The sequence below is a fragment of the Hakea prostrata genome, chromosome 7 (assembly GCF_041222555.1).
Source record: "Hakea prostrata isolate BN-2017 chromosome 7, UWA_Hpros_2, whole genome shotgun sequence".
NCBI lineage: Eukaryota > Viridiplantae > Streptophyta > Magnoliopsida > Proteales > Proteaceae > Hakea > Hakea prostrata.
In genome coordinates, this window is record NC_142606.1 from 72,211,609 (window position 1) to 72,283,325 (window position 71,717).

Here is a 71,717-nt window from a genome sequence, read left to right on the forward strand (position 1 = left end):
TGAAAACACACTTCTCAAAAATGGACGGTCGATCTCGACCGTTGCTGCATGTGCTGCACATTAATTGCACAACACCCAAGCAATTTCAAATTCGGATTTTGCGCATTTAGTTGCCATTGGTGAGGATCACTTTTTTCAATCTCAAACACATGTTTTGCTTTTCTTTTTCTTTTTTAACTTTTTGAACTACACCACTAAACCCCCCATCCAGTGGCGGAACCATGTTGGGACCGGAGGGGCATGCCCCTCCGGATTTTTTGAAATTGTAAATATCCTTGTTTTTTTCCTTATTTCTCTATCTTTAATTGTGAAATACCACTATTTGGCCCTCTCCAAAAATTAATTAAGATAAGGATGATGGGTACAAATGTCATTTATAATCTTTATCTAATGATTATCATTAAATCCCTAGTTTTAAGGAATAAAAGGTTAAATTATAATTAAAAACTAACTCACGATCCATGAATTTCTCCTTATATATTCTCTCATATTTTAATTTCTATTTATTCTCTCATTAATCTCCTATTTTATTCCTATTTTTTTCTCTTTTTTTTTCTCTTTTTTTTTTCTCACACGTCTCACCAAATATTGAAGTAGTTAGCAAACTTTGGAATTTTCCTAAATCTTCTCCACATCAGGTATTCACTCTCTCTTTCTCAAATTATTCCTTTATCTCTCTCACACTCACGAATTTTCTATTAATTTACCTAATTTTTAATGTAGACTCCACATTAAAATATAATAATATATTCTGAGATGGGACCTACAGCGGGTCCCACATTGACCCACATACATTCGCTCCCCCCAATGTTTAATCCTCGCTCCGCCCCCTGCCCCCCATCAAAAAATAAAAACTGGAATCTCGACCACCACTTTAGATCTGGACTGTAGACAGGTGGTGTAACTCCACAAAACCATTAAAATCTCAAGTTTGTACAATGGACTGTGACGGTCTTGGTGATGATCGGTGAAGTAAGACAAAACAGAGGAATTTAATCTTTCGAGTCTGTTTGAAGAACAACAAAAATAGAAGATGTCACAAAATTAAAAGGGAAAGTTGTGATCTCTAACGTAGAAATTGACCCAATCCTAGTATTAAACCCATTCTTTAAACAGAATGCTGTAATACTCTGTCTGCTGTTCGTCTATTCGATTTGTTTGTTTACTCAGGTGTAACCTACCACCCTCCATGCATATCTAAGCTTTTACTAACCTCCTGCCTATATTCTCTACTTGTTGGTGCTTTTTGTTATCTTCTCTATGGCTTCGAAAGCTTTTTATGTTACGATCCCTGCTAGTTGGTTATGCTGGTGGGTGCATCAAGTAGCCATGACTTTGATCAATTGGAATGCGCGAGGGATTCATGGGAAGTTTACTATTAAAAGGTTGGAAAAGCTATGTAAAAAACACCAACCGGATCTTTTGTATTTATGTGAACCTCGTTGTGATTAGTTTTAGTGGAACCTCACTCAACTTCATGACTCTGTTTGAATTCCTCAGCTCTGGTCTTAAAGGGTTTGAGGGGGGGTTTTGGGTTCTCTCTTGTAATGCTCAAGACCCCCAAATCCTCTTCTTTTCTAAACACTATGTGGCTATCAAATGGTATGGACAAGGGTTGTTTTTTGTGATTGTGTGTGTTTATGCCCCACCTATGTATACTGACAACAAATTATGCTGGAAGTCCCTCCCTTCACCAAGATATCTCTCTAGTTTAACAGATCCTTTTTTATTCTTAGGGGCCGGATTTCAATGAAGTGATGTCAGATGAGGATAAACTGGGGGGGCCATTTCATACCCCTCTCCTACCCTTGCTGATCTCCAACATCTCATTTCTTTTTTAGTCTGTTAGCTATTCATGGCTATGGTTCACAATTCACCTAGTTTAACCAGAAAAAACAATCGAATCTAACCTTAATCAGATTCACAAGTGATAAACCCTTTGTTTTCCCTCTCTCAATGGCTTTCCTTTCTGAATCCAACCATCTTACCTCAATTGTTTCTGACCACAACCGGCCCTCTTCTTGTTAATACTAACACGTCTGTCATGATAGGAAGAAAACTCTTTCATTATCAATCTGCATGGCAATGTCATCCAGAAATCTTCGCTGATGTAGGTTTGTTTTGAAAGTCTTTGGGAGGTGATTCTATTTCCTCTTGGCTCTATAACCTGTCTTGTTTCCTGAGGATTTGGAATGTTAAAAAATTTGGTAATATCCATTCCTTAATGCAACAAGCTTGAAGTGGAGTTGAATGAAATTCAATGTCACATAATCCTGATTGGTTGGCCTATAATGAAAAAATTGATTGTTTGCAATGATTGTATAACGATCAAGAGATGTTTTGGTTTCAAAAATCTCGTTTGCAATATATCACTAATGGTGATAGAAACACTAGGTTCTATATTTGGCATAAAAAATCCATATGAAAGAAAGGAAAATTTACTTTATTATGTCTCACAATGAGGATGTCATTGAACCTGGAAAAATTCCTAATTGCTTTGCTCAGTTTATCAGTAATTTGTATACATCCTCAAACCCTGTCATTCCCTCGTTCGTTGATGATTTATTCCCTATTGTTGATTTCTATTTGCAATAATTCCCTTCTCTCTTCTGTTCCTAATGAGATTGAAGTTAAGAATGCAGTTTTTGCTCTTGGTGCTTTCAAAGCAACTGGGTTTAATGGGTTCTATGCTTGCTTCTTTCACAAATGTTGGGGCATGCTTTTGTTTGATATAGTCACTTTGTGCATAACTTTTTAACTCTACCTCTCTACCCTTTGGGGTTAACCATACTCTTTTGTGTTTTATCCCAAAGAAGGATATTGCCTTGGAGGTTACTTATTTTACATATATATAGAAGTGACACTTGCCTCCTTCAACCATGGCATGGCTACTATAAGCAAGTCAATTGAAGCGTTTAGGCCTATTAGTTTGTATGATGTTACTGACACAATTTTGGCCAAAATCTTTACTACAAGACTTAAACATCTTCAGCAGTGATTTCCCCTTTTCAAGGGCTTCTTGAGCCTAAAAGACAAATAATAGATAACATTCTCATTGCCTAGGAAATTTTCCATTTTATGTCCGACACTCGAGCCAAGAAGCGATATATTGCCAAAAATTAGATATGGCCAAGGCTTATGATAGAGTGGAATGGGGGGTTATTAATTAAACTTTTTGATTGATTAGGTTTTGATGCTAAGTGGTGTAGTCTTATTAAGGTCCTAGTCTCCACAATTTCCTTCTTGGTCAAACTTAATGGAGCACCTTATTCCTGGTTTATGGATTTTTGAGGACTTAGATAGGGTTGCCTTTTGAGCCCTTACCTCTTCTTGTTGGTTATGGAAATTTTGTCCTGTCTACTTGCAATGTTTTGAAATGTTAATGCTTTTATAGGGGTTAAAATTGTTAGATGTCCCCGGAGATTTCCCATCTCTTCATTTGCTGATGATACTTTTTTGTTTTGTCGGGCTGATGTGAACGATGTTTATGTGATCAACTTGATTTTAGATTTATTTGTTAAAATTACTAGACATGTGATTAACTTGGAGAAAAGTGAGGCATTCTTTAGTAGGAATGTCAAGGTTGATGACCGTGCCAAACTTTTGGGTATCCTGGGCATCAAGGAAATGAAATCTAATGATGTGTACCTAGAAGCCCAATTGGCTACCTCTCGTGCTGAACAAAATGTTTGGAACCGGTTTTAAACAAATCCATCTCTAAACTGGCAAGTTGGAAAGCCAAATCTTTGTCCTTTGTGGGTGGATTGTGCTGTTATAGTCTATACTTCAATCCCTCCCAATCTGCCAAATGTAGCTCACAATGTTTTCTAAACCCTTTGCAGGAAACATGGACTCTCATTGCCAAAAATTTTGGTTGGGTAACTATAAAGAAAGTAAGCATTTAATGTTAATTGCTTGGGATAAATGTTATCAACCAAAAACTCTTGGCGGCCTCAGGTTCAAAAAGATGGAACATATGATCACTGCCCTCTTGCTTATGCAGGGGTGGAGACTTCTCACTGAACTTGATTCCATCTGGGCACAATGTTTAAAAGCAAAATACTTCCCCAACATCTCAATTTTGTTATCCTTAAGTAGCTCGGAAATGTGGTTCTAATTCTTGGAACAGCTTAAAACAAATTCTCCCTCATCTTGCAAGTACGGTTTTCAGGAAAGTGGAAAATGGACGTGACACCTCTTTCTGGTTTGAACCCTGGATTCATGCTACTGTGGATCATCGGATTGGGGAGGTCCAACCCATGTTTCAACCAAGGAACTCAAAGCTGGCTGAAGTTGTTGAAAATAGATCTCTATTGAATATAGAGATCAATCAAACCTTCAACCCACTTTGACACGATTAATAAATAATGTGTCACTCTCTAAAGACAATGATGCTTGGTCCTCTTTGATCTCTCAGAATGGAGCTTTCACCACTAAACTAGCTTATAATGCCTTGATTCGCTCTAGTTTTGGGATCTCCTTGATTCATATGTCTGTTTGGTGGAAATTCTTGTGGAAAATCCCAATACATCCAAATTTTAAAATGTCTTTTGGTGTTTGTTAAATGCAGGTCTACCGGTCAAGAAGACTCTTTCAAAGTGGACAGCAATTCAAAACAATTGCATACAATGCGGTGGTGGATATGTTGAATCAGCTTGGCATCTTTTTATGCATTGCAATGGGGCTAAACGTATTTGAGCAGCAGGGCCCTTAGGACTCCATACTGAAGTTTTCAATCAAAATAATTTGCTCCAACTATGCTTATATCTTTTTTCCAACTCAAACCTTGGAAAATCTTATCTTAATTTGTTGGATGTTTTTCAGTAATGATGATTATATGCTATACAATTTGGACCCTATTTAATGAAGTGATTTTTGGTAAAGTAGATCCCGATCCTAGTAGAGTTATGGATTTTGTCGACAAATGAGTTACAGATTTGGAAACCTTCCCTAAGCCAACTACAGAGCCTTGTCAACACTGTATCTGTAGAGATTTAGGGAATATAGACTTTCAGAATAATATAATCTGAATGTGTGCAGGGTTCCTCCATGAAAGTAACAATTGGGCAGCATATTGTTGGGGTATGGTACAAGCACATCACAAATGGAGCAGCAAAATTAGCATCATCCATACGGCTTCAAAACATGGTGATCTTGAAAGGGATCATAGAAGGACTTAGGCAAGCAGCCCATAAAAACACCAAAATAACATCAATATGGTGCAACTGTTTAGATTTTAAAGACTATGTTCCTAAACCAAAGAAAGTGTGGCCCCAAGACATTACAGAGGACCTCCTCTTACTGAAGCAACAGTTCAAGGGAGCTTCCATACCTTTCAAGCAACATCAGTGATTGGGAGGGGTATCACTCCAGCTAATTTTTGTACCTGTTATATGATTTAGTCTTGGCTTGGCCTTGCCTCATGTTGAGCCAAAAGAGTTGATCTCTTTTTTTCTTTTTCAAGGTAAAAGATCAGTTGTGTATATTAAAAGACTTAGGGCCTAACTACCTATTAACAAGGAGAACTGTGTTTGGAACTAGTTATTCTTTGAAGTCAAAAAACCTTTGGTTTCTATTCAGAAGACCGCTTGCCCTAGCCTTCTCTTCTTTCTGTTCTGTTGTTGGTTGTGCATCTTCAACGGTTCAACTTCAGCGTTATGCATTCAAAGTTCAGAATTACCCCGGCGCAGGGCCCAAACATCAGCCCACCCCACAACCCAACCCAAAAGACACAAGCATTCCATGTCAACCGCGACGGGCCGAATTCCGGGGGCCCTAATGGGAAGAGAGGAATGGGACAACAATAAAAGGACAGCCAGACGTGGAGGAAGGAAGGATATGATCAAATTATTTGTTCTCGTCTTCCAACAACTAAACAAATTTTGTGATTTAAGACCTCTGTCAATTTCTGTAGAACGCGGTCCAATTTCTTCATGACTCTCAATTTATTTTTCTTTCGTGCCATTTCTTCTTTCTATCAAAAATAAATAAATAAATAATAACCCACTTCTATTTTTTATTTTTTTGTGATTGCTATGTTCAGACTACTCCTAGATTGTTCGTACGGATATGATCAGTTCCAACTCTTCAGAGTCTTTTGAATGCATGGTTCTGGAATTGAAGAATCATCAGAATTCCAACTCTGAATTATGGGTCAATTTTGGACTTAGACTAAAACCAACCCCATCATACATATGGTATAAAATAAAACAGCAAAAATATGAAAGAAATTATACATAGACCGATTGGTCTCAGAAACTCTCGAGGAAAAATGCAGGTTTTCCATTTCTGCCATTATTCTTATCTCCTCTTCCGCCTGTGGTTTTCACACTTCATCAAGCTTTTATTATCAGAGAAAATTGGACCCAAATAGAAGAAAGAAGAAGAATCCAAGAAAACCAAGACTTGATAATTCTCCATTGCACTTTAGTCTAACCACTCGGCATCCATTCCATCAATTTCTCCAATTTCCATGCTGCATCCACAAACCATTTTCATGGAAAGATAAATCAAATTAAAGGAATCAACTAAATGAAAGAAACATAGAGATATGGAAATCAACTCTACATGCTCAATTCAGAGTAGATTTTGTCAAAGCACCAGCAGACCCATGGGCCAATTAAGTAGTACTTAAATAAGCCAATTTAACTGCTTTTAAATCCATACCAGGGCAAGGCAGGATCTTGTAAATACTCCAAATTCTGTGGCAAGAAGCAGCTCTCGTTTGCGTTTGCATTCAACCAAGATGGAAACTCCATGATTTCATCGAAGGGGTTGCGAAACCCATCGTCTTGTTTGCTCTCTTGGTCTGGGCTAATCTCCATGGTCTTGAGGAACCTAAACCACCAGGCTGATGTCATCAAATTCATAGTATCATTCCATTCTATCTGATGCTTCTCTCCAATGGATCTAATCTCTGCCATTTCCTCATCGTCCATGGCCGGATGCAGGTCTCCTGTCCTCGCACCAGAGTCACTCCCATCATCCATCATTGGAGGTTCTTCGGTTGATGATATGGTGGATGATGGTGGGACTTCCTCCATGGCAGTAGTAGGAGAGTAAGATGATGATGACGAAGGAGAAGAATATGAGTAAATTGATGGGCTGTTTCTGTTGTTGTAGTTAAAATCATGGAGGTTGAGATTCAAGCCTAGGGGTTGATTGGGTAGGGAAAAATTGTAGTTCTCTGCAGTACCGATTGGTGAGGTTGCATTAATAGGGGAAGAGGAAGCCCATGAGAAATGACTCTGAGGGGGGAAAGGAAGGGATGATGATGGGTAGGATATAAAATTAGAGTGGTTGGTGTTTTCTAATTGATAGACTCTAGGGTTTCTTCTGGTTTTCATCTTCTCTGCATGTTCCAACGAAGAGGGTTGAGAAACTTGAATTTGGGGTGGAGATTCCAATGTTTGGAATGGCTGCTGGTGTTGTTCATTGGCTTGTTTCATGGCAGCTCTATGGAACTTGAGTGCAGTGACAATCTCTCTCCTTGCCTCAGCCATATTTAGAAGCCTTTCTTGGTAAGGCCTACTAGTGTGGAGCCTTCTCCTCACCTGTTTCTTGGGTTGTTGAGGTGGTGGTTGTTCTTGTTGGGGTTGATTTGGTTGTTGGGTCTCACTCAAACCCTCGCTGCTGAGTTTAGGGAAGCTTTGAGAGAACCCCTCATCACCATCTCCGGCAACGGTGGCTTTACGGTTGGTTGGGTCCTTGATTCTGGAGGAGCTTAGTTGTTTGACAAGGCTACGGATGTAAGCACCAGAGAGATGAGGTCCTTCTTTCGTCTCCATCTCCATTTCTGGTCCTCCTTTGATCCCCTGCTTTGAGGAACGATTCCTCATCTCCTGTTTCTCTGCTGCTCTCTCTGATTCCCTCGCTCTAAAACCTCAGAAAGTCTCTAATATGAAAGGAAAGATGGAATTGGAATGTGGGGGAGAAAGAAACATTGGTTTCTTTTCTTGGAAGATTACAACTAACTCTGAACTGAGCAGAGCTGGTCGAGGAGGTGGTGATCTCATGGTCATGGGTGCTATAAATAGTGCAAGACAATTTGACATTCTAGACTTGACCCACCTCCTTTTTCCCTTTTTCTGAATAGAAAATAACAAAGATAAGAACGATATGATTCTCTCACACCTTTTTTTCCGTTTTTGGAAAATCTCAGGTTGTTAGGGTTTTATTACAGCACTTAAATGACATGTACCTTCCCTTCAGTAAAAGTACAATAGGTGACTTCTTTCGGTCATTTTCTATTTCTTTGACTTACTGATTTCAGGGCTTCTGCGAGGTATATATAAAAAAAAAAAACTGTGAGATGCCGCTGATGGGTACTTCAGCAATGAAATATTCAGGTAGGGGCGAGGTCTGTAACAGGGGACCAGAAAATGCTCCAGAGCAAGAATTGGAAGCAGAAAGTTCTCCATTACTGTTACTTTATTTTTCTTCTTAAAATACTCTTTCTTCCCGTAGAAAATGAACTCAATTATCTTTTGCTAGAGAGGGAGAGAGAAAGTGAGGCTTAGGGCTTATAAAACAATGAACTTGGACCTTTTGTAAACTCGTTCCACGAAGAGTAAAAGACAGAAGGGCTCCATAACTTTCTCTCTCTTCTTTGTAACTTGAGAAACTCCTGGTTTACCATTTTCCGCTTTCTCACTCTAATTGGAGGTGGCAGAGGGGTGGTGTACTGGTGTGCCTGTTTCATCAGTTTTCAGGGAAGAGCCACAGTGATTAAAGTCTTCTGATAAAGAAAAGTTCAGAGATGGAATCTATTACTGCAGTAAACGTAGAGAAAGTGGCTTTATCTACCTGTATAGAAGATGATACTGTTGGAAAAGCACTTCAAAAGTATACATGCAAGATAAAATTTATGTGGCTCACTTGATAACTATATCCACAGCCGAGCAGAGATGGTATTTTACTGATAGGAAGAAAAATACCAGAGTGTAAATATAAGAACTGCTGAAAACCTTACTTGAAAGAAAAAGACCAAAATATCCTTATACTTAAATATACTCAAAAAACAAGACAAGACCTCAAAGCAGTTTGGAATCCACAACCAGTCATTTTGTAAAACTCAAAAGTCTGAACAAGACCCATATCATCCTCGCAAGGGCTGTGAAGCGCTTTTCGTTTTCAGCTTTAGTGTTTTCTCTAGTCTCTACTGTTCTCTTCCCCTGGAGTTCTCTTCTCCGGATCCATGCCTCGTTTTTGCTTTTCAAACTTTCTTCTGCTTTGGCTTGGAGGAGGGCGATCATTCATTTAAGAACATCCAAATCTGCAACCTAGGGTATGGGAATGAGGTTCTGAGTCAGCTAAGCCGGGGAGTACAGCCTTTTAACCACAAATTATGTGAAGCCCACAAGTAAAAAATAAAATAAAAAATTAATCCTACGGAGCCCCTCTAATTCATGGTCAACAACGGTCGGGGGAGATGATCCGGACTCTGCCATCACACCCTTGTGTCTTTGATTTCAGCCATTGGATGCAAGTCCGTACACGAAGTGTAATTACAATGAGCCTCTGCAGCAAATAAAAATCCTGGAAAAAAAAAAAAAGTTTTTGCATTATCTTGGCCTAAGGTTCAAGAATCTTGTTTCATAAATTTAGCGAGGGCAAGAAATCATTGCATATCCATGTATGTATAATCCCTATATTAATTGGTGGCTACATGATAATACAAATCCCATGATTTTTTTTATTTTTCCCCTCTAATTTATAACCAATAAGGGAATAGACACAAACATCAAGGGGACGGGTGCCCCCATCTTGGAGGGCACAAAGGAACACTGCTAGACCTAGACAACATTTTTTTCCTCAAAATAACAATCTTTTGTAGATGGGTATGCTTTTGTTGTAGCTTATGATCAACAAGAGTCTTAGCATTATGATATAAAACCATTCATATATATTTATTATATCCAAAATATTTATGTTTTTTTTCATAATTTTTTACACCACGAATGTCTAGGGCTTTGACCTGACTACTCCTGCAAATTCCACTATCTATATATAACAAACTAGTGATCAATGACACGAATGAAAGCTAAGGATAAGATTAGAGGAAAGAGAGATATACATGGGAAGCTTTACCCAACTTTTTAACTCCCAGTATTTCAATCTACAACTAAAATACAAAATCGCAGCATGGATTGGATTAAGAAGGAAATAAGTATGAATACAAGATGTATACAATTCGATCATGAGGTCAAACGGTTTTGTATATGAGGACAGAAGTGAGGACGTCAGTGACAAAGAGTGGTTCACATGCAAACGTTTTCATGTCTTTCTCTCTCTCTCGATGTCTTAATAGATAATCAGAGAACTACTTCAATATCTTCATAGCTAGCAAATAACATAAGGACACAGAGAAGCCTATCATCAACTCCAATAATTCTTTTTGTGATTTTCTACCGGCCAAATTACTATGTGGCCGCCATTCCAACCAATGTTATGGCTGTTTTATTTACAATACATGCTTGTCTTCAAGCCGAAGTAACCCTAAGTAAAGGTTGGTTTCTCACTTATTCAGTTCCGAGACAACTATCCCTGTGCAGTTTAAATTGGTTTGATTGACATGGCACACATGTAACATAGAACAGAAGAAAGTAGCTACTGTGAATTATTGAGCATAAAATCAAAGCCAGTACTGGATTGAGTGATCTATGGTGAAATAACTTGGTCGGCCGACCAACAAGTTTTATTCATGATCTATGACCCAAAAAAGCATCAATTCTAGTAGATTGTTTTGAAATTGGGAGATAGAAATATATATAGCTACAAAACTAGAGAAGAACCAGGAGTAGGGTAGTGAGATTTTGTCCTACAATTTATGAGAATAGAGGCCAATACATCAATCAATTATGGGAGTAAGTTTAGAACCCGTTTGATAATCCACCAAATGTTTCTACTTTGAAAAACACCAAAAACAGTTTTAGGTGTCTCTGGAAGTATAAACACTTTTACAGGCATTTGATGATACTTGCTGAGATGAAGCAAATAAAGAAAGAGATTAAGGTAGCAAGAAACTAATTTTGATGGACTGGGTCAATAGAGATAGAGAATTAACATAACTTGAAGGATTCATTTGCAAGAACAATGGCTAAGGTTTCAAATGGAGATAAAGAAGATGAGAAATGGACAATGCTTAGCTGTTAAGGTTGAAGCAGCAACAAAAATATAGTAGTGTGATAGTTTTTTAGTAAGGTTCTCATGTTTAGAATGCCAAAATTTCATAATTCTCTCTCTCTCTAAAACTGTTTCACTTAAAGTCAATCCACGTCCAGCTTGTAAAAAGTTTAATATGAGAGAGTTTTAACAAGGTTCTCAGGTTTTGGGGAGATAAGAGTTTTAAAATGTTTCATGATGCAAGAAGCAACTATTTGTATTGAAGCTAACTCATGGAGAGATAGGACATTCGCAATTATCAAGATTATTATAGGCTTGAATATTGCGAATAACAGAGTGAGAAGTAGTAGGGAAAAGGTGCAGTGTAAATTTTCAAAACTTCTTGAATAAAACAAACTACATATACAAATAAATCTATGTGTTGTTTCTGATGCATCACTAGGGGGATGTAAGTTACAAATTTTGTCTTAACCAAATTCAAATCCCAATAGGTTCATTAAAAAGCCAATGGAGCAGGGATTGAAGAGTAAACATCGATTGGTTAAGGGTAATCAATTTCTGACTCTAACACCACCTCTTCCTCCAAAAAAACATCTAAGAGTACCATCACAGGGTTGCTCTCTTGGTAAGACCAACTCTTCTCAGTGAAGAGGTCGTGAGTTCGATTTTACATAATGGTGTATATAATATCTCCTTCCCCTATACATAAAAAGCAACCTTGTACCCAAAAGAAAATATCAAAGAGTAATTTTTCCTTAACAACTATTGTCCCTTTAATTGTGGTTTCCTTCTTTTTTCTTTTCTCTTTTCTTTTCTTTTCTTTTCTTTTTTTCTTTTCTCTTTCTTTGTTTCTTTTTTTTTTTTTTTTTTTTTTTTTTTTTTTTTGGGAGGGGGTGGGTGGGGAGGAAAATAATTCCTTAGTAGTTGAAAGTACATATCTGATCCTCATTAATGCTAATTCCACTTCTACTAAGGAAAGCTTAGGATTCTTTTGATAATTTAATGAAAAACAAATTTTGATGTTTCTTGCTTTGAGAAACAAACAAATTAGTCAAAAATCATTTGACAAAAATGTTTTATTTTAGTAACTTTTGCTATATAAATTGAAATTTATGAAAATTTCTGCTGCAAGGAACTATTATTGTGCATGTTTTAAAGCAAAACTTAGGCATGGGCTGGATAAGTGAAACTATATTAGAGAGGCGTGTTCATCTAATTTAGCATCTTAAAGACAAGAACCCTCCTAAAACCAAATTATATTGCACTAGAACTCTTCCATTCATTGGTTCTTCGACCCCAATGATAAAGACTGTTCAGTTCTTCATTGGTTATCATAATCTTACAAAAAGAGGAAAAACCCTAATAATAGGTATTGTTTAGTTCTTCATTTTCTGTATTTCTAGTGACCCAAGTTCCTCTTCATCTTCTCTGTTTCCCATGAAATTTTAATTCCTATATTTGCAAAAGGGGTCACTGTTCTTTATCTTCTTATCTCTAATGACTACAATAAAATGCCTGCCTATATTTATTCTGCTTCCAGTTTTATCAAACACCAACAAAAGTGTCTCTGCTTCTGATAACACTCAAAATGGCCTCCGGTTTTAATTGTAGCAGAAACGCTTGATGGAAATTCCTAAATTCTTGTTTTCAAATAAGGTTTCCAAACCATGTAAGGTTTTCTCCCCTTATAATATTTATTTAATTCTCATTGAATAATAATTGCATTCAAATTATAAGATAATTAGCATAAAATTGTAAAAAAAATGACAGTATGCAAGGCGTCACAGAATTTGTATTTAAAAGAGACTGTGTACCCAGATTTGTTCTGGCTTTGACAGAAATGGTATCTCGAAACATGAATATGTGAATGGTTTTGAGGATGCTATAGTCAGCAGGGCTTTACCAAGGACTAATTGGCCTAGTGACCTCTCCCTAAATGCAAGAATATTGTAATTCTCTAGTTGGGTTTTGTTCTCTTGCTGCTGAAAGGATTACCAATTACCAAAAAAAAAAAAAAAAAAAGAATATGTGACTACTTGATCACAATAGTTGTCACAACATGGCAACCTTAAACGGCATGTTGAGAAGAAAAAAACCTTATATCTCAAGACCAAACCTTCAGACATCTTTGGAAGAGAAAGTTTAAGATTCAAAAATAAATAAAAGAGTAGATAAGCATATAGAGTAAAAATTGCTTTACATGAACATAATGCAAAAAGTTATACACACGAAATCACATTTGAATATTTCTGGCATACAGCCAACATACTCAGAAAGTTCTTCAACATTTTTATAAGGAATTTACTCAAGAAAATAAGAACCTCAAATTTGACCAGGGAACTGGAGATATATATATACACTTAGTTACCTAAACTACAAAATGATAGCAGCGTCACAGGTGAAAGAATTAGCAGATATCCTTTCTGATGACGAAGAATTATATCTATACTGCTTTTTCCATTGGTTGGTTTTCTTGTTTTGGTTTTTTCCTCCACTAGATAGATACATGCATAGGGGGAGAGAGAAACCTGAGGGTGCGCGCGGATAATATCAAAAGATGATGATGGCTTGTTTCTGAGACAAATCTGGTTTCCACCAATGACTTCACGAGCAGAAAGTCGATCCAAGATGAAGAAACATGACGTCCATGCACGGTGTTCCAGCAATTGAATTTGCCCACGATGAAACCCATTACAGTTTACAGATACAAAACCTCTCTTTATTCTGTGATTCCATTCACACTCTTCACCATCTCTTTTTCTTTGAAAAGAAAAGAAAAAAAAATCCTTATTCACAGATAAGAATGCAGAAATGAGCCAGGAAGAATGGCATTTTATTGATTCATTCTACTGTTTCTGTTCCACGTTGCAGATTGCACAAGGCTTTGCAGTTGCAGGCGTCAGCTGGCCGTTTCTGCACAGAAAGCGTCGGGTTCAGAGCATTCTTTTACTTTCTTTGCTTTCTCTTTCTCTTAGCAGTAAAGGAAGGCAGGCATGCAGGAAGTGGAGCCGTGGAGGTGGTGACTGCTCATAAATAGGATTAGTTCCGTTTCCATTTAAATCTCGGTTCCTGTAATAAGTTGATAATAAGTGTCCCAGATTATCAGCCCTAAATTTCTTGGTCGTTTTCATCTGAGTTCATGTAAATCTTTGGCGTAATGCCATTTTTGATGGCAAATGTTAAGGGCATGTTTGGTTATCTAAATCTAGAGATTTCAAATACCTGAGTCATGAATCAAAAATTTATGCCTGTTTGGTCATACAACACCCCTAATTCATGAAACCCAGAAATTTTACTTTTTTTTCTAAAAAATGTGAATTAAGTCATTTTTTTGTATTTGGTGAAATCTATGGATTCCCCTATAAGTATAAAATTGATGAAATTTACGGATTCATGCAGAGTAATCCAACAAAACTCTATGAATTTCGATAGATTTGAGACTAACCAAAGAGTTAATTTTTTGAACTATAAATTCGTAGATTCATTTCAAATCTCTAGATTCATGCATGTAATCAAACAAACCTAAAACTTGATTGGTGTGTCAAAGACTGATGTTAGAAACTACAAAGAAACAAGACCAAATAGAAGAATGGATTGAAAAATGGAAAACTCCGTCTTTCAAAAGTTTCTTCAAAAATAATAATATTCAGCTACTCTTCAAAAATGCATAAAACATGATTTTATAGTCCCAAGAAACCTGTAAAACTAAAAAACACAAAATTACAAAAAAATACTACTGAAAAAAGTGAAATACCCTAAGCGATATTACTACAACATAGTGAGTCTGTTCTCACGAGTTTGCGTTGATGAATTTCAGCTCATTCTGAGTCCAGGACCCTAAGATATCCCATGTACCACCCCATTTGCATAAAAAACTCTAAAAGTAAAATTAGTCAAACCCTTTAATCATATCACTAGACTGGTCAATTTACCAAATTTGATCCCGTACGTTAAGCACTGGAAAATGTATTTGATGTGATTTAGTTTGGGTTCAAAGCATGGGGGTTTGAAAAGGAATATCATATGGACGTCATCGGCACGTTGTTGTCTATTATACATAATATAGAAGTTGCGTCAGGTGCACGCTCTGTGTCTGTGTGTCCCCCTCAGTCCTCAGAGGTGGGGATAGAGTTGGCCCCACCACCGCAAGAAGAAAAAGTAGCAGCAGGTAGAGCATGGCCGTTGATATATATATATATATATATATATACCATTCAACAAGTGGTGGTGATGCATGGGACCAGTAGTGGCTCTGTCAAAATCTGACGGAGACGATGTGACTTCTCCTTCTTCTTCTTCTTCTTATGGGAATTGAAGTTGAAAGGCAAGGTTGATGCTCTAAAGGGTCTGTATCAACTGTGGAAATTTACATGAGCCACGTTACCTAGTCGCCTGATTATCCAATCAGAAAGAGGTTGCCACGTGGGAGGAAAGAAGTGGGGACAGGGAGAGCTGGAGAAACGGCAGCGCCACCACGTCTCTAATCCTGGAAAATGCCAATACACGCAATTAAAATGGGTTTCAACTTTCAACTCTCAATCAATATGTATCCGATTCCTTCCCCTCCAGGTCCAGACACCAGGGTGGGCCATATCAAATCCTATACCTGCGTAGCTTCTACTCCAAACTCCGAACCATAAATGCTATATATACAAAATCCGCATTGATGCCTATGGTTAGTATGACACTGGTTCGGTTGAATCGATTTGATTTACCCTTTGGTTCATTGTGTTTGGTTCCATGAACAAGGATCTGGTTCGATTTAGGTGGTCAACCCATTGGGTCTCAAGTTTACCATCTTCTGAATATTTTCTAAGACCAAAAAAAATGATCCAAAAGTGGAAGACTTGGGTGGTGGAGGTAGTGAATTTATGGGGTTTAGGGTAGAAGCCGTGAGGGGTAACAGATGGTGCAGAGGTGGGGGGAGCAGTGTCACAACTCACAACTGTGTGACACCATTTCTCGTCTTCTTTTTAAGTGGGTAACCCTTCCGAAATGTATGGTCACTTTCCGCCATAACTGGGGGCGGTTATGGCGGTGGACCCCATCCTTTTCCTTTTCTTTTTTCCTTTTCTTCCCCTTCCCCACTCTGAAGCTAAGAGGTCCCCCCTCTCCTTCCTTCTGCACATCACACAGAGACACAGAAGGAGAGAGAGTGTCTGTATGAAGCGAAAGGAACATTCATGTTCTTCGAATAGAAGAGAACATCAAAACTGGGAAAGTTAAAATTCTCTGAACAACATGAAAGCAAGTAATTAAAGAGATTTTCATCTGTGAACAATTTCATATGCTATAGACAACCTTCTAAGCTATTTATGGCATTAATCAGCCTTCTAAGCTACTTAATGAGTTTTTATCTATAAGAAACAACATGGACTACTTGCTACGCATGTTAAACAAAGATCTCCCGGGCGGGTTGCCCCGAGGGTGGTGTGCGGGGTTTGTGGGGATCCACGGGCGACCCCCCCGGCCCCCGCTGCGTCCGACGTGGCATTTACCGCCCTGGTTCGCTTTGAACCTTGTGTACTCAAGTGTGTTTGTACTTTTTTTAATTATCTAAATGAAGTGCTATTTACCCCAAAAAAAAAACAAAAAAAACAAAGATTCTCCATTTGTAGAAGTTTTGTCATCTTTCTTTGAGTTTAATGACTAACTCAGCCATCATCACGTCGAAAGGTATGATGCTTCATGATTTGCTGTGTTTTATTTTCTTAGTTTCTTGAACCAAACTAGTAAAATACTCTCTGCTGGAGACTTGGGAGTCCGGGAATTGAAGAAGACAAGAACCAGAATTGCTATTGTAGTGTTATTTAGTCAAGGAAATGTTATCAGCATTCAGCCTACGATCCTTGAACCGGAGGATTGGCTTCCGAACCAGCCCTTGCGGATTACATCTGGATCAGGGACATTCGACGGGCACTTCTCGGCTCAAACACTCAGCAAAGATCCATTTCTTGAGAAGCTACATGAAGAATGATACGAACTTGGCTCCCTCTTGATCACATGGGACTTTTCTGAGAGAAGGATGAAGGAAAGGCTTCCCACGTAATTGGCCACATTAAATGCTCCAAAGATCTCCATTATCCCCCTGCGGATGGCGAAGCTTCTAATGCACTCAAAACCTCTCTCGAGCCCAGAGCTAGCAGCTCAATTGACCCATTCTTTATGAGTTTCGGTCACGTCAGAGGATAACACAGACCTACCACTCGTTGACGAGACATTCTGATGGCAAAACCTTCTGACGACCTAGCTAGCCACCTCATGAAGCCATATCAACCACTTGCAAAAATCATCTCAATCAAAGGGTCGAAACGGATCTCAGGACCTCCGAAGGTAAGAGTTCGTTGTATAAATGGCGGGTGACTATGCAAATAAAGGGAGGACTTCAAGCCATTTACTCTCCTTCATTAATTGATGAAGAACATTCTCTTCTTGATTCTCTTGAACCCTCATTGAGCATTTACTTCTGAAGGGGAAACCCTCAGCTCTTTCCTACGAGGACTAACTTAATCATTGGAGGTGGCTTCCCGTCCTGAGAAGCGATCCACTCTCACCTCTATTTTGGTTTCAAGAGAACCAGAACCAAACCAGATCGGAAGTGAACCGAATCAGCAAGGAGAATCATCTTTACCTCGACAAGAAACATGATAACATCTCTGTTATTCCGATCCCCGACGTTTACAGGCTACAAGCTGAACCTCACTCGTAGTCTAAGAGCTCGTCCATCCTAATCAATCATGTAGTCATCCATCCTAGTTGGAGTTTTGATCATTATTTTTCTTTTCTTTTTTCTCATCCACAAAATTAGCCTCTCTTGGGAAATGAATGTTGTCCAGGACAAGGTGCAAGTCAAAATAATCATGCTGCAACACTGTGACATCTTCCCATGAGGTTACTTCTGATTTTGCTTGGGAGAAGTTTCCACCAGCGGCCCAAATGCATTTTGGGGTCCAGATCAAATATGGACGGTTGAACGAAGTTACTTCTGGAGCCAAGTCATATCCCATTGTGCTAGTAGTTGGGTGACTGGAATACCCTTTTTGTTGAACAATCCTTGTGTCCGAAATAGTCAAAGAGGCTTTTGTTACATTGAATACCAAGAAATTACGATTGAAATATTGGTACAAAACAAAAAGAATATAAAGATTTAATTTAATTCATAGACCAATGCAATATACTACATCCACAGGCGAAGAAAAAGAATTTTCTAACATGTAGAAGAAAAAAAAGAATAGAGATCTCTTAGCAAGTCCCCAAAATGCATTACAAGAACTCTTGCCCAAAACTCTAAGGCAAAAATCCAAATCTCACCAGTGACCTCATTGGTGAACATACAATATATACTTATAAATTTTAATCGGGCAAATGTGCGTTGATCCATCGGTTGAGCCCTAGCCCTCTACTTCCATGATAGATTTTCCAAATCAAGTCATTCAGATCTCCCAACAAAATATACCGACGAGGGTCCATCTTTAAGGTTAGGTACAAGAATTCAAGTAATAATATAACACTTTTTTTTTTTTTTTTTTTGCCTACCCCAGTTTCCAAAGCTTTGCCCTGACTAATCCGGTATTTGACCCAGATCGCACACCTGGCTATGGTGGGTGAGTCTCCCAGCGAGGACTTTTTGCATTCATAAAGTTTCAATACCAAAACATTGCTTAAGCGGACCAAACTACTTACCACTTGAACCAACCCCCATTGGTTAACAATATAACATTTTTATAATAGGCTGATTGCCAATCAAATCAGGGGGTAAGGGTACCTGCGACACACTAGGATCCCCTTGGAAAGGCTTTAACTAGAACAGATGAAAATCAGATTGAATCTTGAAATACTCATCTAATTAAAGCTGATAAGCAGCCCCCTAAGCTTGTCAATCAAGAAACTCGATAGTATCACTCTTAGCAATGTTCTGCTTCAATATTGCAACCAACTGTGGATTAAGAGGCCCCTTATGGTAATCAAAAATAAAAAAGGTTGCTTATGTGGTACCCAATCTGAAGCAAGCCACCCACCAAAAAATCATAGTAAATCTCTTGTACCCAAAGAGAATTGGACCAACTAGAGACAAACACTGCACACCAAGGACTATATCAGCACCTTTTATTGAGAGAACAAACAGATCCACATCTAGATTATACCCCTTGAATTGAGTCCCATCCATAAGACTGTTGCCTACAATGCATTGTTGACCTAGGCTTCATATAAAACAGAATAAGATCAAGATCTCTACTTCTTGAAGTGGTACATCCCATGCTCATGAGATCCATCTCAAAGAATATGACAATCCCTGATATTCGAATTAATGAGTATGTATATGCTCAAGGCCAAAATCAATACTAAACATGCACCCACAAATTAATATAACAAGTATATATACCCTCAAGGCCGAATCAGTCACGATCAGATCGGTTTTCTAGAGCTGATGTTGCTGTTTCCACATGAGCAAGTAAACATGTGTAGATCTTCTGCTTCAACCTATCAACAGTCCCAACCACGTTTTCTTCTGGGGCTGCCTTACTTCGTAGTGTATCCAACCAGTCATTTGCTTGCTTAAGCTGAGATAGTGATGTCGCAATCTGATCTTCTGATGCTCTCTTCTGATTTCTCAGATTGTCCTTTCCTTTCTTCTCATGGCTACCCACTTGAAACCCAGCACTCAGAGCATCATCCAAGAATGCTAAAAACCAAGACTCTAATTCCTTGATGAGAATCTCCCTCACTTGTTGAATCTCTTTAGTATTATTCCCTTTTGCCCATTCTAATCTTTCAGATTCTACCAATGGTTTTGTACAATTAACTGCATTTACATTCCGAGTTAGAAGAGTCTTCCTACCACAGATACCTGTGTCTGTTGTAGATATGTTATTGCAGACATGAAGTGGGCTATCTTTTGATACAACTGCAACAGTCAGTTCATCTGTTAGCTGGTGATGAAGAGTGAAAAACCAAGCAAATGCGAGATGGGGATTGACTGGAGAGGCTGACACACAAAGGTCTGCAAACATACTGGACAACAAAGAACCAAGACGTTAAAAGATCTCAAAAGAATCTCAATACATTTTCTTGAGATATTGCAAGTTACAGAGTTATAATCCTACACTGGTTATCTCGGACATTGCCATTTTTGTTTAGTAGGTATGCTGACGGTATACGGTATGGTAACACCTGTATCAATCTCTCTCTTTCCCCTTAAAACTCCCTTACCCGCTCCAATGGAGGAAGAGGGAGACACACACGGGTGCTAGTAGGCCAAATGCTATTGGGCATCTCTACTATACAATTTAAGCTTCTGGGTTAAACCCCCCAAGTGTTATCTTGTTGGTCATCACACTTTATTCAGTAGATCTTGTATTCACATCTTAAATGTATAGACAGCATATGCATCGTTAGAATGATGAGGTCTCAAGGTGCTGGTACAGGATCTAAGGATTGTGAAATGAGCTTACCTCAGGCACTTGACCAGAGATGCAGCTGTAGATGCTTCCTTCTGAGCTTGTATTGCTACCAAAGAAGCTAAATTTCTTCGCCTAAGAACATCCTTGTGAAATAATAAACAGAGATGTTAGAAAGTAAAAATGCATCAAAGGTTGTTTGTCAACCAGAAGAAATTCTATGGAATGCAACCCAGAGAATAGAAGAAACATAGATCATGCCTAGAAAGGGTGCATCACAGTATTATAGAATATTGCAATGTAGATATGAGTCTGAATGCAATGAAAGGAGGGTCCATGAAAACTTGCTTTTGAAATGCGGAGGTAAAATAAAAGAGGGAAAAAGAAATCGGGGTGACAAGAAATCTACCTCCCCATGCTTGGCAAGGTTGGCAGGAAGGGACTCCCAGGAGATGTTATCATGCACTTGACGTTTAACTTTGTTGTTCAATGGGGAACTACTTAAGGTGGTTCTGTCCTGTTTAGATGTAGTAGTTTGCTTAGTAGTTGAGCTCTTTGCTGGTACTAAAGCCTCTTTGGCATTGCCACCATTGGTCTCTACCACCTTAATTTTAGGAGCATCAGCACGATTGTGCGAAGGAGTCCATGGGCTTGTCTGTGATGCTAGAACCAATTACAATCACTAAATCATGTTTACAATTAGTAAAAGTAAATGAAGAAACTGTAGATATGTATAAGCTTGCATCCTAAATTAAGTCTTCTATTTCCAATTCCCTTAATAAATAAGGTTGAATTTTTCTCTATTTTCCAGTAAGAAAGTTTCAATTTTGATAGAGACATGCTGAACTCCTGGCTGGAATAAGCACCATAAACCAGGGATTGGACAATGGCCATACTGTCACACGTTAAAAACAGACCCCGCTTACCAGCGAGTTAGCTAAAGTTCATCTCCCTTGGAATATATCTAAAGTAGTGTCAAAAGAAGAGGACAAATGTGAAACACCTTCCAAAATACAAGCGATCTCCAAACAGACGTGGTAGTTAGCTAATTGATTTTCTTTTTCTTGGTAGTAATTTAGCTAATTGATAGCCAGTGATAAAAGGTTGATGTCCCCAATTCATCACCAATGAATCTCCAAACAGACGTGGAATCGCTTTATTAATAGCCTAATAATATTGTTTAAAAAAATTTGTTGTAGGTAGGAGGTGAAATCAAACATTTAATCTTCAAATGACAATTTTTGTATCTGGGTGTAAACATACCTGACTTTTTGAGTTCTTGTTTGGGTTTGGAGAAAGAAACCTTCTTACTTGCACCATTCTCATTACTGCTGGATTCATTTTCAGCTCCTCTTGGAATTGAACTCGACACCCCCTGCAAGTACCTGGATGCAACCACCACCTTTTCCTCCTTGATAACAATTCTCTGCCGTGGACTCTCCTGCATTCCATCGGTTGGTTCGCTGGACTTTGAAGTAGTTGGTGGTCCTTCTTGATCAATTGATAATGAACCCTCTGGAGGAACTAACATTTGCATAAGATCCTTGGGATTACCCACGCAGGGATTCCGACCAGGGATAGGTCGGACTCCAACAATGGTTGGGACTGGAGTTCCAGCCTCCATCCTCTCCACATAAATGAATTGACCAAGTTGCAATTTATTCGTTAGAATGAGCTCATTATCTTCCTCTGATAGACTGACATATGTTGAATGTGATGAATCAGAAACCTTAACGAAGAAGCCATGGTTTGGCCACAACTCAGGGCCAGTAATGGCCGGCACAATACTTATCACTTGTAGAAGAACAGACCGATACTCCCCGCGTACCTTCACATCAGAGTCGATACTCTGGAGAAGCTTCACTAGAACTCCAGGAATAAGAGATGCCATTCCTTTTTCTCTAACCAACTTCTATCTGATGGGTTCCCTATTATGGCTCTCCAAAATTCAAATTTGATACCAATACCTAATCAGTATCGGAAGAGTCGCCGTTAGTTCACAACCCATATAAGGACGCGGGTGCTAACAGATATCTGTATGGGTTTGTGGCTGTATCTTAGTTCCTGTGTGATCTGGAAGGGAGAAATTGCTGAAGGGCTCGACGCAAAATTAACAATCCCGCTTTGGAGGTGAATTCCCTGCTATGAAGATCGAATTAAGAAACTTGGCCGGCCTCCCATCAATGGGTAGCTCTAAGAGTGAGATAGAAGTGCTTATGCAGCTCTTCTTAATGATTTCCGGACAATCATGAGGGAAGTTGAGTGTATTATCTATTGTAGAAAATAATATACAAACACAGTGCTTGCATTAGGTATCAAGATTCACCATAGCTTACCTTAGAACATACCTAATGTTTTTTTTTTCTTTTTCCCAAAATTCATTTGTGAAGAAAATTGTAATCGAAAAAAAACCTTAATTAGCTTCGAAGAAGAAGAAGAAGAAGAACAGGTAAAACAAGAATGAGAAATGTGAGAGTGAAAATTTTTACCTGACTGTCGAGAGATGATATCCAAGCATCAAGACGAGCAGCGAGAGGAAGAGTTGGAGACGGGAGAGAATGAGAGATGAAGAGAGTAGTATTATGTGCCCATAGAGCAGCGATGACTGATGAGAACTCAACATCTTTCATCTTTTTTTGGCTGGTTTTCCGACCTAGAGTTCTAACAATCCCAGACACGAAACCGATGGCCATGACGTCTCACCCTACTTATTTACTTAGCTTTCCACACAACTCAGACTTGAATCCAAAAATCTCGTTTGTTAGCATGTTACCAACCCACCCATGCCCAGAGCTCGCTCGCTCTTCCTTGTCGTGCCTTGGAAGCCAAGTCATGTCGATCCATACAGTCTCCACTCGATCTGCTTCTTCTTTTTATATATATATAGATTGCTTCTTCTTCTTATGTTATATGGGTGGATAATCCAGATGCACCAACCCCCGAGACCCAATAAATGACAAATCGTTCGGTAGTAGCACTTCTATCTTGAATCCAGTCAAGTTGGGAGGGGAAGTATTTTTTTTGTCAAAAGTTCAAATATTTCATTCATAATGTATTTGGTTCTTTCAAGGAGAGAACAGTGTGGACAACCACTGTGTCTTTTATGCAAAGATAACGATAAATGTCTACCAAATATTTTGATTTTATTTATAATGGTTTAGAATGATATTTTTTGTTTTGGGTTAGAGTCTAGAAGGATTCTATTTAACAAGTATCAATGTATTTATGAGTGATAAAACTTTTTTATCACAAAAAAAAAAAAATGAGTGGTATAAATTATTACAGTCAAATGTATTTTCTATTGTCATCAACATGAATCAACTTTTTTCTATTGTCATAGTCAATTTGTCAAGCTAATAAAGAGATGTGCATGATTAACATAGCCCAAGTTCCTCTCCCACCTTCAGCCATGGAGGAAATTAATTTGCTTCAATCAAACTTTTAAAACTAACTTGGTTCACCCCAAAAAAAAAAAAAAAAAAAAAAAAAAAAAACAACTTTTAAAACGACATGTATAAAAACAATGGCATCAAAAATACCTTCTAATCTAAGATAAAATGATTTTGTAGAAAAATGGTTGCTCTTTATTAATCTTAAGAAAAATCAATCCATCCTCGTCTGTTTTAAATCTTGGTTAAAAAATTGCGATTATGATTAGTAAAGTAATAATGTCCATAACCACTTAAACTTAATCCTAATTATTGGAAAACATGAGTCTTACGTAGTGTTTCAAAAGTTTTTTTTTCCCTTATTGATTGACAGTAGCCGCACTAGGGCAAAGTTTCTCTTCACCTGCACAGTTTGGTTTTGGTATGTCCCCAGATGTAATGGATGACTACATTATATCGAGAAGCTTACGGTTAATGAATGACTAAATTCTATCAAAACTAGAAAGTTACATTAAATTTAAAATTAAAAAAAAAGAAAAGAAAAGAAAATATTTGGTTGCACAAGCACAGAAAACAAAGTAAACCATCTTTGGATGCCACTGAGCTGTGTAACCATGCAATCATTCCCCTTTGGTACTGTAGACATTCTGAATTCTTACAAAAAAAGAAGAAGAAAAAAAAACTGATATACAAGAATATAGTATGACCACTGATACGGTTGGCCACATTAAACCGGATGAACCCCCACCGACCAGGTTCAATGTGGCTCAGCCAAGGAGTGGTCGAACCATGCACTAACCAATCCGTATATCTTGCACATTAACGTATATTGGAGGAGTTGAGCTAACCTACCCTTTGATTACAGATAAGACTCCTTGATCGAACTCGACTCAAAACACTATCGTTATCATATCAGGGATGACCTGAATTTGACTATAGATCTACAAACCTTTTAATCCAACGACCAAGGTATGACCCGACCTTCTATTTAAACTTAGCACTCCACCATAACCAGGTTGTGTGCATTCACTAACTTACTCATCGGAGGCATAACTTGACCAACCCGGTCGAGCACATTTTCTGTAGGTCTTGCAGATACCAAACAGGTTTTTGAACCAAGAACCACAATAATAGGGGAAATAAAAATAAATGAGTTGGAGTCACAAAAATATTAAGGATAATTTTACGCCAATTGGCAACTTTTCACTTGAGACCAACATTACAAATTTCAATACTAAAAGGGGAGGGGGAGACTAGATAAAATCACAATAAACAACAGAGAACGGAAGAGAAGAATAAATAGTGGCATATATAACCCTCTTAAAAGCATGGGTTTTGTTTGAAATCTACCTGTATTTCAACATAAACTGCCAGCTATATATATATATATATCCAACCAATTCAGTTCTTGGCTGTCACCTGGTCTTTGACTCAGCCCCCTTGCTCCGGAATGTAGAAAGTGAGAAGAATGATCGCGGTGCTGTAAATTTCAGACAAGAAACACATCAACCCATCAGAATCCTGATCATTATTTGTTTATGGCCTTTCTCTATCTGCACCCAACAACATAGAGATGACTTTGAAATAAAAACAAGAAGATTGGACTTCCAATGCATGACATTTGTAACGTCTCATTCATCCTTCCTATCTAATAGTCAGAGATAGTTCGAATCTGGACGCTTGACATAAGAACCATCAAATCTGTTCGGATGGAGATAATTCAGCAGATTGCATCCCTGACTGAAGATCTTTTAGGAGACTTGTTTTCTAAAGTTTGGGTGGGCCCCATGGCCAATACAGCTTTATTAGTCGTAGAGTAAATGGAGCTTCTAAGCTATTGCATGAAGGGCTTGTTGAGATAGATATCTGTTTCACAATTTAAGTCAAATCAGCTATTTGATGTAATTAAATAGTTAGACAAAGTTCATGAATTAGTTTCCAATTAACTTTTTGTGATAATATAAATAAGAGGAAAACCTGAAACAAGTCAAGTAGCAACCTAATGTAATCTGGGTCTAGGTTAGGGGTAATTAGGTAATTTTCCTATACTTAGAGTTAGCCCAGGAACTTCCAGCAAAATAGGAAAGGCTGAAACAGAAGATTTTGGGGTTGTTCCAAGGCTCAAACGATTGCTAAACTTGGGGATTCCAGTCTGAAATTGATCAGTTAAGGTTTTATAAAATTCTGCAGAAAATCTCAATGAAGAAGATGAGTTGGCAGAATTTTCCAGATCGGTATAACTAGGGCCGATTGGGAAAATACTTGTAGGAATAGGTTCTATGGCTTAGGGCGATCCCAGGGAAGGTTGAAAGGGGTCTAAAGGGCAGGGAGTCAAGGTGGAACAGGGGGAGGGGGTGTGTTGTAATGCAGGGAAGAAGAAGAGAAAGGGGAGGGCTACGGTGGTCAGAGAGGGGGTAGGGTTTGGGCTGCAACTGGAGGGGAAGGGGCAGGGGGTGTTTGCAATGGCTTAGGGAGGTGGGAAGGGGTAGGGAACTTCTGTACTTGTAAACTCACAAAGCTTGCTGGAACTGTAGTTGAATGCTTAAAGTAGAAGATTAAGAACTAGAATTGAGGAATCAATAACACAAACCCAGCAGCAGGTCACCCCTAGGGATCCTATGACTCTCACAGTCAATTTCTTCAATCAAATTTTATTCATCAAAATCAAGCCAACTGTTTACATTGACTCTAGGCTATTTATAGCCTTCAAAATCCAAACTGACTCAAGTTGGGATTCCTTAAAGATAGGGATCCAACTTAGACTCTAAGCAAACAAAATACTTGTTAAATAAGGACTCAAATAACTAAATCCCAAATAGGAAACGACTCTAAAAGATAAGATCCCTTTGGATAAAGAACCCTATCACTAACAAACCTAATAACCAACCAACTAACACTCAACTGAAACTCTCAAACAACTCAAAATTGACTAATCAAAATAAAAATATAAAATCAGATCCCTGAAACTGGGATCAAGGGTAGTAAAACTAGACCCATATTCAGCCCTAAAAGGGCAAGGGAAAATGACCAAAATATCTCTGCGTGGAAGTCTGTTGATGATCTGTATATTATTTTAAGGAATTAAATCTTCTGCTGAGCAAGGAGACCAACCTCCTATTTAATCCAGCAATTGAATATGAACCCTTGAGGATTGATTCTACACCATAGGAACAATACTCAGTTGAAAGAGTTGAGTCATCAGAGCACCTTACAGCCTGTTCTAGATTTCTAAGATTTTATTCTCTTTTCTGCCATATCAGGAAATGCTATGATCAGCTGTGGTGATTTGTTACTCGTATCTGAGATTTGTTGATTGTGCCCATGGTCCTGCCCGGGATGGACGAAGGGCTAGGTAGAATAAGATGAATTAGAAAGAACCAGGTTTGTGGGGGAAGTTTTCTCCCAAAAAAAACAAGGGGTTTGTAGGGGAAGACAGAAGACGGGAGACACATGTGCAATCACTCTCTTGAACAAACTATCAATTTCAATATTTAATTTTCTCCTCTTCTATGGTAACACATCAACCTAAAAGAGCAGTAGTTTTCCATCCAAGAGTGTGGCTGATGTAGGAGAAACCCTAGAAACTAGGGGACCTACAAAGTGGGCTACTAGACTCTTAGAATTAAACACCTATTCTTGATAGATAGTAAAGAAAGGAATTTGCAGCACTTGAAATCTGATTAATCATGCATGTAAGACAGTGAAAGTAGAGAAATAAACACAATAAGTCTTACTGGTAAACACAACTAAACAAGAATCAATAGGGAAACAAGGGGATGGGGATCTTGGCACCATAACACTAAATTGAATGCAAGGGTATTAAGAAACTTAAAGAAAATAGAGCTATCCTAATCAATATCAGACTTCTAACAAGGAATTCAACAATTAACAATGTAAAGGGAGTCTTGGGAAGTTTTTGTTTTAAACAAAACTACTACCAAAGACTAAATGAAAAATATTTAGGGAGAGATAATGTTACCTGCTGATTCTGGCTGCAAAACAGGGGTTAGAAATCATTTAAGAACAGAAATACGAGAAAGAAAAAATATTTTGAAGTAGTGGTGAATCCTAGGAAAGGAGAAAAGTATATTTTGAAATAATGGTGTATATGAGGAAAGAGAGTAGGTGATAGGAGAGAGGGAGAGAAAGAAAAGAAACAAAGAGAAGGGAAGGGAGACTAACAACAGAAAACTAGACTGCCGTAGAAGGGAAAGAGGGAAAAAAAAAAAAGGAAAAAAAAAACAAAGATTTTTTTCTGCAAGAAAATTAGAACAACCGTGGGGTTTGGGGAAGAAGAAGAAGATTTCCAGGAAAGAAACTAGGTCTTTTTTTAGGGAAAAAAAAAAGAGTAGATCTTTGTAGAGGAGAGCAAGGAGAATTTTTCTAGTGGGAAATAAGGGTGGAAGGAGGAGAGGGAGCTTACCTGGAGAGAGGGGGAAGAACTAGTACAGCCAGGAGAGAGAGAGAGAGAGAGAGAGAGAGAGAGAGCAACGTGAGCTTCTTTTTTAATTCTTTTTTTCATTTATTGATTGCCAAAAACGAATTCCATACAAGGTTTAAATAAAAAAGTTGATCCCTCACAATCCTACATGTTTAATTCCCAAAATAACCCCAACTTAAGTTGTATATATAACTCAAACTCAAAATAATTCAAAATTGGGCCAAAATAGACTCTAGGCCCAGCCAATAAAGACTCAAACATGAAATTAAAATATTTCAATAGTAAACTACTACCCAACCCACTAAGACTAAGGAAAATAACATGACAAACTCCTTATGAGCAGTGTTTCTCATTGAACCATCCGATACCCTCCGAACTCATCATCCATCCACATAGATGCTGTCATGGGATGATCTCTAAGTCGGCGTCGGCGGTAAACTCGGAATTGCTCACTGATGTCCTCATCAACTCTCCTCGACTTTAAAGAATTCACCTCCGGTGAATAAAGGCTCTGGTAGTACTCTAGCATGTCTGCGTCAAGTCTTGTAGCTCCACCATCGTGATCCAAGTGCTGTTGATCTCAGGATGCCCCCGCCACTTAACTAGGAATTCTTTGTAACCTCCCTCTTTGTAGTTGTAACTCTCTCATCAAGGATCTCTTCAACTGTCTCAACTCTGTTGTGAAATTTAGGCATAGGTGGTACTGAAGTAGTAGGGAGTGAAGGGGTCTTACCAGCAGGGTCATCAAAAACGAAGGGAAGGGTGTCAAGGTCATTTGGATAGAAAGATGCAGTAGTAGGAGTGCCATGGAAAGGGACAAGGTCCTCCACATTGAAAATATTGTTGATCCCCATGTTAGTTGGCAGATTAAGAACATAGGCATTAGCTCCTATTTTCTTCAGAATCTCGAATGGTCCTGCACTACGAGCATGTAGCTTGCTCGCTTTACCTTTAGTGAAACGCTGCGGTCTGATCCTAACCATCACCATATCTCCTTCTTGAAACTCTTGCAGTCGTCGATGCACATCAGCTTTGGACTTATATTGATCATTACTAAGTGCTATTTGTTGTCTTATACTTGCATGTAAATCAAATATGTGCTACGCAAAAGACTCGGCTGATGGGGAAGTCCTAGAGCTAGACACAACTGGAATAAGGTCTATAGGAGCCTTGGGCTGGTATCCTAGACAAACCTCAAAAGGTGACAGACCAGTGGTTGGGTTCTTAGAGCTATTATAGGTAAACTCGGCTTGGGTAAGGACCCAGTCCCAACTGGTAAGGTACTCTCCTATAAGACAACGCACCAAGTTCCCTAGACTTCAATTAACAAATTTGTCTGATGTGTGATGTGTATCTGAATTACTTTGCGAGGCAACTAGAGCATAAACAACTCCCAACTCTTTACACTCAACTTCAAATTCTTGCTGATTTAGTATGCCAAGTGTTTTAGAGCAAGTTTGTTTGATGGTACTGCCTTTATGCTTCACAACCTTAAGCTCTTTTGGGGCAGTAGGCGTCAATCGGATCTTTTTCCCTTTATATTCAAAGATACAGATGTTAGATTTCTCATAGGCAGTGACATCCCTATCATATAACCATGGTCTCCTTAGAATGATGTGAGCAACATCCATCTCTAGGACATCACACCACACTCTATCCTCATAACCAGCAAAATGTAGGGGAACTAAACACCTAAGGGTTATAGGGATAGTAGACTGATCGACCCAAGCAACCTTGTATGGTTTGGGGTGAGCCTCTGGTTTGAGCCCCATTCTGGATACAGCACTTTGAGCAACTACATTCATGCAGCTTCCACTATCTATGGTGACTCGGCAGTTCTTACCTTGATGGCAAGTGTAGGTAATAAAAATATTAGTCCATGAGTCCATCACCAATCATCATTATCTTTAGGTTGTGATACCATACAACGCACAACTCCAAGCTTAGACCCATATACCATATCAAGATCCTCATCAGATATCTCCTCATCTGGTCTATGGTCATACTCAGGCTCCTTATCGACATCCTGATCTAAATCCACATGGTCTTGCCCTCCAACATAAAGGTTTATGTTGGGGCATTCCCTAGCAACATGTCCAAATCCTTGGCATTTGAAACACTGGAGCTGGCTAGCTTTCATGGGGGGAATTCCCAAAATGCCTTTACCCTTGTTATCAATTGGGTGTTGTGGATTAACAGGGGGTCTTTGGAAATTGTTAGTGTTAGGGGTAGACCTTTGGAAACTAGATTCTCCTGTCTGAAAGCTCTTCTTTTAAGAAAAAGTCTTCATGGACGTCTCAAGTTCTAGAGCAATCCTAAAGGCTTGATGGACATCTCGCACTAAGTTGGGTGCAAGTCGTGACCGGATATCGGAGTTAAGTCTACTAATAAATCTAGAAAGTGTCTGCTCAACATCCTCACGAGTACGGTTTCTAATCTTAAGTTCATTGAATTTGGCCATGTACTCAGTCACAGTTAATTTCCCTTGCTTTAGGGTGTTCATTTCATTCAACAAGTTCAGCCTATAGGTGATAGGTAAGAACTCCCTTTTAAGCCTTTCTTGCATCTCAACCCAAGTGGTCACTGGCTCAAGTCCTAGATTGTTCTCTTGGTACTCTAATTCTGTCCAAAAGTCTTGGGCAGCCTCGGTAAGCTTAATCTTAGCAAACCTAAAGCGAACCTCTTCCGACATATTATAAAAATCAAAGTACCTGTCCATTTGTCTAATCCAATCTAGTAAGACTTTCGCATCTATTTGGCCATCATAAGATGGGGCCTCTACCTTGACTATCCTCCTAATATCGAACCCTCTATCATGGGTGTCAAGAGCATTGTCATGCTCATAGGTTGCATGATGCATAGGACCAAGATGTCCACGTGCTCCACGACCTCTACCTCTACCTCTTCCATTACCTTAGAAATTATCCCCAGTTCTATCAAGATCCTTGAGGTGGTGGTCAAAGTTCTGGAGGTCCACTTGGTAGTTTTCATTCCTAGGTCCATTGGCTTGAGTATTATGTCCATGCTGCTCTTGCTGTCCCTCTATGGCTGTAAGTCATGTTGCAAGGGTCCAAACATTACATTTTATGGTCTGAATGGTGGTGGCTTGGGCTGCCTGTGCTGCCCTTTGGTTATTTAACTCCTCTTGAGTTGTTTGAATGGCCTTTAAGATCTCTCCATTTTGTTGGAGCAACTGAATCAATTGGTCAGGGGTCAATTGGGCACTTGATGAACCAGTCATATTGGAATATTCATTTCCACTTCGGGTCACTACCATACACAGTCTGACCTAAAGACACCTAAACTAAAACCAGCAATTCTAATAACTTGAAACCTAAAAGTCCAGCAGTACTGACACTCTAAACCATTCTCTGATACCAGAATTGATGTAGGAGAAACCCTAGAAACTAGGGGACCTACAAAGTGGGCTACTAGACTCTTAGAATTAAACACCTATTCTTGACAGATAGTAAAGAAAGGAATTTGCAGCACTTAAAATCTAATTAATCATGCATGTAAAACAGCGAAAGTAGAGAAATAAACACAATAAGTCTTACTGGTACATACAACTAAACAAGAATCAATAGGGAAACAAGGGGATGGGGATCTTGGCACCATAACACTAAATTGGATGCAAGGGTATTAAGAAACTTAAAGAAAATAGAGCTATCCTAATCAATATCAGATTGCTAACAATTCAACAATTTTAACAATGTAAAGGGAGTCTTGGAAAGTTTTTGTTTTAAACAAAACTACTACCAAAGACTAAACGAGAAATATTTAGGGAGAGATAATGTTACCTGCTGATTCTGGCTGCAAAACAGGGGTTCGATAGCATTTAGGAACAGAAAAAAAAGAGAAAGAAAAAATATTTTATAGTGGTGAATCCTAGGAAAGGAGAAAAAATATATTTTGAAATAATGGTGTATCTGAGGAAAGAGAGTAGGTGATAGGAGAGAGGGAGAGAAAGAAAAGAAACAAAGAGAAGGGAAGGGAGACTAACAACAGAAAACTAGACTGCCGTAGAAGGGAAAGAGGGAAGAAAAAAAACAAAGATTTTTTTCTACAAGAAAATTAGAACAACTGTGGGGTTTGGGGAAGAAGAAGATTTCCAAGAAAGAAACTAGGTCTTTTTTGAGGAAAAAAAATAGTAGATCTTTGTAGAGGAGAGCAAGGAGAATTTTTCTAGTGGGAAATACGAGTGAAAGGAGGAGAGAGAGCTTACCTGGAGAGAGGGGGAAGAACTAGTACCGCCAGGAGAGAGAGAGAGAGAGAGAGAGAGAGAGAGAGCAGCGTGAGCTTCTTTTTTAATTCTTTTTTTCATTCATTGATTGCTAAAAACGAATTCCATACAAAGTTTAAATAAAAAAGTTGATCCCTCACAACCCTACATGTTTAATTCCCAAAATAACCCCAACTTAAGTTGTATATATAACCCAAACTCAAATAATTCAAAATTGGGCCAAAACAGACTCTAGGCCCAACCCATAAAGACTCAAACATGAAATTAAAATATTTCAATAGTAAACTACTACCCAACCCACTAAGACTAAGGAAAATAACATGACAAACTCCTTATGAGCAATGTTTCTCATCGAACCATCTGATACCCTCCGAACTCATCATCCATCCACATAGATGTTGTCGTGGTATGATCTCTACGTTGGCGTCGCTGGTAAACTCGGAACTGCTCACAGATGTCCTCATCAGTGGCCTATGCCAGCACGTCTACATGTCTCTCTTTCTCCTCAAAACATTGGGTGGGTGAAGTGTCTATATACAACAGGAGCAGACAGAAACTCGGGGGAGTGCTGGCATAGGCCGAACCTCAACAAAGCTCTTTGTCCCTTGAAGAAACCCTTACATAGTAATAAAAACTAACCAACAAGGGAACTACCAAAATAACCCTACATAAACTAGACTACCCAACTAATCCCTCCATAACCTACCCATTCAAAATAGAATAGAAGATGCTACCAGCTCTTTCAAAACCAGAAAACTGGTACAGGACCAATCCTTGGTTTACACCTCCAAAGTGGTTGTCCAGCTGGGCCAAGGGAACTGCATCAAGGGTTAGGACATTTAGTGATCCAACTCTATATTAGGAAGGAATACTGCTTGCCCATGACATAAAGTAACACACAAAAATGTAACAGCGAGAACAGATCCTATGCAGTTCCAGTGAAAATCTGAAACCTTGCATTTGGACTGCAAAAAGTAGGCAACCACTGAAAGGATTGTTTAAGCAAGAAATAGCAGGCCCTATGACCCAAGACGAAAAACATACTAAATGTCTAAGGACAAAAATGATGCTTTAGATGCTAGCATGGCTGTCAAGGCATCGCCTGGGCATCCATGCAGCAGTAATCAGTGCCACTTTACTGATCATATTGGCCCTTATTTATGCCTAGTATCGTTTAAGAATTTATTCATCATAAACAAATGTTAAGTCAAATAGAAATAGTCAAAAAGCAAACTTCCACAAGGATAAAATGTCACCCCCCCCCTCCCCATAAGGTTCTAGAACAGCAACTGAATTTTTGGTGATAAGCAAAATTTTCAACCTTCTCATGCTGGGGTTTTTTCTCAACTCCAATGTACCATAAATCATAATATGATAAACATTCCTAATGACCCAAAAAAAAAAAAAAGAACAGTGTGATATGCATTGTTTTGAAATCTATATTTTCATTTGGAGAGATTTTGACAGTATTCATGCATACCAAATAAAGTGACTGGAACATAATTTCTCTAATATAGTTTTTAAGAAATTTTGGATTAGCTCAAAAGCTAGTTATGAGTCCACGTAATGCAAAATGTCTCATGTGAAAATAAAAGTATTTGACTAATTGAACTTCTTAGACAACAATGTTAGATTTGGTATATCAAGAACAATATAAATTGTCTTAATTGTTTCAAACTTCCAACACCTTGCTTGTTTAGCTTTGTTTTCTTCTGGTTCTATGTTATTTTTTTACGAGTTTATATGGCTTAACACTAATTTTTTATGACTTGATGTTGCTTAATGTTGATTTTTGATGACTAGATGTGGGCCATGTGGCTAAATATTGATTTTTGATGACTTGATGTGGCTAAATGCTGATTTTTTATGATACAAAATATATATTGACACATACTAAACAACGCCAGAAAATCAAAGAAATATAGAATAACACTTATCCGTTTATGTGAGCACCTAGGTCTCAACTGCCTGGATCTCCTTTGCCCTTGAAAAATATGGACACTAGATGATCAATCGTGTCAATATTTTTTTCTTTTTTTTTTTTGGGTTAGACAATTCCTACTTCAATTCAACTTCTCAACCATGCAAAGAGGTAGCTTCTTCCAATTCCTCATTCTGGACCAAGTGTTTGGGTTATTAGTTTCTTTGTTTTTTTATTCAGGAACACAGTAACATTGGATCGAAGCAGGTTAGGTAGTGAGCCTTTTTAGCAATGTTCCTGATATATGATCCTCCCTCAATTAGAAGTTTTATGGAGGTGCAGGCATAGTGCTACATAAGACTTGGACTGCAAGAACAAAAGATGTCATGTTACTAAAATGACAATCCAGATGCATGTATAAAATGTCTTTTAAGTATTACAGCCCATTCTTGAGTAGTGTGCAAAATTCTCCTAAGAGAGATATCATAGAAGTGTGTTAAGATGTCACATGCAGCGCAATAGCAGAAAATTAGAATGAGAAAAATAGCAATGATAACTGGATTACCTAGAGTCCAATCCTCGCAGCAGTAGCCTGCTACTAACAAACAACAACAGTTCTTCCTTGATGCTGACACAACCCCTTCCCTGCTCCCAAATTAGCCCCCTAGAATCCCATAACTGAATTGCATAACAGCCCCACTCTTTGCCCTCCATGTGTCCCATGATTACCTCTTATTCTTTTATTCCTCTTACTTATTCTCCTTTATTAAAATTACTTCAGCTGCAGGTCTTAACAACCAGCACCTTGCCTGGCCCCACGAGTGTATACTCAATTATTCATGCAACCACGGCCCATCAACATACTTTTCTTTCTTTTCTTTTCTTTTCTTTTTTTTTTTTTTTTTTTCTCTCTTTTTTATTGACTCCCAAGTATTTTTAGCTTGCTTTTACCTCTTCTAGGATCCATGTAGCTCAGTAGCTGAATCCATTAAATTGTGACAAGGCTATGATTGTTTTTGTTATTGTTACTGTTTGTATCTCACTAAATGAAATAAAAGTAAACAAATAAATAGAAATTAAAATATATATATATATATATATATATATATAAATAAATAAAACGAGAAGTAAGCATTACAGTGCCAATCAGAAAGACCCCAAAGAATCCACCTGGGTGCCTATGCTTATGAAAAATTTTAAAGAGTGCATGAAGGACCTCTACTATTGTTTTTATTGACTTAAAAAAAGCTTATGATAGAATCCTCAGTGACTTAATCCAGCAAGTACTAGAGAAGAGAAGCATTCCAAGTAAATCGTGGACATAATTGGATGTATTTATAATGGTTTGATTACAAATATAATAATATTGGGGAACCGAGGTTGAGAATTACCAAAAAACAATATGGTAACATCAAGGATCAGTTTCAAGCCCTTCTTTGTTTGCTATAACCATGAAGCTTTAACCACTGACACTCAAGGTATGATTACTTGGTGCAAACATTTCAATGACGATATTCTTTTGGTGGCTGAGATTTAAAAGGCTTTAAGATAAGTGGAACAAAGACAATATAAGGTTCTTAACTTTGGTTACAAAGTTACTATTTCAGGTGTCTTGGCTCAATTCTAAGTTCCTAACTAATCATAGATGACATATTTCACAACTAATGAAAATAGGATGGACAAAGTTGAGAGGTGTGTTTGGAGTGTTGTGTGACCAGCATATTCCTTTAAAACTTAAAGAAAATTTATAGGACAATACGACCAGATATATTCTAGCATGTGCAATTTGGGCAGTTAAGAGTCATATAGAGAAAATCAATGTAGAGGAAGATATTGAGATGGATGAAGGGCAAAAGTAGGAAGGATAAAGTAATGAATGACCCAGTTAAACCTGATTTTTTGGGATAGCTCCAATACATGATAAGCTACGGTAAAGCTGTTTAGGGCGGCATGGAAATATTCAATGGATGCCATTAAATGCTCAAGTATGGAGTGAGTATCCATGCAGCCACCCCTATTTAGTTGAGATAAGACTGAGGGTGTCGTCATTGTTGTTGACTTGTTGTTGCTAGGTGGATGTGCTAATTGGCTTTGTGGCCTGGTGATGTTTCAACCAGTTCATTCCCTTAGAAAAGTGTGTTTATGAAAACCTAATAAATGACTATATGGGAAAGATCAAAGATCCATTTCTCACAGAAATAATAAAAGAACAGTTCATCTCCGTCTCTTTCCACTTTTGGTCTCCACAAATAAAAGAACAACACATGTATTAAATTTGATATACTTCAGCGACATTTCAAGGCTGATAGCTGACTTTAAGAAGTCCAGTAAAAACAGTGCCCGAGTTGATGATTTATATACTATAGGAAAATGTAGCAGGAAATTACATACCTTATTCATCAAAAATTCTCCTTCATTAAAACCATCACAAGAGGGAGGACACTGCTAAACCCATTCTTTAAAATCTCAATTTCCTTCATTAAAGCCATCTTCAGTATCATCATCTCCTTCTGAAGTTGTTGCATATACCCAGTCTACAAGGCTCTCAGATCCACAACTTTTCCTCCCAAATTTCAGTAACCTCTAAAACCCTTTTGTCACATCCTTTCATGAAAGATTATGTGAGGTATTAGCTACAAGAAGAGCTGGCTTCTGACCACTGCCCCACTTCCTCCTCATGTGAGTTGCATCAGATTCCATCTGAGTGAGCGAGTTCAAGTTCCATGATGCAGGGCTTCCCAGTGGGGAATCCATACAGGCATCAATATTTGATGTCTCATTAAGAAAAGAAAATGGATGCTGCACCCGACAACTCCAAGAAGCAGGGCTTTCTCCTGGTGAGTCCTGGACATTTCCTGCAGAAGCATGGAATGTTACAGGGTCTGAAACAGCCATAACAACTACCAAGTTGTGGTCCACTTGAGAAAATGATCTTAGGGCATTGCTATTTTCTGACCTAGGATCAGTTGATTTTTCAAATTCCTGGCTCAATGGTGATTTCTCATTATCTGAATCAGCAAGAAGATCTGGAGCTTTAAAACCCTCTTCACCAATCACACTTCCAATCTCTTCCTCTTCCTCTTCTTCTGACTTGACCAGGTTTACTGAATATTCCGGATGATCAGCTTCTTCATCTGGCTCATCTCTGCTTCTTGGGTCCTCAGAAGACGTTAAAATTATCATACTAGCCAAACCAACACCAGCCCCAGAACCTATTCCATTACCTTTCCTGTATAAGGGCTTTTACTGAGCATTCTTGGGAGATTTGCCCCAGATGCCGTCATCAATTTGCCCATTACTATATCTTACTGATGCCAAAACAACACCATCAGACTTCTGAGGTGATGAAACCTTCAACTCACCAGGACTAGCAGAACTCTTTTTAATGTAGTGAGATCAGCATGGCTTAACCTCTTTAAAAAGTGGTAGCTCTTCAGTGATGGTCTAGCTGTGATTAAAATTTTGATGTTGTGAATGAGAAGCTGTCTTGCTGATTCCTGTTGAAGGTTTTGTATTTTCATTTCTTAAGTCAGAATATTTGGGAACAGACCGTGCAAGGGGATTTGCTGGTAGAGTCTGTTGCCTTCCAGATCTCAAAGTGGAACCTTTTGCCAATAATCTTGAAACTGGCAGTCCTATGGTTCGAGGTGTACACAAAGATGAACTTCTACCAGGCAAAAGCTTCTCAGATTGGGTACTTATGGAAGAGCCATCCACTGAAATTATCTCATTTAAGGTTACATCTTGTCCATACTGTCTCTCTCCAGGAAAATTAGATGGAATTTCATCATTTTCACTCAAGACTGACTCTATTGGCTGCTGCCAGAAAGAAAACTTTATACGCATCAGCAGCAGACAACCCCTCAAGAACCAAATTCTGAATACAGTTCCTAGTCTCTAATAAAATATCCATATTTATCATCCAATACCATATGTAGTTACACAAGCCCTAGAGAAATAAAGCTCAAAGCAAGAATACCTGCTCTCTGTTCTTACCAGCTAAATGAGTGTCTAAGTATCTGAGCTTCTCTGCACGTCGATTAACACAATGAGCTGAATCCAGCGGAATTGGAGTGCCTGAGAACCTGGCCTTCATTTCAGCTCTACTTCGTTCAAGACTATCTTGCATGGCTTTCATCCTAGCTTCCTTTTGAGCCCTTTTTGAACCCCACTCTTCCCTCAGTTTTTCCTCTCTTTTCTGCATGTACCTATCATAAAACTTTCCTCTAGAATCCTTGGACAACCCAAACTTGGAAATACTCTTTCTGAGAGTGCTACCATGGTCCTGATTATCTACCTTCTTTTTCAAAGAGATGAAATCATACTCCTTGTTGCTGGTAAAAGGTTCCCTCGTTGGAATTTTTTCATGTGATCGAGCAGGAGTAACTTCATCTGACATCCTGCAAATTGCACTAGCAACCTTTTCTACCTGTGCATCTGATCTTGTAGTTTTCTGAACACAAGAAGGCTGATAATCTCCAGTAACCCGATGCTTATGCACTGAAAAAAGCTTCTCAAGCTCATTAGCTTTCAGCTGCAACTTGTTATTAAGTTCCTGCTTCCCTTTTGACTGTCTTATCTTCTGAATTTGCTCAGCTGGGGTTATTGCGGCTGAACCAAACACCTCTGGACTCTCAATAATCATTCTTCGAGGAAAATGTGTTTCACTATTTCCATTAACAGGAGTGTTCTCGCCTATTCTACCTTGTGACTTCTTGCTTTGTCCAGATCCAAAACTCTGTCGCTGTGACTTTGTTCTGTGAAGATTGCTTTCCACTTTGGGGGGTAAATCTCCATAGTCCATCCCAAAAGATGCCAATTCTTTCCTCTCTACACCCTTCGTTTTCCCTCTGAAAGAACTCCACTGGGATGGGGGATCCAATTGATCCCCCTCGAAAACTCTGTACTGAACCTGGAAGGCTGCCTGGTCTTTCAATTCAGCACTTTCTTCCAACTTACCTAAGGAAGCTTTACTCTGAATAGGATAAACAGGTGATTGTCTTAAATTTGATCCTCTACCCACTGTTGCACTGGAAGAATCCTTGAATGAAGCCTGGTAGGCAGGACGATCTCTCAGTTCAACATTGCCCGTTCTGCTCAGAGAAGCTCCATGTGGCAGCTGAGATTCATCCTGACCAGAACCCAACTGCGACTGAGAAGCAACTTGGTTTTTCCCTTCTGGAAGCTCAGTTCCAGCAAAAGGAACCCTAGACATGTTTTGAGGTGAAGCATGATCCTGTAATCCAGACTGTTGAACTCCACTAGAATAAGATCTAAATTGAGCCTGAGAAACTGCTTGATTCTTCCCCCAGCCTGAATAAGAGTGTGAATGACAATCGAAAGGTTCACAATCTTTCCAGCCCACCTTTCTTAAGTTATCAGTCAACACATTCTCCTGAGTTTGAGATGCCAGTTGATCTTGTGAATGAACATCCTCTAAGCTGTGAAATGAAGCTGTCATTTGGGCTTCAGCATCCATAACCCGGGATCGGGTGACAGACAGATTTTCCAATCCAGAATCATCCAATTGACCTGAAAAACCCTTGAACTCAGCCTTAGAAGATGTAGCTGTGTCATCCAATCCATCATCATCCTTGCTATCTTCATTCACATAGACAAATTTGCCGGATTTGCTGATCTGAGAATTCATGGAAGAACAAGGTGTGACAGAACTGCCCTCTGTTTCCTTCCTGTCATTACTCAAATCCATACTCATATCACTGGTCCCACTCCATCGTCTCAAAACAGCCCTCTCCACAGCTGGAACAGATGACACATCTGAAGACAGTCTTCGAAGCTCAACAGACTTCCCTGACACAACCTTACCACCACTTACAGACTGCTCCTTCTGCTTGTTTTCAAACAGATTGATCCGATCCTGAACACTTAGCCGCCTTGATTGACTAGCCTGAGAGAACTCAGTTGCAATCTCTTTCTTATCCTTCTCCTTCTCAATGGTCCCTTCCATGATTTCAACCCTATCACTGGAATGCCGTACGGGGAAGGTGAATGATTTGGAATGTTCAAGGAATTGAGTAGCATCACGGTCTTGGTGAATCTGTTGCTGCTGATGCCGATTTTGCTGATTGCTAAACTGGCTTTGAGATTGGAGGGGCCAACTAGGCCTGGCAGCAACACTTTCTTCAGCAAGGTCATCAATGGACATATCTGAACCAGAAGACGTTCGGACAGATTTATCGCCACTTGTAGTCTTCAAAGAACAGATTAATTCTGGCCTCCTCTGACATAGGGACATGAATTTACTGCAAGCTTCACTGCAGAAGGGATAAAAAGATGGAACAGTGAACAAACGAATTATATAATAGCCAACATGCAAACTGAACATCATTCTCTAAAATCTGAAACTAATTTCTGGAGAAATATAACTAGCTCATTCTAAAAAAAATGGATGATTGAAAACAACCAGAGATGCCATGTCATTACTTTGTCTTCTTGCTCTTACCAAGAAACACTGTTATCATCTAGGAAAATAGCTTTGAACATATCCACCAACTGAATGAGGTGATCAGATCAGAATCTACAAAGCTGATAATCAAAATGTGGTTTTTAGATTAGCCATCAGTCATGTGGATCTGATCCTATCTGCAGAAGGCATGTAAAATGAATCACCTTTTCATTCCCCCCCCCCTAAGGAACAGGAGTGAAAGTATATCCTGTAGCAGACTAGCAGCAGTGGCCACTTGGTTTTGAGAGAAGATTAACATGTATACTGTTTCCACACCCACCATAAAGATCAAGTAACAAGCAGAGAATTTCCTTAAGAGAGTTCAAGTGAGAATTAACTGAAATGCCACTAAATCCTAATACACTTGAAAATGACCTTATTTTATGTAATGAAATTTAAAATTCAGTTTTTACCACTTTTAATGCTTGTTCCAGGGTGTCCACCATTACATCAGCCCACATGAGCCTATCCAAGTCTGCCACATGCCCGAAAAACACCATATGATAGTAAAAGAAATCCCAATTATTTTTTGAAAGAGACAGGATGTGAAGGAATGACTGGAATTTGAAGAGACAATCCATGTGCTTCCTTATAAAATATAGAACAAATTGCACTGGCACCCCAAAATGGAGGCTTTAAAGCACTAACACCCCACTTTATGTTTAAAAGACACAGACACCCCAATTCATTAAACACACTAGTCCATTCTATTAGTGAAACCGTTGACCCACAGTTTATTTTTCTTTAATTCCAAAAATGCCCTTACCAAAATCTGAGGGGGGAAAAATAAAAAATCCAACAACAATGTACCCTTCGTAGGGAGAAGATCTTTTTTTTTTTGGGGGGTAAATGAGAATAAGATTTCTTAGAGAATAAGTATGATAGAGAAGGGTTTTATAGTCTTCGCGATACTATAACTAATCATTCTAACAGAATAGGACCTATGTGTTTTTCAAACATAAAGTAGGGTGTCGTGCTTCAAGGTCTCTATTTTGGGGTGCCAGTGCAATTTGCTCTAAAATATAAGCATAGGCACCTTAAAAAGACACTATCAGTTGAAAAGTGGAGCAGGCAACAGGTCTTTCAAATTCAGCAGTAGCCAAAAGGCTGGCCAAACAATGAGATCAGGAGGCCCAGTGATCTTGCCTGATATATTCTCAAATCAACACACCAATGAGGTTTACTAACTAGCTGCCACACTGCAAGAAAAGCCATATTTCATTCCAAATTGATGACTTTAAGGTTCATATGATCCAGAATATTGATGTTTGAATCATCAGGAACCCAGAAAATTCCAGATTTCACCTTTAGAGTGTATCATTTGGAACTTCTGGCATAGGATCTGAACAATATAATGATAATTATGTTTCCAGGTACTGAAATGACCAAACTTAGTGAGATTCATAAAAAAATTGTTAACACCAGAGCAAAACTTTCTTGGTTGACAAAACTGTATGTCCTTTTTATTGTTATCAAACGTAAAACTCATATAACAAATTGAAGTTCTATAGATAGTTGATTAAATTTGAAGAAAAAAGTTATTTTCATCTAAGAATCCATAAATTAACACATCTCAGTTTTCATGCCCTAAGGAAGGTAAACAAATTCTCATCAAAAGGCAAGTAAGGTATCTGAAGTAGTCAGAAACCCGGCGGGTTATTGATGCAATCTACCCTTTCTTCTGTTCTCTTTCTAATCTTGCTTTCCAATTCCAAACTTTCAGAAATAATAAATTATGCAATTTCATGTTTTTTTCTTTTATGCTTTCTTTTATATTCACTAGGTCGCATTTACACTTTAACATAGTGTGAGCTTCTCCAGTTTTTTATATGATATAGAAGGCCAAAAGGCCACCAGGACAACTTTAGGCTATCACAAAAGCCACCGCAACGGAGGAGCCCAATTACCAAAAGGTTTCTATATCTCTTGCACAAGCCTGACCTCCTTGGTGGCAAATTTAACTTGCATAAAACTCAAACCTAACTGTTGTCCATAGAAAAGCCTAGTAATGTCTTCAAAAACAACAATCTTCTTAAACTTACTTTAAGCGATGAGCACCAAACTGATCAGCAAAAAGTCTTAATTCTGAGACAGTCTCAAGCGTGAAACCAGCAGCAGACGCTTGGGCAAGAGCCATGGTCAGGTCTTCCTTAACAGCAGAAAGTCGCACATCTATTGCCCTCAGAAGCTCCTTCCTGATTAAGACAAAAATCAGAGTAGAGCACACGTAATAGAACAAATATAGCAAGCCAGTCCTATAATCTTCATATATCTTCTGTCCATATATCTTAAAAATCAGCACATAAATTCATCTCTCGAACATCCCACAGACAGTTCTTCAGACCCAAATTACTCCAACTCACACTAAATCCCCTCCGTTCCCTTATTCACAACAAATAGATAATGCAATTAACAATTTCTCATATGCAAAAGTCTCTTTTTGTTCACAAAAGAAATTGTGAAAGATCAGTGATGAAGACTCGAGCTGTTTTCCTCTCACAACCCTTTCAGAAAAAATTTTAAACAAAGTAATCCTTTCCATTGGTCAAGAAAATAACATCTTTTTAACCAAAAAATCCAGGTCATGATTAACACAAGAGGCACTAGAATCATGCATCCTACCGACAGTTGATCATGAATCATGATGACAACAAAAAGCCAACAGAATCAAGCAAGATTGGAAACTACAAATCGTGAAAGTGCCATTAATCTAAACATACATAGCCCAAGCAACAGGAAGACTTACTTGGTCATGTCAGCTGCATCTGGGTCTCCTGTATCTCCACCTGGAGCAAACAGGAAGACAGAAACTCGTCAGCCATGACTGTGCCATCCTACCAATCACAACAAATACTTCTTTCTGAATCAAGATTTAAGCACATTGCACAAAATGTGTATTTAACAAGGGCATTTCAATAATATGATCAGAGAGTCAAATGTGAATCAGGAAAAGGAAAATGTATTCATGGTTCAAGAACTCACAAGATCTTAGATATATCTCAGTTTTTGAGAAGGCAAGACAGGATTGAATGTCAAGCATAAAATTAATCCTCAACTAGATCGAGATCACTACAGGTACGACCACATCTCAAACCAGCTCAACACTTAATAGGGCCCATAACTCGACTGAGACAAGGTGTCTCAACCCAACTTGATTGAGTTTCTGCATTTTGGTGCTGTAAGGAGAGTTTCTCAAAATATTGATCAGTTTTTACCCGAATCTTTAACGGAGTTGCCCCTGTAGATCATTGCTATTACATGTTACATCTATCACAAATTTAGTCTTCTTTCAAGTACATCTAAGAGAAGGTAATTTCCCCCACTGATTCTTTTGGAATTTGCTCAAAACTTGTTTGTATCATGTGATTCTAATATATGTTAGACAGCTTTGCCCAATCCATGAGTTGATGGTTTCCCCCAAAAAAAAAATTCCCATAAGTAAATTTAATTTTTAAATTTCCAGAAAAAAAAAAATTCTTGAAATAAAGTTAAAAAAATGCAAAGTGACATACTCAGTTTTCACAAGCATAGTAGGCTATGGTAATTTGAATTATTTCTGTTGTTTGCTGAAGAAGTTTTACATGGAATTTACGATTTGATTACTCTTTATAACTAGTTAAACTACATTAAATGTAGAACAGGGCATTTTAGACTTCTAGTTCATTGTTGATCAAACTCTAATTTAGACTTTTTCCATAAATCTAATAATGTCTTCTCCTTTTTTTTTTTTTTTGGGGGGGGGGGGGGGAAGAATAAATCTAATAATATCATTGTGTTTAGAAGGCCTAAAGCAGGCTACACACCATGTTTTAACCCCATCCCCCCCCCCCCCAAAAAAAAAAAAAATAATAAATAAATAACCCAAAAGATGGCTAATCTGGTAATGAAATATAAAATTACCCTACCTTACCAAGATTTTGGTCAAATTAAGTTTTTTGGGGGACAAAGTTGGCCACTGACATTGAGAATTTGAGCCATGAATATAGTCCATATTTATCAAGACATTGCCTAGGTGACATGTCCAAGCATTTGCCTAAGGGCTAGGCAATTTAGTTGCTTTAATGCAAGGCACCTTGCACTATTTATATTGATGTCAAATCCTGTACTGCACCTTATTTATGCCTAATAGCATTTAATTAAAAGAAAAACTGAAGATTCCATTCACAAATAGGCAAATACCCTAATTGAATCAAATAAAAATAGCTAAAAAAATGAAATCTTAAAAGAAAAAAATTAACCCTTAATTCAGAACAAAAACCTAGATTTTCACCAATAGCATAAAATTTTCAACTTTCTAACACACGCATTTTTCTGAAATCTAAAAATTCTATGAATGTTAATATGGTAACACATTGCTAGAAACCAAAAGTGCGGTAAAATATGAATGTGTTTAGGTATCCAAAATAATATTTCCATTTAGAGAAATGTTGACAATGTTTGAATGCATTAAACCAGGTTTGAATCAGATTTACAGGAAATCTGGTCTTGTGCTCTATCATAAGAAAAAGTTTAATAGCAAATAAAATTATTTCACTAGTCAAATTTCTTAGAGATGAACATCTTTATATGCTATATTGGTATGATAGTATGATAATCAAAGTTTATCTAATCTTTTGCTGAATATCTTGCATCAGTATGATTGTTCAATATTTATTTCCCATAATAAGTAGAATTTTTAAATTTCAAATATGCTATTTGTGCCAAGATAAAAGTTAATAAATAAATAAACAAAACCCAAAATGCTTTGTTTGCCATGGCAACGCCTAAAGGCGATCCAACAGCCCAGGTACTTAGGAAGACCCTTAAGCCCCGTGGTCATCAAAATGTCTTGATAACAATGATACAATCACATTTAAACACCAAAAGAATCTCAGAGCAGATATAGTATTGGTTTCACCTATTTCATCAATAAAACATCTTGTTGGGAAATGCCATGTCAGCATTTGCCACATCAGCCTCTATTGGTTTTGATGATAATAAGCATGAATTACTAATGGCTATATTGAGTTATGATGTTTTAGTTCAAGATGAGAACAAGTGGACCAACTCCAAGTCAAAGCCATATGCAAGTCAAAGCCAAGATCATGCCAAGACAGACATGAAGATGGACATGAAGTCTAAGTCAAGATGACCATGCCAAGATGGACATGAAGACCATTGCACAAAATCAAGTCGAAGATCAAGTCGAAGATCAAGACTTAGGTTGAATTAGGGCTTAGGACACTCTCGCATACACATTCATGTAAATGCATCAATTATATGTAATTCATATTACTAGAGTGACCTAGGACATGTTAGTGAGGTGTACAATGCTTAGGGTTGACCAAAAAGTCCAAAAACCCAAGCCATGTCCCAGCCCCAACTTAAGTCAGCAAAATAGAGTTCAGACGGACAGCCGTCTGAGCAGACGGATGTCCGTCTGTACTGATAACTCTGTTTCTCAAAAAACAACAGAAGGCCAGACAGAATTTCCGTCTAGCAGACGGATGTCCGGTCGAGCCGGTCCGAGCTAGACGGATGACCGTCTGGGAAGACGGATGTCCGTCTGAGCCAGTCCAGGCCAGACGGACGTCCGTCTGGCCCAGATTTGACTATAACGGTTAGTTTAAAGAGAATATCCTCTCTGACTGTTTGCAACGGATACTTTTGAGACGGATGACCGTCTGACCAGACGGACGTCCGTCTGGGTTGAAAAACAGGACAAAAATGTGTCCGTTTTCTATCCATTGGGGATTGGGTTTTGGCACTCAAAGGTGCTCTACATAAACCCAATTCACCTCATTTGAGAGTAACAACACTCACACTTGATCACCCACTCCCCAAGTGATCCTAAAGCTCTCAAATTGCAAGAAAGCCTTGTGCTTTGCCTTTCACCTTCTCCCAACCTTGAAGAAATATACCAAGGTGTTTCTAAGCTTGTGGAAGCCAAGCTTGAGGTGATTGAAGGCGTCGGTGGTGCATACATTTCCATTTGAGCATACAACTCACATTGCATCACATTCACACAAGAGGTAAAGTGTCACACCTCTTAAGGTAACATCCTTCCTTTGTAACTGTTTCAATTCTAGTCTAGGTTGGTAGATTAGAATTGGTCATTGGGTGCTCTTGCCCGTGAACAAAGATTGCTTGGGTGCTCTTGCCCGTAAACAAAGATTGTTAAGGGGTGCTCTTGCCCTGCTTGTTAAACAAAAATTGTAAAGGGTTCTCTTGCCCCGCAACAAAGATTATTGTAAGGGTTTGATCTCTACCCATTGTATTGAAAGAGAATCAATAGTGGAATACTCTCTTGAGGCCAAGAGAGGAGTGGACGTAGACTTGTATAGTCGAACCACTATAAATCTCGTGTTGTGGTTGCTTGTATTGTTTAGTTTCATTTGAATTTTCAATTTACCGTGTATTTCCGCACAAACCGAAGAATTGGGACAATCCACTAGTTGCAACCTAATAACCCCCCCTCTAGGTTGCACCAACACATCTAAAGATGTTCTGGACACCAACGTAGCCCATGAAGCCCATCCATCAAAGATTAAAAATTTTCTTTTCTCTTTAAAACTGATTACAATAAGAAAATTGCTTCTCCTATGGTTTATGTACTCTTTACAATAAGACTTTTATAATCAAAATCTAACATCAAACATCAGACATACCACTAACACATTCAATTTAACCCAAACATGTTCATGAGAACCATCTTATTTAATAAATTCTCTGCATCTTTCCATGAATGGTTAACTTTAAATAGAAAATATAATTTCCAGTTAGCAAGGATAGAATGCTAGTTTCCAAGACAAATTGCTCCACTTGACATGTGCATTAAATTTGGCCAATTTTGGTGTTCTAATAAATGAACAGTGAGTTCAGGACTTCAGGCTGCAAGAGTACAAGAGTATAAGTGTAAGAGCCCCTAGGATCCTAACCAGAAACTTACTCGCAGGTCTGAGAACTGAGGATCTAATAGAAGATAGTTCTGGGCCATCCAAATTGAGACCATTGGATTGGGAGTAGAATCTACGGACACAGATGGTGAAGTTGGTGATTCTGCCGCTTTGCTAGAGTTTCAAGGAAGAACTAACTCAAACCCGAATGGATTTGGAAGGTGGATTTCCCGCTCGCAGATGACGGGGTTGGGAGATGTTCAAGTCCAGGTAAGAGCCCCTACTATGATCTCCAAAGCTAGGTAATTGTCCACGACAAACCGGACCGAAGATCCACCTTGCTATTGGAAAATAGAAGGGGCGGTTGGTCAACCGACTTGCCTCCACTAGGGGCAGTTGGTCAGGGACAGAATGGGCAATTCAGGCTTTTGACTCCCAAAACCCCTATTTAATGGTTCTTAATCTCATGGACGAGATTATTTTATTTTTAGACAGCAGAGAACCCTAGAATGAGTCAGAGCTCTTGTAACAATGAAGAAGAAAGTGGATCTCGCAGCACAAATCATGAACTGGTTATTGGGATGCGGATGCGATCTTAAGGTAACCAACCATCTCTTCTATCTATTTCTTCTCGTTTTCCTTTCATTATGTTTTCCATAAATACCAATCAGATCTAACACGTGGGCTGAATTTTCCCAAAGTAGACCTCAAAAAAATCCTCAAATCATTAGAATGTTAGATTTAGGTTGTGGTTTGTTTTGTGACTGTTTGGGGTTGATTAATCATGCTTTGGGGGCAGAATTCTAGTTTAAAATCAACCTGAAACGTAATGAAATGGGGTATCAAAGAAGACAACTTGAAAACTTCGGACCCAGGTGTTGTCCCGCACACCTGGGCGCTTGGTTATTGGTGGTCAACTGCCTTCTTGTGACTTGACTGACCACCACCCCTTTGTGTTGGGTTTTGGTCAGTCTTGAGGCTTGTTTTGATTCCCAACCTAAACCTAATTAATTGTACATATTTCTAGGGATTCCAGTAGCTTATTTGCATCTCTAATTGTGAAGTTTGTGAGTGCTTTGGAGATTCTTCAGCATTGATCAGATGAGGGAGACAATCCTCACATATGTGGTTATGTCTCATGTTTTGATTTTAATTTCTATATCATGCCTACGCTATTTTGTATTGTTGAACTATGTCGTTAGGGCATGCATGCATGGGTTGCGTTAGAAATTTATGTTTACATGTTCTCTCTCTTATTTATCTTCTTTGTACACATGAATTGAGATATATATATATATATATATATATATATATATATATATATTTTATGTTGGTCTGGGTAGTTGGTAGATGCATCCATATATGATGTCCATCAAAGGTTATGGTTTATGTCGTTGCCCTTCATGCTCCTTTTATGACGTTTAGTTTCGATGTGCATTCTTTGGGTGTCTAGATGCATGTTTAGGAACCCTTTTCATGTGATGACCCTATCGGCATGGGAATTGAGGCCGAGTAACCCGTAACAACGGTACCTGGGTTTGTGGGCATCCAGTAGCGGTGTGTGGCCGTGAGGAGACACATTCATATTGTCCTATCATTCATGGAAGGGTTGCATATGGTAGGTGTAGGGCTCGTGGGGCACCCAATAGCAGTGTGTGGCCATGAGGGGACACGAGTGTGTGGCCCTATTATATGTGGATGACCACAGGATTACAAGTGCCAATCTGATAGTTGGTAGACATCCATCCCCTGAGGATATATTCCCAAGGCTTGGAAAGATGTTGAACCAACAAACAGTCGATGCCATTGAGGAAAGGTATCTGGAGTTTAAGTAGCATGACCACGTAGATGACTGTCTTGCATTGGGCTAAGTGTCTCCCTATCACACGTCAGTCTCATACGAATGGTCATGGTGTGGCCCTATACCCAAGCCATGGTCATCATATGGACTTATATAATTATATCCCTATACCTTGGTCATAAAGCCTAACAGTCAATGTGTGGTCGTGAGGGGTCTGTGTGAGACTTCCCAAAGGGGGCTGGTGGAATCCTTAATGTTCATGCTAGTTTATTAATTGTATCCCTCATTGCATTGCATTTTTATTCAAGATATTTGTATTGTGGTTATGTGAGAGCTGTTGGTCTCGCAAAGTTCTTTGGAACCCACTCTTATTGGAAATATATTTTTAGACTGTGTTGCATGTTACGACTTACGACAACCAAGCCTTACAAGAATACACAGCACCAGTGGAGACATACGAAGTTTTAGCTATGGAAGACTATGAGCCACATGGAAATTCGTGTGCTCTGGAGTGCCCCTATGGCACTTAGCCCTTCCATTAGAAGAGTAGTAATTTATAGGAACACAGAGATCATAGAATGGAAAATCATTTTGTTAGGCTAATCAAAGGATGCAATTGAACTCCGCGTTTCCTTCTATTTCCTGTTGAATCAGTTGAGATATTTATTCCTTTTTGACATTTATGTGTGTATGTGTTATATATATATATATATATATATATAAAATAATGGATATGATTTGTTGATTATGGTGTTGTGTGGAATATTAACCTGATCTTGTGACTATGGGTCACATCCACGAGTATTCGAGTTGGTCCGATACCAGGGGTGGGACAACAAGACAAACCAAGCACTTGGCAGTAAACGTTCCTCTTATTTCCCTGGTAATGTGCACCCAAAGTCACATTTGATTTGTTATTTCCCAGCAACAACTACTCACCTAGCCACCTTTTCAGACTTATTCCCTCACGAAATCTTCAATTTAAACTGTTAAACCTACTACCCACCTGTTGAATCCTCCTTCCATGACAATTATGCTTAAAAGATCCTACTGATATATAACCAAAAAAATTGAAAAACTAACTTCTCTATAAACATATGTCAGCACACTGCTAGCAGGATCACAACTATGTCCAAATACCAAAGGAAAACGTCAACAGGAAAACACGATGGATGTCGAAACTAGTCCATAAAAATACATCAACAAGAAAACAGAAAATCCACCTAACATGAACCAAAACCTGAAAGAAATGACAAGTAAAAATCAATTCCAAAACTGCCTATAGAGTCTCCACATTGACAGCAAAGTTCAGTAACAGAACAAATACAAAGTTGCATCTGACACAGAAGCTAACCTTGATGCATAAAAACAGTCTCACAACAAAAGAAAAAAGTTTCATATCCATCAACAAACACTTGCCAAATAACAAAAGGTGTTGCCAATTAGTCAACTGAGCCCCTAGCGATAGCAAAGCAAAGGATTATCTGACATACCAAATGAACTAAGCAGCTTAGCTTCCCCTTGATGTGAATAAATCCTCCGCGCTGCTTCCAACTGAGACATTTCGGCATCAAATGTATTAACAAGCTCCAAAGCTTCCGGCGTACTAACAAACTGGACAAACCTGAAATCAGGATGCCCAAATTAATACAACAATAAGAAGCAATCCCCGTTTCACGATGAAATGACCACTTGCAAGCATACTGTTTGGATTATGAGGTGCATTAGTTTCAGTTGACCACAAAATTAAATCATATTGTACTACTATATAAAAGGAAAACTTGAAACAGTTGTGGTATGTTTTTTGGTTGACCAAAATACCCCCTTTGAATAGACATGTAGTCATTCACAAACAACATACCCCTCCCCAGAACAAAGCACTCCCCCAAGCGACATACCCCCCTGAATAGACATGTACCCGTTCGCAAACAACATACCCCTCCCCTGATCAAAAATATCATACTTCTATTATGTACCTGTTTTTTGGTTGACCAAAATACCCCTTTTGAATAAACATGTACCTGTTCACAAACAACATAACCCTCCTTTGTAATCGTTCACAAACAACATACCCCTCCCCTGATCAGAACAAAGCACTTCCCCAAGCGACATTACTCCTCGCCATGGAACCATGCAAATTTTCTTTTTTATGAAACCGTTGTGAATTTTGATATAAAAACAAAACGATAATAAATATCTAAACGGTGCAAATACTTATGGTAAAACTTGTATCTATTGCAAATTTATAGCAACTCTAAAACACAGGTAGTCCCATCTATTTGATTTTCATTATTTTATATTCTTAAATCTCGTTCTTAATTTAGCGTCGGGGTCAATGTGGTCAACTTGTTGGCTTGGATAAATAAAAGGGTTGACAAAATAATGCATCATCGATTCATAAAGAGTGAGTTATAAAAGGAGAAAGAGGAAAACCAAGTGAGAAGAAAGCCACTATCTCAAATTATAGAATTAGAGCTATTTCAATTATTTCTGAAGGGCTTTCATTGGTTGATAATCGATATGTGTAATTTGGTGAGTCCCTCCTATATGCTATATCTTCAAAGTATGTCATTTTCAATATCCTACTCTTAGTTTCCTATACAAAAAAAAATTGTCAAGTATTTCCTGTTTTGTTAGATATTTGGCATTATACACCATGGTAATTGAATTAACATATTTTTCTTGGTCAAATTAAAATGATATCTTTTGCCAAGAAGCTCACATTTTTAAACTAACTACAACCCTCATTGAAACCGTTTTATGGATGAAACCCCCAAAAATGAACAAATAAAGAAACTAATTAATTGAGTCATAATTATCTTAGTGTAAATTAATTCTCTCATATTCTCCTATAAACAAGAATTTCTATCAAAAAAAGAAAATGCCGAACCATGCATTACCACTAAAAATCAATATTCGATAATCTTCAACCTAATCAAAATATAAGCAAAAAGCCCACATGCAACTGCACATGCATATTTACTAGTAATAATAAAATAAAAACATGTTCCCCACCTCTCAAGAGTCCCTTTTGTGAACCATGTTCCAGCATTTTTATGTTTCTCAACTTCAAGTTTGATAGACCTAACTGCTTGAGCAACTTGTTCTTCTGCTACTGTTAAATGTGTAATAAACGGCTTTACCAGGCCTGATGTAAGTTTCTCTGTAATTCCACCACTGGAAACAAATAGCTCATATCTGCAAAAAGATGAGGAATTACATAAAATCAAAATTCTGCAATAACTCAACAGTCTGAAAGCTTAAACATTGGTTGAGAGTCTCCTCACTGTGAGAGCGTCGGAGAAAGCTGGAACACAGCATAATCAAGCAGTGTATCAGATTTCATTTTCTAATAATGCAGTCAACAGCACCACCACAATTCTTTCACGCAAAAAAGAGTTCTCAGCAGCTAATCGAAGTCTAAATCTTCTTAATCTGTCGTGACTTGAACATTCATTATCTAACTGTAAAAGAAAAAACATACGCCAAATCTTTAGCTAAAAATTGAATTATACAGTATCTAGGAGCAGGGATAAAGCAATAAGTGCAAAAAGCCAGTTAAGTTCTCATCAAATTTGCATCACCGGAAAACACAGAGGAATGCATGGTACTTTCATTTATAAGTCATATATAACATGACATTGATCCTAAATCTACATTTCACATCAAATTCACGTGAAGAACATGAGTTTTATATATCCTTCATAAAGTAAGAATTGAGGGAGTTCATCCGACCAAATGCCCATACAAAAATTCATCATGAATTTCAATGAACGACAGAGCTAAAGCTTTAGTTACAACGAGGTGCACCAAAATCTAATCTTGCCCGTTCAAATTGAAAAGTATATTCCATTAAGCCAGCATCCGAAAGGCCTCAGATCTAATTAAGAAGGACAAGATGAATTCACCGAGTGAATCCATAAAGTTTATATCACTAAAGTAACAAGACCTAACCATTAGGCTGATCAGTAGAAGCAGCGCAATAATTTGAACAAAATCGAGAAATGCTAATCAATCCATTTTCCCGCAATCACAGACAAGACTGAAGAAAGCAAACTAGGTGAGGAGCTCAAGTCTTCAAAAGATGTCAAATGGTGGCAAAAACCTAATCAAACACAGGGGAAAACCAAGACAGTAGTTACAGAAACTGGCAGGAAAATTTGAGTGAAGCTTCAAAATTGTACATTTCGAGATGTAAGAGATACGGAAAGATCGCCATTTTTTTCCTACCTCTTGTTCATGCTGCCTAGATCTCCGATTGCAGAACAGATCTTCGATTTCGTCGCTCAGAAAACCAGCATTGTTTCTTCCTTTTCTTTCCTCTTCTTCCCGGTTGAGGGCACTTTTCTGGAAGGAAGAGTGTGTGTCCCTTTTTCTTTTTGCTGTTTTATTTACAAAGCCCCACTATGAGTCATCGCTTTACTCTTCAGTACTCTCTCTCAATTGATATTCTCTGCTCCTTAGCAGTTTCTCTCCTTAGTCTTCTGAGAAATAATGTACAGTGAAGACCGCGGAACGAGAGATTCAAGACTCTTTTTTGGTGTGCTTCGAGTTCAGGCAAGTGACTACAAACTTATATAATCTTCCTGGTTAATGCTTAATCTTAATTAAAACTAAATTCAAATCTCCAAGATTAGAATAAAAGTGAATAAGACAACTGTCTCACTCTCACAGTAGTACATCAGCAATTTTTATTTAGTGGACTCTGTGAATTACTATAATATCCTTGTTATATAAGTTCTTGAAACTTTAAAGAAGGTTTTGAGGTTTGAAATTTTGAATTTTAATCAGTTTGGTTTAGGTTTATTTTATTTCAGTTTGAATTATAAAATTTTGAAAGAATGTATAATGGACCAATATGATTAAATCAAACTGGGTCATTGTTTTTCAATTTTTAAAAAATAAAATAAAATAAAATACAACGGGGTTGGTCCAAGTGGTAAGTAGCTTGAGGCGTGTAAGTTGTCCCCCTTTGAGGGTGTTGATGTTGTTTTGGTGTTCTTGTTCTAAGGGTTTTGTGGCTGTGATCCACTTTGGGCTTGACTCAACCCTTACCCTGGCTGACCCTGTCTATTGCATGTACGACAGTTTGGTCTTTTGCCGCTCCTTGTGTTCTCATGCAGGTGTGTTTGTACTTTGTTTAGTTATATAAATGAAGTGCTGTTTACCAAAAAAAAAGTAGCTTGTTCCGCTTAAGTAAGTAAGGTTCCGGTATCGAAACCTCATGGAGGCAAAAAACCCAGCTAGGAGACAGTTAGAATTTCGTTTGAGAGAGAATTCTTCCACATACAGATAGGTGAGTGGGAGATGTATATTAATATTATATGAATTACAATTCAAATATTTGAGTTTGAACTACAACTTGTTCACAATCAAACTCTACAAGTTGTTGATACTTTAACTATAACTCAAAACTCTTCTTGATCAGTTGGAGATAAGATCAATCGAGGATAGAGCTAGTTACGGTGGATTTGAATTTAAATTTGAATCTTGGAGCAGATAAGCCTTTGGTGAGAATGTCTGCAATTTGGTCTCCTGTGGGAACGAATCGGATTGAAAGATTTTTTTGTGGCTACTTGTTCACGAACAAAATGATAGTCAATCTCGATGTATTTGGTTCGTGCATGAAAGACCGGATTAGCAGCAAGGTAAGTAGCTCCAATATTATCGCAGTATAGCAACAAAATGATAGTCAATCTCGATGTATTTGGTTCGTGCATGAAAGACCGGATTAGAAACAAGGTAAGTAGCTCCAATATTATCACAGTATAGAGTTGGTGCAGAAGTGACAACCCCAAGTTCAAGCAGTAGCTGACGTAACCATATCAGCTCAGCGGTAGCATTAGCAACCCCTTTGTACTCTAGTTCTGTATGGGAGCGGGCCACAGTGGGTTGTTTCTTGGAACTCCAAGAGATCAAGTTAGGGCCCAAGTAGACACAATAACCACTTGTAGATCGTCGATCAATAGTTGAACCGGCCCAGTCTGCATCACTAAAGGCAGTGAGAGAAAGATTAGTTGTTGGCCGAAATAGAATTCCATGGGATGGGGTATCTTTTAGATAACGAAGAATTCGCTTAACTGCAACCCAATCATCAATTGTAGGGCGATGCATATATTGACAGACCCTATTGACAGCAAATGCTATATCAGGGCATGTGAGAGTCAAATACTGAAGGGCACCCACTATACTTCTATATTGGGATGGATCATCATAGAGGGGAGGTTCCTCAGTTGTTGCTTTGGTGATGGAGGTCGGGGTTGCTACTGATTTTGCTTCATGCATATTGGTCCTTCGCAAAAGATTTGAAGAATATTTTGACTGGCAAAGATGTAAACCCTGAGATGAGCGAGTGACCTCGACCCCTAAAAAGTAGTTTAAGTCACCAAGATCTTTGATGGCGAATTCCTTGCCAATGGCCATAATGACAGAGTTAACCTCAGAAGAACTAGATCCAGTGAGGACAATGTCGTCCACAGATACCAGAAGATAGATTGTTTGATGTGCTGAAGTACGAAAATATAGTGCCGTATCAGATGAGGATTGTGAGAATCCCAAAGTGAGTAAATAACTGCCAAGTCTATGAGACCATGCCCTAGGGGCCTGTTTTAAACCATATAAAGCTTTCTGAAGGTGACATACATAAGTAGGTCTCTCTAGATCAATGACACCCTGTGGTTGAACCATGTAAACCTCTTCAGATAATTCACCATTTAAAAATGCATTTTGAACATCCAATTGGCGAATAGTCCATCATTGGGCAACTGCTAGCGATAGAATCAAGCGTATGGTAGTAGGTTTGACAACGGCACTAAAAGTGTCAACATAATCAATTCCTTCACATTGATGAAATCCCTTAGCGACCAAACGAGCCTTATAACGTGAAATAGAACCATCACTGTTTCGTTTGATTCTGTAAACCCATTTATTTCTAATCAAATTCATGTGGGGCTGATGAGGAACTAGACTCCAAGTACCATTACGTAAGAGAGCATCAAATTCGTCACTCATAGCAAGCCTCCACTTGGGGTCTTTACTGGCAGTGGTATATGAGGTGGGTTCTGTTTCAGGATTATCAAAAAAAGAGGTGACTAGGAGGTTAAGTTTAGAGATGGGTTTAGGATGACCCGTTTTGGATTAGGTTTGCACATGGTAAGGTTGAGTTGGTTGGGATGGTGCAGGTGAGTTATGGGCTAGGGTTTCAGGTGGGTTATGGGCTAAGGTTTTGGGTGCAGGGAGAGGTTGTGATAGAGTTTCCGAAATTTTAAAATTTGAATTTGAATTTGAATTTTGACTGAGAAAGGAGAGTTCAAAATTTGAATTTGAATTCGAAGTTCGGGTTGGGTGGGAAAATTCAAAATTTGAATTTGAATTTGAATTTCGGGTGGGATGGGAGATTTCAAAATTTGAATTTGAATTTGAAAAGAGATTATCAACTGTAACTATGGTGGGAGTGGAGAGAGAGTGGGAAGGGTGGTTAAGAGGTTGAGTTGCAAAGGGAAACTTGGTTTCCTCAAAAACTACATGTCTAGAGATGTAGAATCGGCCAAGAGTTGGATCATAACATACATACCCCTTGTGTGAGTTGCTGTATCCAAGAAAAATGCATTGTCTGGAGCGATATTGCAGCTTGTTTTTGTTATAAGGTCGTAACCAAGGAAAACATGCACATCTGAATATTTTGAGAGATGAAAGATCTGGATCTTTGTGATAAAACACCTGAAATGGAGATTTATTCCCAAGTATTGGTGTAGGCATTCTGTTGATTAAGAAGACAGCCGTTTCAAAGGCGGCTGGCCAAAAAATAAGGGGGACTGAAGCATAAGCCATAAGAGCGAGGCATGTTTCTACTATATGTCTATGCTTCCGTTCCGCTCTCCCATTTTGTTCAAAAGTGTATGGGCATGAATACTGATAAAATATACCATTCTCTTTACAAAAATGATCAAAATATTCATATTCCTTGGCACCATCAGATTGAAAAACTTGAATCTTGGAATTAAAGATATTGGCTGCATAATAATAGAATTGCTTGTATACTAAAATTGCATCAGAACGACGCACAAGTGGAAAAATCCATGTAAATCTGCTGTAATCATCCAAGAAAGAAATATAACAACTATAACCTTGCGTAGATGGTGACGGAGAGGGGCCCCAAATATCAGAGTGCAATAATTGGAATGGAAATACTGCCCTTGATTTATTCAACTTGAAAGGCAATTTATGTGATTTTCCCATCTGGCATGGGACACACAAAACTGGTGAAATAGATGAAGGTTGGTGCAGGCCAGAACTGCGAAAGAGAGAGTCCAAAGTTCTCTTCGACGGATGCCCTAATCGGTCATGCCACACTTCTTGAGACACACGTTCACTGAGATGAACAGAGGGAGATGCAGATGGTGGATGGAAGCGATAGAGGCCAGCTTCAATTGATCCTTGAAGTAGAACAGTCCCCGTTTTGAGATCCTTCACAAAGCACGAACTTGGATGAAATTCCATATAAGCATCATTATCACGTGTAAATTTACTCATAGAGAGCAAATTTTTAGTAATAGAAGGAACAGGTAGCACTTTAGATAAAGTAAGAATTTTAGAAGGCATTAACAGAGAAGCACTTCCAATATTTTTTATATGCAAACCTGAACCATTACCAATGTGAAGTTGATCAATACCATGGTAAGGCATTGTTGTATCCATGTGGGTTACATTGGATGTAACATGATGAGTGGCACCTGAGTCAGGGTACCAAGAAGGATCAAATGAAGCCGTGGGTCCTGCCAAGAAAGCTTTTGGAGAAGAATTCAGCTTGGAGGCATTGTCACCTGGTGCATAGCAAAAATAACATTGCATCGCTGTATGATTAGTTTTTTTTGCAAATTTGACAAGCAACCATAGGGGTAGGGAGGAGAGGTGGAAGATGTTTTGTATGTCGACCACGATTGTAGTAACCTCTAGCTCGTCATCTGCCATAGCTGTGAAAGGGGCCACGATTGCAGTTAGTGGGTGGGGGGGTTGATTTGGTGGATAGATTAACTTCTAATGAAGGCAAGTCAAGTTGGTGTCTTGTTTGGTCTTTGAAGATTTCTTGATTCAGTAGAAGGCCTATGAAATCATTAAGGGGAAGAGGGTCAAGACGGGAGGTAATTGAAGTGGCAAAGGATTCATATTCATGGCCTAGGCGATGAAGCATTGTGAGGATAATATCTGCATCAGAAACTGAGTGAGCAGCAACGGCAAGATGATCAACAATAGATTTAATCTTCTGAACATAATCGGCCATAGAAGAGTGGCCTTTGCGAATTTGCAAAAATTGGTATTTCAATTGCATTATGCGGGCTTGAGATTGGGAGGCATAAGTCCATTCAAGGGAATTCCAAGCAGCGTGGGAAGTGGTGAGACCAACGATTTGAGAAAGAGCACTTTCAAAAAGGGAGGAGATGATCCAAGATAAGATCATCTGGTCTTGCTTGTGCCATTGAGAATATGCAAAGTTAGGAATGGAGGTTGATGTGGGTGATGTGGTGGAGGGATTGGGTATGCTTTGAGAAGGAGCTGGATTGGTTCCATCGACATAGCCATAAAGGTCATGTGCATGAAGTAGAGGAAGAAATTGCAATTTTCAAAGGAGATAGTTGCTTCGATCAAGCTTTACAGGTAGGAGAGAAACGATGTTGGTAGGTGAAATCAGAGAAGAAGCCATGGCAATGTTGGAGCTGGTCCTGAGGATCGTGTAGACGGCGGTCAGAGGCTGAAAAACTGATACCAAGTTAGAATTTTGTTTGAGAGAGAATTCTTCCACACACAGATAGGTGAGTGGGAGATGTATATTAATATTATATGAATTACAATTCAAATATTTGAGTTTGAACTACAACTTGTTTACAATCAAACTCTACAAGTGATCGGTTGGAGATAAGATCAATCGAGGATAGAGTTAGTTACGGTGGATTTAAATTTGAATTTGAATTCAGAGACTTATCATTTACAGAGACTCACCCACCATAGCCAAGTGTGCGACCCAGGTCAAACACCGGATTAGTCAGCCCTTGAAAACCGGAGTTGGCAACCAAAAAAAAAAAATATAATATAATAATAATAATAATAATAATCTGAAAACCTAAATCATTTCTTCTGTAGATCTATCCGCAGAAAACCTATCGTCTTCCATCTCAACTGCAAATTGATTTCTTCTTCAGTGACTCAGTCTAATCTAATATTTGAGCTTGCGTTACAGAGTTGAACATGTTGCTCACCATTACTGCATTACTTCTCTTATTCTTTGTTATTCTTTCGATCCTTTCATTTGTTTCTATGGGTTCCAAGCCCAGTTCGGTGAAGAAGAACTGCGTTTCAGTGAATATCTAGCTTGATCTCTTCGTTGTTGCTTGTGGGTTTCTCAACAGGAAAAAAACGAGGATAGCTCCTCATCCTCCTCCTCTTCTTCCAGCAGCAATGAAGCTAATGGCGTCGCTTCTCATGTCTCAAAAGCTGTCTTAAAATATCCGCTTCAATCAATAGCTGCAATTCAGTAAATGGTTTGAATATTCCTCGGTCGACGGATTTACTAGTCTGCCAATAGTTCTATTGCTTTTGATTCGACCAATTTGATTTCGATTTCAACGAACATGGTCCGTTTGAGGAGAAATTATCATGGGCTTCCAGCGACGAAGATAGATGGGTGCTTCTTAGACGATTTTAATGTCTATCGACCAGCGTCGAAAAATAAAAGTTTAAAATAAAGATGATAATATAAAGGGATAATTACTATTGGCCCCCTGTACTTTGATTTTATTACTACTGTATCTCCTGTACTTTTCAAAATTACTAATCCAACCTTTAACTTTATCTAGAATTACTATTGCCCCCTACCATTAAGTTCCTTTAGTTTACTATGATGTGGCATCTTTATATTTTCTCAAAAACCCCAAAATACCCTTATACTTATCTCTTTACTTATTTACCCTTTTGTCAAGTTATGTGGAGAAAAAAAATAACTATAATCCGTTTTATTCTAAAAACAAAAACACCAAATAAAGAAAGAATGATTAAATAAAACTCAAATAGAAACTGAAGAGGAAGGAAAATCGAATTCAACTCAAATTGGAAACTGAATATCGCCTAAAATATTTTCAAAATAAATGAAGTTTAGTGAAGGTGGGAAACCAAATCGAATTTGGATTTTGCCCATTTCATTAATTCAAAATAAATGAAGATTAGGGTAAAATTGACATTTAGTCTGGGTTTATAAATGGAGTAGATCATCTTTTGATTTTTTTTATTTTAATGAAGGGCAAATTAGACATTACATATTCAAACTTAATAGCTACTTAACACCGTTATAAGGAAGGGGGCAACCGTAATTTCGTAAAGAACAGGGTTTTATTAGTAATAAAGTCAAAGTACAAGGGGGCAAGAGTAATTATCCCTAATATAAATGTCATCCTTAATCATTATCTAATGGTTATCATTAAACCCTTAGGTTTAAGTAATAAAAAATTAAATCCATAGCAATGGGGTTTGTCCAAGTGGTAAGCAGCTTGGTCCGCTTAAATAAGGTTCTAGTATCGAAACATTGTGGATGCAAAAAATTCCCGCGGAAAGACTCACCCACCACAACTAGATGTGCGACTCGAGTCGAACACCGGATTAGTCAGGGCAAACCCTTGGAAACCAAGGTTGGCAACCAAAAAAAAAAGTTATATCTATTAAAAACTAACTCCAAAAAAAAAGTTAAATCCATTAAAAACTAACTCCCTTTTCATAAATTTCTCCTTATTTATTTTCTCATATTTTCATTCTTATTTATGCTCTCTTAAATCTCCTATTTTATTTCTTATTTTTTATCTCTCAAATCTCATTTAGAATTTCAGCCATCAATTTTATCAGATCTAATCATAATCACTTTATTTTATTTAATTTTTGAATCCCTAAACTTTAAATTTTAAATTTTATTAGTTGGATGTTTAGAATTTCAGCCCTTAATAATCATAATCATTGAATTTTCTTTTACTTTATTTATGGAAATTGATTGTTTTCCCATATTTAGTTAATAGACTTCAAATCTATCTTCTTCTTACAATTTCTCCAACAATTTCTTTCTCACCTTTTTCTTTCATGATTTTTTAAAGTTTTTCTCCCATAATTTTAGCCCCTAAGCTTTATTTCAATTTATTTTTTATAATTTACTTATAATTGTGGTATCTATATTTTAGTCCTCTTATTAATTTACCTAAATTTTTAATGTGGATAGCACGTTCGAATTATAATAAAAGAATTCAAATGTGGGACCCACAATGGGTCTTGCATTGGCCCACGTAATATATATGGTGAAAAGACATTAGTGTTTGTCCGACGAAAAAATGATCCAGAGTCCAGACTCATCATTCACCTCCCCCCAATATTCAATTCTGGCTCCACCCCTGTTGGTATCGGAGCGTTCGGTTCCACCACCACCATCAGCGCCACCGGAACGAAGACTTCAAAACCCTGTATCGCCTTTACCTCCTATCTCACTTCACCGCCTCCAACCAGGCATAGAAGTATCTTGTATAGTGAAAAAAGAACTATAGAAGACAATGGTTTAGGTTTTCAAACTATTATGATTATATTTTATTTTATTTAAAAAAAAACTGAAGAAACAATAACTCGATTTAGTTTAACCATATCGGTGCATTATTCAAACCATTTCATTGTTAACAATTCGTTTGAGAAATAAACAACTGAAAATTCAGCGGCTGAGATTTCAGCTATTGACATGCGGCGGCCATCTAAAGTGGCCGTTGGGTTTTGGGCCACATAAGATTAGAATCCTTAGCGTGGAGATCATAACACTACACCAATTATTTTGTTTTTTCACTAAGGCACCGTTTGTTTGCAAAGGTGGGGTGAAAAAAAAAATATGTGCACCCCATATTTAATGGGGTGAGAGAGCAAGAAAGGAAATGAATGGATTTTGTGTGGAAATGTTAAATGTAAGTCCCACATTGTTGTTTTCTACACCTTTTCACAAAATTTCACCTATTTTGTAGGGTTTTGAAAAAACATCGGGTGAAAAAGTTAGGATACCACCTCACTAGATGAGCTTCCTTACTTGTCTCCTAGCTTTCCCACCCCATGAATCAAAGAAACCACATTTTTGAGATTTCATGGAAAATTTTTGTTTTTTCAAACTTTTTCTCACCCCACCTTTATTCCAACAAACAAACAATGATGATTCACGAGTGTCTGGTTATCTAGGAAATGCATGGTGCTTAAAAAAGGAGAACCAACACCAGAAGAAGTGGCTAATAGAGCATGGCAAGCCCATCAGGAATTTCATAATGTTCATAAAGGTATTGGCCCATAGGAGCCCAAGAAAGAAGCACAAGTGAAGCCCACGTACAGCGTAGCAACTCAAACCACAACTAGATTTTTGTTAGACTTCCCTCCAAATGGGCTGATACAAAATTTATGGCGATGCTTCCCATAAAAAGGATCTGCCCCTTAATGGATTGAGTTATGTCATCACTTATTAGGGATAGACATGGAAGTGTTATCACGGCAATCTCTAGAACATCAACTTTTCACAGTCCTATCATGGTGAGTGTTTGGCGATGAGGGCAAGTATGTTGATGCCTTCAGGAAGGAATTGGGAAGGTTATTATTGAATCAGATTGTAGGGAACTCGTGAGCGTGGCCCAAAATAAATCAAAGTCAGCCTATTTTGAGATTCAATCCATTCTCTTAGATATTAGGCATCTTGTAGCCTATTTTGAGAGTTGTACCTTCTCTTTGGACGATCCCATGGTAGTTAATGACCTTGGTGATGACTTAGCCACTCTCCTAGAATTTAAAAGGAGAGAGAAGGTCAATCACGAAGACATTAAAAAGACTATTTTGGCACGTCAGTAAATCGATGAAGGAGAATCCAAACGACGAGGTAAATATACCCAAATGTAGATATTTCGAAAGACCTTTTCTTTCAAATCGAAATTAGACCTCGGATGATAGGGGGGAAACATGGACTGGTCATTTGGCCGGTTGAACGGCTGGTTCAACCTCCCATTCCCCAGTTGGGGCAATTTCGGGAAATTGGGTTTAAAAACCCCACTTTATGCCTCCACTCACCTTTGAACACATTTTTCTAATGCTATAGTGGGGCTCAGGCTTGGAGAGGAGGAGAAACCAAGAAGGATTCGAATTCCATTCACGCAGCGACGCTTTGAGACCCAAATCATCGCTAAAACGTTGAGAAAGGTGAGTGTTCTTCAACCTTTCTTCTCTAAACCTAGAATAATGGTGTTTTCTTCATAATGAATGTTAGATTTTGATAGTTGGGGTATATTGAATGCCTTCCATTATTTCTCTTTATGTTTCCCTTTTGTTTTGAGAGTTGTTTATGTGATTTGTTGCGGACAATTTCGTGTTGAACCTCTTAGAGACGCCCGCAGGCACTCGCGAGAGCAAAATTTGGGACTTTTTGTTTGAGGCCTAATTGAGACAAATTGTGAATACTTTTAGGACCCTATTACTGTTAATTAGAAGACCCCAAGGTCTTGCTTGATTTGATTTCGAATTAGAGGTGAAATATGGATATTTGCCCAAAACTAGGTGGACAGGGATTGAACCTGTTCAACCGGTACTGTAAGCCTATGCAACCGGCCGTTCAACTAGTCCTATATAGGAAGTGTGTTTTGAACCTCTTTTGAACCCCAATTGATTCGCAATTAATACTTACTCTTTCTCTTATGCAACTAGAGTTATTTTGAACCTTATTACATACACTTGGGTGTGATTTGTAGAACTTTGGAGAGCTTATACTAACTTAAAAGGTGAGGAATATAGTTAACCTTATCTTGCATGTTTAATGATGTTAATTAAATTCCATTATTGATATATTGCCTTACTTTAGTATTTATTATCTTGTGATTATGTGTGTGTGACTTTGTGCGAATGAAAAGTAAGAAAGTATGTTTGCTTTTATTTTTCAATTTATTTGAATGATTATATGAAAATGTGTGTGAGATTAGTTTTAAGACTTAGATTCTCTTATATCTATTTATCAACTAGGGTTGTGGGTTCGCCTATCACCCTAGTGAACTTACATGAGTACGCATTTAGACCTAAGTACATGAATACTAAGTATCTAGAAGTATTTGGCTAGATAACCTCATAAGTACTACTACCTTTCCGATAGGGTTGTTAAAACTAGTTAAGCCGTGATGTTAGTGGATGGGTCATGTGAGTATCATGCAGGCCCCCTGTGATCATGAGATGGTAGGGTTGCATATAATAGGTAAGGGCTCATGGGCACTAAATACCGGTAACCAACTTGTGAGAAGACATGGAGAGCATCATGTCCATTATATGTGAATGACCATAGGGTTGAGAAATAGAATCCAACAGATGCCTTCCATTGAGAATCCCATTTCTAGGTGGAAAAGGATACTGAACCAAGTTGATTGGTGCCATAGGGGAAATATGTGGACCATATATAGTACGGGACCGTATGACTATGCATTGGGCCTAGAGGAGTCCTTGACACGTGCCAGTTCTCATGCCAAATGCTGATGTGAAAGAGTGGTGACTTATATCCCTAGCCACAGATTGATGTGACTTGATCCAACAACCACAAAGAACCCAATAAACATCTTTTGTTAAGGGAGAGTGAATGACACCGCCCATAAGAGACTAATATATAATTTAATGCGTGTCTACCATAGAGGCTTCATGATAGAGTTAAGAGCATAATATCATAATCATTCATATATTATATCATTATCAATAATTACATTATCGATTTTTCATGCTATATGTGTGGTGTGGGATCTTGTGAACAAATGTATGATATGAAGTTGAGTTGACCTCGTTGGTTCTATTGAATTCATTCATTTTATATGTCTATTTCTATTAGAATATACTACAGGTTATGAGGACTCCTTCTAATGGAGGATTCGTCGCTGATAGACTTTCTTGAAGGAGTGAATGAAGAAGATGTAGACTCACATGGAACTTCATGCCTGTGCAGGACTATTCTTATGGGGTGGATTCCATTAGAGAATCAATTTAATTCCAAACAAAATATTATACGGGTATTCAGGTTTGAACTGGATCTGGCTGGGTGGGGTGTGACACTTTTATTACTGATTGAGCAACCCTTAAATGGTATGTATGTCAAATTTTGCATTTTAGGAGTCAAAATTGACAATTCAATTGCTTACTAGGATGGATTTTGTCATAGTAGTTCACTAATGTGTCAAATCTCATCCTAGTGATCGGAATCAATTGTTATGCACATAAATTAAAGGAAATTTGCACTCTAATAGCTAGCACGCATGTTTTGGAGCTCATAGAATATAACAATAGGCAATGGAAAAGACATGTGACCATAGAGATTTTTCATTTGGAAGATGCGGTTGTTGTGTCGAAGATCAAGTTGGGTCTCAATAGTGAATTACCAAGTTTGGGGTGCTTTTGGAGATGGTATTTATTGTACTAAGTCTGCATATCATGTGTTGAATAAATGTCACATCAGCCTCTAATAGTTTTGATGATAACAAATACAATATACCAGTACTTGAATTGAGTTGAGTCTAATTAGATCAATCCAAATGAATTGAATCAAGTATATGGAACTAAGGCAAGGGTGGTCAAGACACTAGTGAAGGCTCAATCCCAAGTGGATGACCAAGACACAAGTGAAGGCCTAACCAATATTATGTATGAAGACTTGATGCTTGAAGACCAAGTGACGATTGAAGAATCAAGAAAAATGAACAATTAAACTCAAGAAGATACAATGCATTTAGGACTTAGGACACCTCACACATGTGTATATTTACACTCACTTTGTAATCATGCTTATCACATTATTAGACTAACATAGGGCATGTCAAGAGTATCGTTTTGGACATAGGGTTTGTTAAGTTTTCTTTGCGGAGAGATGTCCATGGTGGTTAGTGATCAAAGCCATTGGGGTCAAAACTTTACGACAACGGTGCCGTGGAGAACTTATTGAAGAGCATAGAGATTGTGAGGAGGTTCCGAGCTGCCCAACTAGACATGGTGAAGGCAGGTTTGAAGGAAGAAGGCGAGGTCATTTCAGTGAACATAGAGTGCTTGAAGGCTGGGGCACCATCTCCAACTGTAAGCTAAAGTCTCAAAAAGTAGAGAATTCTTAAAGGTTGAATGAATATATTGATTCCAGACCTAAAACTCATTAGAAGTTTCAAACATAAACTAATAATTCAAATTTGAGCAAAACAAGGGAGCATAGAATGTCCAATTACCCAAAAAAACAACAAAAGAGAAGAATAAGGGGAGGAGAAAACTGTATATAAGCAATAGGAAGGGAGAATGATAGGCCCCAGGATCATGCCAAGTGGCAGAGAAAGAGAGAGAGGGGGGGGGGATTAAGGTTGATTATGGGTTATAAATACCGGTAAAATGTGAATAGTTAGCAATTATTTATATGAGTGCTAACGGTGTGCTTTGAGGGTGATTGACAAAATTATAACCAATTTATCATTATTTTATCAAGTACATAACATTAGTTTTTGTTGAGTATGGCTCGTGCTTCTCATTGTGTTGTCGACAGGCACGGGTCCCACTACCCGGTGAGTGGGCAGAGGTGTGGAGGCAACGCCTCCATAGCCTGTAGAGGGTCCATGTTTTTGTGGGCCTCGAAGTTTCTTTTTAGTTTGGGCATGGGCCTATGAATAGCGGTGGCTTAGGGTTTCTAAGCTCCTATGTACTTATTCTCTTGTAACTGAGCATTGTATGTAGTTGTTTTCATGAATAATATAGTGAAAAACCTAATGTTGCACGTAGCCTCACACTAAGGTGAACCAGGGTAAAATCCATGTCTCCTTATTCCTTGTTTTCTATTCGATTGTGTGTCATTGATCGCTTTAATATTAACAATTTTGCATTCGATTCGCGGGTTCCTAACAGAGAAAAAGAGTTACAGCTTTATTAGTTGGTCATTGTCTTATCAGTTCAAAATAACTAGACAATGAGCCCAGTCATCTTTTGTTCAAAATAAGATAAAAGTAATTTTCATCTGGACATTTGGTACAATTTCTCTCTCGCATAGGTAATTTGGACCTCTTGATTAGGGTACAAGGAAAGAAAATAAGACAAAAAGTAATTTTCATCTGGACATTTTGAAGTTTGTTACAGTCACCTTTTGTTCAAAATAGATTTCTTCTGCATTTGGTTCCCCTGTGGTTTTCAGAAATGAGCAACTATATACAACTTTACAAAAACTGTCGATTTACAATTTTTTATGACCAAAATACCCTTGTATTATTTCAAGTTTCTTTCTTTTATTTAACCCAATCATCAAACTAACTCCCTGCAAAAAACGGTAGGGTTTGAAAACAATGGTGAAAAACAAACCGTTCCTCTGCAACTTCTCAAACCGAAGAGGAAGACGAACTGTTTGCTTAAATCCACTGTTCACTTAAATCCATCATTTAGCTCTTCAAATAAATAAGAAGGAAAAAAACTCACTAAACCTACGACTTGCGAAAGAAGAACTTGTTCTCTGCAGTCAACGTATTCAATGTCAAGGCCCAGAGTTCAAAAATGCCTCTTCCCTTGCTGTTAAATCTCATTTTTATTTCTCATGGATTTTGACAACCAAAAGAGCTCGAGCATGTACAACACAAAACAAAATGAATTAAAATTTTATCAGAACATATCAAGTTAGGTAAATAGTAATCCTTCGATGTTGCAACCTCTGATAAAAATCTGGTCTTAGAATTGTTATGCTTTGACCCGAATTCTTATACCCGATTTGGAAGATGAACCCACACCGACATATTTTAGTGGGCGACCTGAATGACCCATTTGCGGAGATCTGTGGTGGAAAGGTGGGCTTGGGCCCGACCCGTTTACTTGATTAGAGTCTATAGATATGTATCTTATGTTCGCCTACCACATTACTGAGAGATTTGAGATTTTCGATTAGAGTTCTTGTAACTCCGTTCTTGGTGATTGGCTGTAATATCTCATTTTGTTTTCATCTACAAGGTGTAAAAACTCTTATTCTTCGCCTGTGGTCGTAGTATACCACATCGGTGTGTGAACCACGTTAAATCCCTATAAGTTTTCATTTTTGTTTCTTTTCCGATTCGCTATTTCACGGTGTTTGTTTTGACAATATTCTCCATAATGACTTAGGCCTCTACCGTCACCCATAACATATTCTCTTTCATGGTGATCAGAGCTCTTGCTGCCACCATTGCTCCCAAATCAAACTTTAGAACTCAACAAAGGATTCAAGAAGAGGATCAAAACCTTTGATCAAGTTGAAAACCAAGACTTTAATACCAAAACATGAAGAACTAAATCAATGGATTTGAAGTAGATTCTTGGCCTTCCGCCTTAAGTTGCAGAGGTTTGAAGCTTCAAACTGCACATTCACATGCGTTTTTGTGAGGGAATTTTTTGATAAGTTCTTATTTTTTGTTCTTTTTGTAAATTTGTTTGGCAGATCGTATAAAAGTAAGAACCCTTGCCAAAAAATAAGGATAAAGACAAAATAAAAGAAATGAGAACGAAAGAAAGATGTGATTCTGTTTAGTTTGGTAAGTTTTTTTTTCCTCGTATTTTATTTTGATTTGGTAGTATTTTTTTGGTAGGTTAAAAAAAAAGAGTTTCATAGGATCACAAACTAATGTTGGGTCCCCTTAGCGTAATACATTACGTGTGGGTCCCAACTAGACAAACATTGTTAGCCACCGTTAAATATATTCAAATTTCAAACGGAGAAGGACCAAAATGCCCTCATATTATTTAATACATTGTGTTATTATATATATTAACCATATAATTAACGCTTAATGACCAATTATCTCTTTTTAAAACCATCTATTAATTTTCTCCCAAAAAAAAACCCCATATATTAACACAATGTATTAAATAACCTAAGGGGCATTTTGGTCCCTTCACGTTTGAAATTTGAATATACTTAATAACGACAAATACTGTTAGTTTGACTGGGACCCACACATAATATATTACATTAAGGGGACCCAACATTAGTAAAGAAATAAACGAAATCCAAAAGGACACAAAGGTATTTTCATCATAAAATTTATTGAATTAACTGTTAACCAACTGATTCTTAGTTGGTTATACATAGAGAAATTGGGGGATGGAGGTATTACATATGCCGCAGGCAGGGTTGAACCCATGACCTCTCACTTTCGAGAGAAGTCAGGTTCCTAGCCATCCTACTAACCCTTCATTGGCTAAGGGGGGCATAGATTAAAATTATGGTAAAAGAAAAAAATCCTTGAATCGATATATTCCACCTGGCAAGATGTTAGATTTTAGTGGGCCCCCCGGGGGAGATATTCACCCTCTGGAGAGGAGCCGAACCCTACGTTTACAGGGTGGATTTACAGGCTGGAGGAATCTGGGTTCCAATATATTTGGCATTGACATGCTGACACGATGACGTAGTTGCGGTTCCTCCTGTTGCAGGTTCCAAGTGAATATCTTCAAGATTCACATTCTTACATGGCACCCCTTGGCTACACTCCAATGTCACCGCCACTGGAGAAGATGAAGTTCCTGTAATGTGCCTGAAGGACACGTCACTCAACGCAACTTTTGATGGTGCCTGCAATATTAATCCATTTGTCATGTTCCAAAGTGTTTGTTAAAACGCCTCAACGAAGCAAAAAAGTTGCAGCAATGAACGAATTTGGTGGTTTCTAGCTACTAACCTTGGAATCACATGAGGCGTAAGGACAATATGTTTGGTCGATGATGATTGGATTAGTAACACTTTTCATTTCAATGTGTTCAAAGGTCATGTTAGAAGCCGCACTGGCGTCAGGTGAGTTTTGCCATGTCTTGATCCTAATTCCATTCGTTGTTCCACTTAATTTACAATTTTCAACAGTAAGCCCTCTCACATCACCTTCCTTCGGGTACTTCCCCAAGCTTCCAACACTACAAGAAGCAATCAGATCAACAAAATTCGTGAATGAATTTGAGGTTTTGTAGCAGGATTTAAGATCAAGATCGATTCATGCACCAACCTGATGCCGTGACCAGGTCCGCAGGTGACACCATTGATGTGGACATTGGAATTGGCTTGTCCGATGGAGATGCAATCATCGCCGGTACCAATTACAGAATTAGAGATGCTAACACCACTGCTTCGTTCTATGTGAATTCCATCTGTGTTAGGGCTGTCTCCTGGTGCAGTGATTGTGATATCACTCCCTTGGAAGTCTGTGCAGCTGAGCAAAGCAATGTGGAAGAACTTGCTATTTAAAGACTTTATCCCCTTCACTATTGTTTTGGTCATGCTAACAAACTTCACACTCTACAACAAAATAAGTTACCTTTGTTAATGAAACCCTAATGATAGTTACACAAAACCAGCAAGTAAAATAGTTGAATCCATATCCACTTACAGTTGGAAGAACTTTACAATTGGTGAGACTTTTAGGGCATTTATTGGCAGGCCATGATACTGCGCCTTGGCCATCAAAAGTCCCACCTCCGGTCAATGTCAATCCGGTTACCCATCCAAACTCGACCCAATCATCCGAATCATACTTGCTCAAATCCGTGATTGCCTTCAAGTCACCCTATACAGATAATCGAAAACCTCATGTTAGGGGACAATCCAATATGTTTTGAGAAGAAATAAATGATTTTCTTGCTATAGAAATACACCTGCATCTGGACAGTAAGGGAACCAGTGTTTTTGCAGGGCCCCTTGAATTTAAGGGGACCAACTAAGAAGCTTCCTTTTGGTATGGAAAGTGTCGCTGAACCTGAAGATTGACATGTTTCTTTCCAAGCCGCCATGAAAGCCTGCAAAATTTAGGGTTCATAGTCTCTCTCTGCAAACCGAAGAAAAAAAAAAAAAAAAAAAAAGAATGAGAATTAAGAATTGATGATTGATTACGTTGGTATCGTCGCTTCGTCCATCTCCTTTAGCGCCATAACGCATAACGTCAAAAGTGCCGGCAGAGCCACCAGGTGCAGCTGCTGTTTCTTTAGGGGTCGGTGCAACTGCTTTTTCTTCAAGGATTCTTTCTCCATTAACAG

At 38.3% G+C, this 71,717-nt stretch overlaps 4 protein-coding genes across 8 annotated transcripts in view; all 4 read right to left on the reverse strand.

The window, feature by feature from the left end:
- Positions 1–6,426: 6,426 nt before the first annotated feature.
- LOC149011996 (hydroxyproline-rich glycoprotein family protein) lies at positions 6,427–7,838 on the reverse strand. The gene is made up of 2 exons (XM_089162808.1): positions 6,667–7,838; positions 6,427–6,475 (listed from the first exon to the last, which is right to left on the reverse strand). The coding sequence occupies exons 1-2, from the start codon at positions 7,836–7,838 to the stop codon at positions 6,427–6,429; spliced, it is 1,221 nt and encodes a 406-aa protein (XP_089018934.1).
- A 10,822-nt stretch (positions 7,839–18,660) lies between these two features.
- LOC149011997 (protein CORTICAL MICROTUBULE DISORDERING 1) lies at positions 18,661–23,101 on the reverse strand. Of its 3 annotated transcripts, none has more exons than XM_089163647.1 (5): positions 23,012–23,101; positions 21,786–22,661; positions 20,932–21,185; positions 20,577–20,668; positions 18,661–20,136 (listed from the first exon to the last, which is right to left on the reverse strand). In XM_089163647.1, the coding sequence occupies exons 2-5, from the start codon at positions 22,411–22,413 to the stop codon at positions 19,521–19,523; spliced, it is 1,590 nt and encodes a 529-aa protein (XP_089019773.1). In that variant the 5' UTR covers positions 22,414–22,661; positions 23,012–23,101; the 3' UTR covers positions 18,661–19,520. The 3 variants fall into 3 exon arrangements, with proteins under 3 accessions (XP_089019773.1, XP_089019772.1, XP_089019771.1); XM_089163646.1 differs by having other exon boundaries at positions 21,786–22,793; positions 23,012–23,100; XM_089163645.1 differs by having other exon boundaries at positions 21,786–22,886; positions 23,012–23,063.
- Positions 23,102–24,662: 1,561 nt separating this feature from the next.
- LOC149011998 (uncharacterized) lies at positions 24,663–54,204 on the reverse strand. 3 transcript variants are annotated; one of them, XR_016174326.1, is made up of 8 exons: positions 53,889–54,204; positions 52,946–53,122; positions 52,674–52,856; positions 51,152–51,282; positions 43,729–43,768; positions 43,025–43,177; positions 36,908–40,791; positions 24,663–25,391 (listed from the first exon to the last, which is right to left on the reverse strand). XR_016174326.1 is itself a non-coding variant. In XM_089160716.1 (8 exons), the coding sequence occupies exons 2-8, from the start codon at positions 53,002–53,004 to the stop codon at positions 34,845–34,847; spliced, it is 2,883 nt and encodes a 960-aa protein (XP_089016842.1). In that variant the 5' UTR covers positions 53,005–53,122; positions 53,889–54,204; the 3' UTR covers positions 33,899–34,844. The 3 variants fall into 3 exon arrangements, 1 of the variants encoding a protein (XP_089016842.1); XR_016174327.1 differs by lacking the exon at positions 24,663–25,391 and adding an exon at positions 33,898–34,882; XM_089160716.1 differs by lacking the exon at positions 24,663–25,391 and adding an exon at positions 33,899–34,882 and having other exon boundaries at positions 38,513–40,791.
- Positions 54,205–70,032: 15,828 nt separating this feature from the next.
- The window catches only part of LOC149011999 (exopolygalacturonase-like), a 1,734-nt gene continuing 49 nt past the window's right edge, over positions 70,033–71,717 (reverse strand). Inside the window, exons 1-6 of the mRNA XM_089162809.1 lie at positions 71,575–71,717; positions 71,340–71,480; positions 71,075–71,251; positions 70,694–70,983; positions 70,376–70,604; positions 70,033–70,269 (exon numbers count right to left, since the gene is read on the reverse strand). The exon at positions 71,575–71,717 is cut by the window's right edge and continues 49 nt beyond it. Of these exons, the coding sequence (XP_089018935.1) occupies positions 70,033–70,269; positions 70,376–70,604; positions 70,694–70,983; positions 71,075–71,251; positions 71,340–71,480; positions 71,575–71,717 (1,217 nt within the window). The remainder of the gene's footprint in view (positions 70,270–70,375; positions 70,605–70,693; positions 70,984–71,074; positions 71,252–71,339; positions 71,481–71,574) is intronic.

Coding starts and splice junctions, on each gene's coding strand:
- LOC149011997 (XM_089163647.1), bottom strand. CDS start 22,413: ATGGCATCTCTTATTCCTGGAGTTCTAGTGAAGCTTCTCCAGAGTATC. Junction 20,669..20,931: donor ACCTTGCCAAGCATGGGGAG/GTAGATTTCTTG, acceptor TTATTTCACAAG/GATGTTCTTAGGCGAAGAAA. Junction 20,137..20,576: donor TCTCTGGTCAAGTGCCTGAG/GTAAGCTCATTT, acceptor TTTGTTGTCCAG/TATGTTTGCAGACCTTTGTG.
- LOC149011996 (XM_089162808.1), bottom strand. CDS start 7,838: ATGAGGAATCGTTCCTCAAAGCAGGGGATCAAAGGAGGACCAGAAATG. Junction 6,476..6,666: donor CAAGATCCTGCCTTGCCCTG/GTATGGATTTAA, acceptor TTGTGGATGCAG/CATGGAAATTGGAGAAATTG.
- LOC149011998 (XM_089160716.1), bottom strand. CDS start 53,004: ATGAAATCTGATACACTGCTTGATTATGCTGTGTTCCAGCTTTCTCCG. Junction 52,857..52,945: donor CTTTCTCCGACGCTCTCACA/GTGAGGAGACTC, acceptor ATCTTTTTGCAG/ATATGAGCTATTTGTTTCCA. Junction 43,178..43,728: donor GATGCAGCTGACATGACCAA/GTAAGTCTTCCT, acceptor TGTCTTAATCAG/GAAGGAGCTTCTGAGGGCAA.